The 71,030-nt window shown below is 46.7% G+C and overlaps 4 protein-coding genes and 1 pseudogene across 4 annotated transcripts in view; all 5 read right to left on the bottom strand.

Annotated features, from left to right (window-relative positions):
- Positions 1-15,281: 15,281 nt before the first annotated feature.
- LOC133901480 (uncharacterized) lies at positions 15,282-32,527 on the bottom strand (annotated as a pseudogene).
- A 114-nt stretch (positions 32,528-32,641) lies between these two features.
- Positions 32,642-34,318, bottom strand: LOC133901481 (uncharacterized). Its single transcript, XM_062342837.1, has 2 exons — positions 33,914-34,318; positions 32,642-32,854 (listed from the first exon to the last, which is right to left on the bottom strand). Exons 1-2 carry the CDS (start codon positions 34,316-34,318, stop codon positions 32,642-32,644), a joined length of 618 nt encoding a protein of 205 aa, XP_062198821.1.
- Positions 34,319-38,762: 4,444 nt separating this feature from the next.
- LOC133901306 (transcription factor WRKY19-like) lies at positions 38,763-40,811 on the bottom strand. Its single transcript, XM_062342615.1, has 3 exons — positions 40,185-40,811; positions 39,928-40,056; positions 38,763-39,583 (listed from the first exon to the last, which is right to left on the bottom strand). The coding sequence occupies exons 1-3, from the start codon at positions 40,472-40,474 to the stop codon at positions 38,989-38,991; spliced, it is 1,014 nt and encodes a 337-aa protein (XP_062198599.1). The 5' UTR covers positions 40,475-40,811; the 3' UTR covers positions 38,763-38,988.
- Positions 40,812-52,987: 12,176 nt separating this feature from the next.
- Positions 52,988-54,955, bottom strand: LOC133901378 (transcription factor WRKY19-like). Its single transcript, XM_062342744.1, has 3 exons — positions 54,465-54,955; positions 54,249-54,377; positions 52,988-53,877 (listed from the first exon to the last, which is right to left on the bottom strand). Exons 1-3 carry the CDS (start codon positions 54,734-54,736, stop codon positions 53,256-53,258), a joined length of 1,023 nt encoding a protein of 340 aa, XP_062198728.1. The 5' UTR covers positions 54,737-54,955; the 3' UTR covers positions 52,988-53,255.
- Positions 54,956-69,529: 14,574 nt separating this feature from the next.
- Positions 69,530-71,030, bottom strand: part of LOC133901379 (transcription factor WRKY19-like) — a 1,867-nt gene continuing 366 nt past the window's right edge. Inside the window, exons 1-3 of the mRNA XM_062342745.1 lie at positions 70,942-71,030; positions 70,707-70,835; positions 69,530-70,334 (exon numbers count right to left, since the gene is read on the bottom strand). The exon at positions 70,942-71,030 is cut by the window's right edge and continues 366 nt beyond it. Coding sequence (XP_062198729.1) covers positions 69,770-70,334; positions 70,707-70,835; positions 70,942-71,030 — 783 coding nt within the window. The 3' untranslated portion in view covers positions 69,530-69,769. The remainder of the gene's footprint in view (positions 70,335-70,706; positions 70,836-70,941) is intronic.

Genomic DNA, 71,030 nt, shown 5'->3' on the forward strand with positions numbered 1-71,030 from the left:
GATTTCTAAATAGAAAATCCTTCCTGGGCCGTCTTCCCCGCGCCGGCCCAACCCGCCTCTTTCCCCTCCCTCTTCCCTCCCGCCGTGGGTCGCGCCCCTCCCTTCCCCGCGCCGGCCCGCAGGCCGAGCCGGCCTGCCGCGCCCACCGAGCCGCCTCACCTCCGCCCGCCTCGCTGCCAAGTGGGCCCGGTTCCGAGCCGAGCCGCCCGCCCACCCGAGCTGCCGAGCCGTCGGCTCGCCTTCTTCTTCATCCCGCTACCGGACGCCAACGCCCCCAATCACCGCGGCCGTTTCAAATTGAAGCCTCCCCGTGCCTTAATTCTCCAATCAAACCACACCACCATGATCGCCGCCCCCTATTCCCTCCATTTGAGCCGTTTCCCCCCTTGAATTCCCACTCTTTTGCATGGAAACCGAAGCTTTTAGTTCATTCGGGCCGCCGGCCGAATCTCCTCAAATCTGGCCGTTCCACTCCTCCTCTCAGGTATATAAGGGCTCCATCGGCATCCTTGTTCGGTTCCGCACCCGAATACCCCGTTTCCCCTCTCTCTTGTGCACGGATTCGAGCCGCCGCCATCACCACCATTGCCGCCGGTAAGGAGCTCGGCCGCCGCTCTTTTTCTCCTCAACCGAACCTCGATTAAGCTCGTTCTTCGCTCTATTGGTGCCGCCGGACCTCTAGGAGCTCACTCCGGTGCTTCTTGGAGCTTCTTCCGCCGTCGGACGCCGTCCCCACCAAGACCGAACTCCTCCGCCCGCCGTTCTCCGTCGCCGGCCACCTCTGGACCTCTTCCGCCGCCGACAAGCCCGCTGTGAGTCTCCCCGCGAGCTCCTCGTTACTTTGTGCCAAGTCCCGATTTGATCCGTGGCCGGATGCGCCTTTTGCGCCTCGCCGGCGAACCCGCCGCCGTCCCCGTCATCGCCAGCCGCCGCTCCCGCTGTTGAAAACCGCCGGTGCCACCTCTTTTGATTTTTGGCCGTCGGATCCCGGTTCATCGGCCCAGATTAGACCGGCCAATATTATACCCCTTCGGTCCACCATGGACCGGTGGACCGATGCTCTTTCAGTGGTCCACAAGCCCCGTAGACCAATTCCATGTCTTTTCCAATTGAGAAATAATTCAGTATTTGTTTTATTGCGTCATAATCCAATTTTCAGTATAAAAATAATTCGGTTTATTCTCCGGAAAACATGTAAAATTTGCAGAAAAGTTCCTACATCTTCAAAAGCTTATAACTTTTTGCTCGTAGCTCCGATTTTGGCGATTTTCGCGTCAAATCGTTCGTAGCGTCGTGTAGAATCTATTTGTAGAGTTTTTGAATAGTTTCAGTATTGTTTGGTGTACTGTTCTTAGAGTTTTGTTTTGTTTGTGCTTTTCCGGTCCGTCGTTTAGGAGCTGAGCAGTTCGGCAACCTCCAAGACCAAGTTTTCGAGGACTTTGAGCAGCAACCTGGTGAAGGCAAGTGCCCTTGAGCATTTCTATACCAGTTTTAGGATTTGCAGGTGTAGTTTTTATCCTTCAATATGCATGCTGTCCAAAATGATATCCTATGCTAGGGTTTACTAGTTTTGTCTCGATATTTTCCTCGTCGCCGTTGATGTATCATGTTAAGAAGATGGGTAGATCATGCTAGCGCTGTCCGAGTGGGGAAAAATGGTTAATATTGATTAATGAACTATGTAACACTGTCCGGTGGAAAAATGGTAATTCTTTTTGTAGCAACATGGTATAGGTCTTCCCCAACAGAATGGATGGATTGTGGTGGTGCCTATGGCAAGTTTGTGTATGTATCTGTATGGGGTCCTAAGGACCGGTTCTTGGACATGTAACCAAGTTATATCCGTACAACCACGAGGCCTATATGGGTACGGCCTGGCCAAATAATTAGCGACCACCGATTCTGTGGGCATCATTGGACGAGTATGTGGCACAAGAGGGGGCTTTTGCAGCGACTCGGTCGACTGTTAGCGGTGAAACCTTAGTGGGTGCCTACAAATCGGCGGAAGCTTTGTAAAGGCCTTGTAGTGAGACCCCGACTCCTTACCCCGGAAGAATGGAGTAACAAGGGAATCACGACTCGTGGATCTGTGCAAACTCTGCAGAGTATCAAACTGGTCGATCAGCCGTGCTCACGGTCAAGAGCGAGCTTGGACTTCTTCATGATTAGTTGGATCTGGGTTTTGGTATGGTTGGTCGGGTAGCCAGGTAATGGGATTATCTGGTGAGCTTTGGGTAACCGGATATGGGATATCCGGTGAGTCAAACCCCTTCTGTTATAACAAGTGTCTTCACACCTAGTAAATAGGATGCCTGTTGTTGGAGGTATAGGTTAAGTCATAGTTTTAGTTGCTTAGTGCTAATAACCCCTGTCAAGCCTTTTTGTTGTCTAAAGCCTCATACCATAATTTCCCCTGCACTTGGGGAGTACAACCTTTTGTACTCACCCTTGTTATTCTCCCCTGTATTCTTCTGCCAATCAGAAGCTGTCTTTGAAGCTGGTGCCTTTGACCTCGATGACTTCGATCCCGAGCTACTGTTCTAGGCTGTGGAGCCCCCGGTTGACGTCTTCGCCTGTGGAAGCTGGAGCCGCTGGCGCTGAAGACCCCTCTTGTCTCCCGCTGTGTTTTCTTTCAGACCCTCGGGTCGTTTTGTAATAAGTTAAGTACGAGGTAACTTTTGCACTGTGATGATAACACTAATGATGTAAGTGCATGTATGGAAGTTGTTCCTGGCATACATGTGTTGTGCCCGGTTTTATTCCTTTAAAACTGGGTGTCACAACGTCGCACAAGTTTTCTATATAATCGACCCCGCGAATGAAAAGAAGCACGTAGTTGTTGCCGGAAAACAAAGAATTGTCGGAGTCGAGAATGTGGAGGATGCGGAAGAATACAATCAGTTCGATGACGTGCCGCCTTTTGGAGATCCAGAAAAGATCAAACTTTTAGAAGCAACCCTCGATAGATCTGTGATGCCGTACATGCGTCTGGATGGTGTAGGGAAAACAGTTCAAGGCAAATAGTGCCATGTTATGCGAATTATTTTCCAATGTGACAGAACCCTGAAATTTATATAAAATTAGGATAAACTTTAATTTGTATTGAGGACTTGTATGCATGATGTAAGAGAGATTTTGCTTTAATTTAGGGCATGTACATGCTTTAATTTAAGATGTTTTAATATGTAATAGAATAGTATTTCCCAAACAAGCAAAAATCATTTCACAGGTTTCCACATGCGGTTAACGTAAGAAACTGCCTGTGGAAATCATTTCTATTTATATAACCGTGCGCGGCTCCAAAAACTTTAGGGCTTTGACAAACCTTCGACCGCACCGTCAGGCTGTCCCTCCGTCCGCCGCCTGCACTCTCCCTTTTCGCCGCCCGCGCTCTCCCTTTCTGCTGCCGCCCCCAATGAGGAGGGCCACCGCACGACGCCGCCGCCCTCGACGAGGAGGACCGCGCCGACGCCGAGGAGGAGCCACCGCCGCGGAGTTGGACCACGTCGACGCAGAGGAGGAGCCGCCACCGCCGAGTTGGACCGCGCCGAGGAGGAGCCGCCGCCGCCGGTGAGTAGCTCCATATCCCCCTCCCGGCCGAGCCGTCGTAGTCGGTTCTCCGGCCGGCCGTGTGATGCCCCTCTTTTCTTTGTGATGCCGGCCATTGTGCCGTTGTGATGCACGAGAGTAGAAATACCATTGATACGAACGATTGGATCACTATTAGTGTTGTGATCACATGGATTTGAGTCTGAGAAAGAGCATATCGAGATTTGTAGTACTACCTATGATTGACTCTTCTTTAATTTCAATGACTAGTGAGTCATTGTAAAGCCTGACAAGGTCAACTAAGGAAAAGGCATTCATCAGGAACAAGAAATTCAAGAATTGAGAAAAACAACACATAGATTCCAACAAAAACCAACTTTGTTTCTCGTTGATCAAAGTGCAAGGATAAAAATCTCTGTTTAATCGTCTTTCACACTATGTCTTCACCCACAGATGTCTTTGACACCCTTCTCTCTTCTTTGGTAGAACAAGAGCTTGCTATTTGATCTTATTAATTCAATATTTCTCTTCCGGTTAACATGTCTACTGTTTACTTTTGAACTATCTCTATAGCTGAATTGTGATTTGATTCTTTGAGGTGAAAAGCCTCAGAAAATCCAACCAAAATAATCCATGTCAATTATGTATGTGATGATCTTATGGCATTGGTTTTGAGTCTAGCTTTGTCCTCTTGTTTGCTGGAGTGCAGGCCTGGTTGTTGTTGGCATTGTAGTTGTTTTCTTGCGATGACATTGCTGTTCGGTTGTCATCAGTCTTATAGCTGAAGCACGAGGAATCCAGCACACCAGATGGGCTCTTTGAAACTGAAGGACTCACACTGATGTTTGTGTTCTTCTTCAGTAATGCCACCTCTTGCATTGCTTCATGGCATCTCCTCACATTTTCCTACAAATGCAAATTCAAATACTTTAGAGACAATGTAAAGGCAATACATAACTGAACCTTGAGACAGAGGGGGTCGACACCTTATCTACAGGAATTTTAGAAGCTGCAAGAGCAGTGCTGAAGTCAAGAACTTTTCCTTAGCAGTGCTGAAATCATAAATGAAACCGAACACATTGAGCTATTTTTAATTGTTTCAAGCAAACCTGCTCACGTGCTAAAAAGAAAAATAAATTTGCTCCGGGTGCAACCCTCGTGTGTGCCTTCGTTCTTGGTATTATTATTTTTTTCTATTATTTTATTTTTGCGGGTACTTTTATCCTCCTTTCCCATTATTAAGTCACCTTCACAAAATTGCCTGCAGATCTTGTACATCCCTTTACTTCTTTGTGCTGGAAAGATAGTACTCTTACATTGATGGATATAGTGCAATTAATGAAAAATCAGTATTATTACATTAAAACATAAGCTTGAACCAACTGATATGTCAAATGAGTGCTTAATTGGCACATTTAAAATCAAAAGGCTAGATACATTATTTCACTGAAAGTGGATGCTTTTATCTATATGATGTTGCTACTAATATTAAATCCATAATAACTGCTTGTTTTGGTCATTATGAAATTAAAAAGAATCATTTCTATCACCTGATGAAGAGTCCTACTGCTACTAGAAAATCCATCTATGTAAGATTGCTTGATCTTTTTTTGCCAAGTTTATTTACATATGAATAGCTGGGATCGCTTTTGTTGCTAGAGTTCATTAGCTTGGCAATATTTTGGATCAACTTGAGATCCTGTGGGATAAGCTCACTTAGGAATAATTGTAGGTAACTTATTTGTGATCATCCAAATAGTTAGTGGGTGCTTGTTCTTCATTATAAGAAAGATGAATACAGTGTTTTGTGGGATACTCTTTGCATTCGATAATAGATATGATTTTGCTTATGAGAAGAAAAGATCGGTGTGTCCTCTTGTTTAAGGGTGAGATTCAGAGCCCTAGTTTGCAAAAATAATGAAATAAGCCCAGAAAGGCCAGAATATATTTTTTCCAATTTTCTTGCACAGTTTTTTCTCACTTTCCATTCTTTGCTCCCTATGGTATTAGTGTTAGCAACATGTTATACTAAAGTAAATGAGGAATATATTGCAGACGGTACAATCTCTGTAATAATAGAAGATAAAAGTTCTGCGAATTTAATATCTCTATAATAAAAGTTCTTCCGTGCAGTAATGTTAGTATATTTCTTTGTCCGAAGTGTAGCCTGATGACTCTGGTGAATTAATTTTCCAAAGTGTAGTCATGACATATTTATGCATTCAGCGGTGCAGATTAGTTGCTGCCTAGCTTAAATAATATTTGCATCAAAAGCCTCTCCTTGATTCCTTTTCTTTCCTCTTAAATAATATTACCCATTGCAATCTGATCTTTGTTGCATCTTGCTTCACAATGGCATATTGGAACGAGAAATTTCATTGATATACCATTGCATACTTGTTATTTTTTTCTAGGCAACAATAATCCAGCGGTCGATTAAGTACCATGGGGCAGAAGAGGACAGTAATCTCTAAGAAACCAGAAGCAAGCAGAATGTCGGATGTTGCAATAGAGGCCTCCCCGGCACAGAGGACGCTCGCAATAGAGGCCTCCCCGGCACAAAGGTTGCTTGCAGAAGAGGATGGAAGCAGGAGGTCAGATAGGGGCCCAAGCCCTCACCAGCCGTCCTCCTCCGACAGCAGCAAAAGCTCGGGCTCGTATCACAGCCCGAGCCCTGTTCCGTGCGATCGGGAGATCCGACGTCGGGAAAGTGACAACGAGTACGATCCCGCCAAAGAGGTATTTAGTTGAGTCAATGCATTTTATACTTCTTAAATGGAGGAATATCTTCTGTTCATGTCAACTCTCCTTTTCTTCTCTCTAGAGGGTGAGGGTGCAAAGATCTTCACGTCGATCATTTGCGCCACAACATTCTGCGCCACAACCCACCGCTACATCTGTGCCCGAAACTTTGGGTCCCTCTGGGCCGACGCTGAAATGAAGAAGGGGCGAGCGTAGCAGAAACAAGTTGCCGTCCGGCATTTATACAATAACACAGGTCGGTGTTGAAGGGGAGCCTGTTGCACCTCGTGAGGCCTGCGCCAAATTTTGCAACTGTTGAGAATTCCTTGTCAAGGAGTACGTCCCAATCACTGTAACTGATTGGCGGTTGCTGTCGGATGAGACGAAGGAGTTCATGTGGACAACATTGCAGAGAACCATCCGATTCCCCTCGGGAACAGAGGAAGCAGCCAAACAGAATGCATTGAAAACTATGGGAAAGAGCTTCCGAGACTGGAAGAGTGAGCTCAATAAGGAATTCGTGAAGAAGAACCTGGTACCCTTTAATAAATACGGAAAGATTACGCCAGAGCAATGGGCAGAGTTTGTTAGGCAGAAGACCACACTTGATGCCATCAAACTGGATGAATCGTTCAAGCACCTTGCGAAGAAGAACAACACCACCATCACCTGGGCTCGTTTGGGTACGCCCCCAAAATTCCTCAGTGGAGGAGGCAAGAAGAAGAGGCTGCCCGGGCTGGAAAACCCAACCCTTTAGAAAATTGTGACGAGCGAAGCACGAACTAGGTCTACGCACGGTCACAACGAACCGAGTCTGGGGACTTAGCCTTGTAACACCCTGATTTTTCAGAATTTATAACTTTCTAAAATTTTCCAAGATTATTGAATAGCTTCAACAGTAGTATAGGTTTAAAACCTATTTTCTTAATTAATCAATCAATATAGGTTATTATTTTGTGTGCATTGCATAGTGAGTTTTATTAGGATCCAGGTAAATGCATTATAGTTCTTTTTCCTTTTCGTTCTCTTTGGTGTTTTGAGTGAAAAAGATTTTGAAATGGTTTTTACAAAGCTCAGTAGTGAATAAGTTAAGGATCTTAATGGTTAGAATTCAAAGTCCTTGAATTCATCATCTATTCAATCTTTGATCATACATAATCCTTCTCTAGTTCAATTCAAATCTTATCCAAATCCTTTTTTAAATTCAATCTCTTCTCTTTCTCAAATTCTACCCAAAATCTAAATTCAAATTCCTTATGTAGTCCTATTCTTGTTCAACCTCATCTTTTTCGTTTCTCTTAAATTCACTCCGAACACAATTCAAATTCAAATTCTATTCAAATTTCTCTGCAAAAGTTTTTTTCTAAACCCTAGATATACCTAAAGTGTCTTTGGGCTCAATCTTGATCAAGTCCAAATCCTTAGCCAAGTCTTCTAGATGGCCCAACAAAGGATCCACGAAATCTGTAAATTTTCGCGGAGTCCTGGACAGTCTCATCTTCTCATGATGTTTTGGAGTTCAAAACGACCTCAAATGCAAATCTTGACAATACCAAAGTTGTAGGTCTCGTCGAGAGATTCGATTTGAACCTATGGAAGTCCTCTTTTGGATAATGGAGCTGGGAGTTATAGCCCCCGAAATCAGTGCTGCGCAGAGAAGTCCGAGTTCAAATAGTTTATCTTGTGGTGCATTTTTGGAAATAAAGATGGCGTTTTCAGAAGTTCCAATGACTACCAAAGTTGTAGATCTTTTCGAGTAATACAATTTAGAATCAAGAAACGTCCAATTTGGAGTCCAGACAATAGAGATATTATCCTCGGAACACAGAGCTGCGAAAAAGGAAATCGTAACCGAGTCGAACTCGAATCTGATTCGTGTTCGGTTTGGACTCCACCTCATCCAGCCGTCCCTAGCCCTATATATATGAGTTGCACACCCTCTCCTACCTCTATTCCACGGATCCAAGCCCTAGAAGTCGATGCTGCTCTGTCTGTGCGTCGCCGGAGCGCCACCATTCGCCGGAGCCGCCGCCGCAGCCGCCCGTGATGCGTTACGTCGTCTTCTCCGCGAATCCTCCTTCCACCATCAAAGAAAGGTGAGGATCCCTTCTTCTTCTCCCTTACTACTGTTTTAGCATCATACTAAGTCCCTAGCCAAGCCCTAGCCCCGATTGGCATCGATGTTCCCGACCGACCAGAGGTCAAATCACCAAGCCTTTTCACCGGTGCATGTCCCATGATGTTCCCCACGCCCTCACCAACCAGGTCGGCCAATAGATTAGCCAAACTATCAAAATCAAGGTCGACATACCCGCTGTCCGGTTTCTGGACGTGTTCTGCACGCGCACCGGATTTGCATTCGCGTCCCCCGTCAATCCGAAAGCCGCATGGATGCACCAACTGCGCCACGGCGTGCCCCATGGAGTCTTATAAGTTACCCTAAGGAGCCCATCCCCGTTTGTGCAGCGACACGACCAGGATGTCATTGCCAACCACAGCATGTCACAGCCATCACCCGTTTCATCTATGCTGATCGTTCTTCCTCTCTATGGATGATCTACCAAAATCTATGCCGTGGCATTGTGTTCCCATGATATATGAACATCTCTATTCAAACGGTTTCTCAAATTTGATAGCCAATCTCCTAGAACGCGAGTGTCTTCGTTCCTGCATTTGTTCGCGGTCACAACCAAACCTAGCAGCAGTCATCGTTGTTTTGCCGCTACGTCGGATGACCCCTTCCAAAATCAACCATACCGCTGAGTTAGTCTTTTCGCGTTCTACGCCATGCTTCCCTTGTTTCACTGAAACACCACTGAAGCCGATATCGATGTTTGTGACCACATGCCCGATCGCCATCTCCGACGAAACCCGAACCACCACCGCTACATAGAGTCACCAATAGTATCCTTAACCTAGAAGTGCAACCTTCGGCCTTTTTGATCTATCATAGGTGGTCGATACTAGATCTCAGTATATCCCTTCTTTAATCCAAGATGGTACTTGCATAGTATGCCAAGTCAGCACCACATCATTCTCCTTAGCCTAGCCAGTGAAGTCTAGTCGGCCCTACACTTCTTGAATCTTGCGCAATGATGTTGTCAAGCATGACACAGTGATTGTGCAATAAAGTCTTTTCCCATAGGAAGATAGTTCCAGAAAAATCAGTATTTCCTTTTTCAGTCTAATTCATCTCTCAAAAGCTATTCTCTTTTCATCTTAACTCCGATTTAGGCAATTCTTGCATCTAAATGTTTTTAAAATCATACCTATCCAACCATAGTATTTTTTTTAAAGTGTTTTGATGATGTTTGGTATGTTGTTCTTAGTGTTTCCTTTGTGTTGTTTGTCGGTAGTTCTCGCGATTAGTCGATAACGTTCCGGAGCAGTTCGAGAGACTTCAAGACCAAGATTTCGACAACACTAAGCAGCATTGGGAATAAGGCAAGTGTCATTGATCATATTGAACCTATGTTTTTAAATATTTTATTTTACAAAATTGCATGCAGTGTCAATATGATGGGTAGTCACCTATGTTAGGGTTTTCCCTAGATTTTCCCATATCATCCCTTGGAACCTAGATGGTTTATGGTTAGGTGTCTTTGTGGGTAAATTGCTTAGCCATGCTTTTGGGATGTTGAGAAGTGTCATAATCTTGACTAATGAACATATGCAACAATGGTCGTTAATGTGTTAATGGTCTAGAAACATGGAACCTTAGGCCTTGAGCAAAGTAGTTTTGATGGTTGTCATGGTTATGATGTTGGTTTAGTGTTTGCTCAAGTAACCTAAGTAAGGACCGGTTCGTGGAGCGACAACCCAAGAAGTAACGTACCAACCACGAGGCTGATATGGGTAAGGCGTGACATACTGATTAGAGTCTGTCCAGTGTGTGTTGGGTCAGCACAAAAGGGGGCTTCTGGGTAGGAGCTTTGCTTGCGTAAAGCCTGGCGGTGAAACCTAGTGGGTAGACACATACTGGATTAGTCTCTGGTTAGTGAAAAGTGTCATAAAGTGATTCTTGGCGGCACACCAATGGCGTGTGTTAAGTGTTTCGCGAACACGGCAACATGGAATTCACTGACTTGTGGGGAAAGCTGGACAACCTCTGTAGAGTGTAAAACTGTTATAATAGCCGTGCTCACGGATATGAGAGACTTGAATCCTCACATGATTAGTGGGTTGTGGTTATGTGTTTGGTTGTGGTACAGGGAGTACTAGATGGTTGTGGTCATGGTTCTGGTACAGGGTGTACTAGATAGTTCTGGTATTGGTTATAGTACAGGAAGTACTAGACGGTTATGGTTTGCAAGGTGGGGAGCCTTGTATGCTGCGTGTTGGACTATATGGGTTACATTTACTTAATAATTGCTTAATGCTTTTGAGTCTAAATATGTTTTCATTACTCGCATTTACGTAAAAATACCATTTGTTAGCCTATTCTTGGTATAAGCCTGCATATCATTACTTTCCCCCACTTGCTGAATACTCTATGTGCTCACACTTGCTATTTTCCCTACACCATGTGACATGTATGCTGCTGCTGAGTGAGTGAAGATGTTTAAGACTATCAAGACGAGGTTGTGACATTCTAGGCGCGTGTCTCCCGGTCGGTTGCATGCGGTGTTGTTGGGCACCAGTGCTTCTGTTCCGCTGCAGATATCTTCATAGAAGACAATATATGTCAATTGTTGTAAGAGTTTAACGTTTATTTAATAAAAGTATTGCTTTTGTTACGTCACCTGTGACGTCCTTATGTGTGTTAAACATCCTGGGCACACATAAGCTACATCTAGTTTTGGCCGTTAAAACTGGGTGTGACAAGCCTTCAATACCCCGAGACCATGGAGGTGACCCGGACCATCCAAGGGCTTGCTAAGGAAGGGTCTCTAGAGCCTGACAGGGAGAATGACCAGCTTACCAAGGCCCTGGGGAACAAGGAACACCCAGGTCGCACTCGAGGCATTGGATCAAAAGTGGGCTAGAAGCATGGGTTCCCAGACACTGCGGGCCAGTACAAGACCCGTAATAGATATAAGAAGACCCTAGAGGAACATATACAAGAACAGGTTAAGGTCAAATTCATGAAGATGTGGAATGAAAAGGAGAAGGAAAGGGTGGCATTAATGCTGATAGAGCAACAAACCAGCCCAAGCTTTCGGAGCAGCGTCGGGTCCACACATTTCGATAGCCAGAGATATCCTGTGGATGAAATCACAGAGGCTACCCCTTGCATTCTTCATGTTCCGGTCGGCAAGGGAGACTTCACTGTCGAGGCTTCCACTGGCCAGGCCATTCCAGGCCGTGTGTTTCATAGTCAAGATATTCCGGCCGGTTACGCCAAGGTACAAGTGGACTCGGTGCAGTCAGTTTTTATGAAGTACAAGCTTGAAATCAGCACACCTGAGGGTATTGAGATTCTCGATGAGGCTGTTGGCAACTTCATTCTGTGGCCCAGACGAGATATCATATTCAGCTGTCAGAAGTCACAATCGCCAGCGTCACGCCTGTCCCAGCTCCCAGCATCTCTGCCTCAGCCAGCTCCGCCCCAGAGTCAACCCACTCCGCCTCAGGCACCTCCGCCCCAGAGCCAACCCACTCCGCCTCAGGCACCTCCGCCCTAGAGCCAACCCACTCCGCCTCAGGCACCTCTGCCCCAGAGCCAACCCACTCCGCCTCAGGCACCGTCGCCCCCGCGCCCGGTATCTCCGCCTCGGGCAACTTCGCATCGTGCTTCACCGTCTACAACTCCGGCACCTCCACCTCCAGCGTCTCCGACTCCAGCATCTCCACCTCCAGCACATCCATCACTTGACCATCGGAGAGTTCCTAAAATGATTACCCCATATGAGAAGATTGATCTACTTGATCCGATGAAGAGGTGGCTTCTGTCCTCATCAAAAACAAAGGCATCATCCGCTCAGGAGTCTCCAGCGAAGGGCGATCTCACGAAAGAGATTGTCAAAGCATTAAGTACCTCACAGATAGATTTCGTGCCTACACTGGATGTTCCCGAGAAATATGAGCATGGCAAGCCATTTCTGCCATCGTTTCAACTCTAAGAAGGTCCGTGGGAGATGAGGAAATTCCACGAATGGTACATGAGGGCATGTCGTGCGGGGCTCTCCATAATCACTGCTTCTGTCCCCGCTATCGTTTATCTAAGCGGAGACAACTACCTCATGTTGGATTTTAAGGACATGCACGCTTTGTTCCGCCTCGAAAAACTCGACGTCAATCTCATAAGCGTGTGGTGCCTATAAGTGCCTACAATCGACCCCTACGTTTATATATGTACCAATGTATGCTATAGAAGCTAATGACTATTGACTTATTCTGTAGGATGCAATTTAACGATGCGGAAAAGTTGAAGAGGCATGTCGAATTCATTGATCTGCAACGAATTTCCCAGCCCAACATGGTCGTGAACATAAGGACCGATGACCCTAGGATTAAGGGGAAGAGTAAAAAGGATAAAGCACGGGTCATAAAAGAAGCAACCAAAACAAAAAGGCTCGAAATGTCAACCTACATAGGAAGGGCTATGCTAGAAATGCAGGACAAGGACTGCATCTTCGCTCCCTACAACTTTAAGTAAGTGTGATATGTTATGAATCTAACATAAGTGTTCAACTTAGTTGATCGATCAAGAATCTAACATAAGTATTCATGTAGCGATTACTATATTTGTATAATGTTGATGCCAAAGTCGAGCAGACTCGTGGTCCTTGACTCTGCCGATTTCCAACAAAAATCCTACCAAGATTTCATTGACGTTATATAGAGGTAAAGGAAATCCCCCATACTTAAAATTCTTATAAATTATTTATGAATTGATAATTACTTATTGGCATTCGAATATGGCCTACAAGTGGTACGTAACGAAAGGTGGGATACACGATACGGACAAGCCGGATGCGATGACGGTCCGCACACACTTTCCGGTAATAACACACTTCTAATTCTTGTATCCCCCTATTAATGACGAAGAGTTTTATTGAACTAACGAATACGTTGCGTTTTTATTTGTAGTGCTACAAGCAAGGTTTCAATAGCGTTCTTTGTGGATACTATGTTTGCCAATTTTTTAGGATAAACGAGAGGTACACAATGAACCCTGAGGACATAAGTCATCATTGCGCCCACACATTCTTATTTGGTTATGTTTCCGTTGTCAGTAGTGTTTTAACTCTTTTCGTTGTGTTTTCAATCCAGGCAAGGATGATCCAATGTGCCAACCAAGCTCTCACCGACAAAGAAATCCAAAATGTCCAATGTGACATGTGCCAGTTTATTATGCACAAAGTCATCCACAAGAACGGCAGATTCTTTGATCGCGGAGATGAATTAGCTAGCCATCCGAGACTTTGTGTGTGGGAGAGCGACTCTTAGCTATATAGGCTTGTGATGTTGTGAATATTATTGTACATGTGTTAAATATTGAAATCTGTGATGCTATTCATATTGTTATTGAAACTGTGTGAAATCTGGATGGAATAAAATATATTCTAATTAATTTTTTTTGAAAGAAATACATACCACATGCGGTTTTCTTACGGAACCGCCTGTGGAAATCTTTATATCTAAGGCGACAGCTAATATAGACCGCTTCTAGAAATCGATTTCCACAGGCGGTCACTTTTGCGCCGTTGATTTTCACAGGCCTTCGGTCCCAGGCGAGTGCGCTAAACGTCTATGAAAAGGCATTTCCACCTGCCTGTACAGTATCGTTCTGTAGTAGTGACTTTACTATTTTCCTTTAAAAATATTTCAAAGGGCCAAGGGCGTTTCTAGTGGAATTTAGAGATTTTTCGATGGTAAAAACAAATCACCAACAACATTACTGACTAAGAATTACTGACAAGAAATTCCCAATAAATAAATTGTACTACACCATCAGCCACTTAAGAAGTGTTACTCTGGGGAAAAATCGGATATCTTGTAATGTGATATAATATCTAGAAAGTTGAATAGCCTATTTTATTGTCCTTTGAGCCTGACAGTAAGCTAGCTTTTTTTTAATAATGGAAAAAGAGTTTCCAGCCTCTGTACTGCTAGATGCACACAACTTGGTTCCTTATTACAATCATATTGCAAGCTTTTGGAATAGGAGAAAAAATAGTTCATAAACTCCATGGCATACAAATCAGCTACTGACGAGTATCTTACTAAAGCGCCACCCATTCTTAACGAAGATGTCCATCGTCACAAGCTCCAAAATATTGCACGCCTTGCGAACGACATCCATGTCCTCCTCCTTCTGCAACAAACTCCAATATCTCAGCCAGTATGTGCCTGAAAAGTGTCTGCATGAAAGTTATAATTGATTTTTTTTCTCAAAAGTAATATCATTTTGACATAGCCATATAGCCCAACAAATAGCTGATACATCGACAAAGATCTTAATCTTATTAAGTTGTCCCACACCTATAATCCATCCGCCTATCATATGGTTGATGTTTCTAGGTGTATCAATCCCAAGGGAAATTTTAATGACACACCAAATTGATTAAGCAAAATGACAGTCAAAGAACAAGTGATGTATGTTTTCATTTTGATTGCAAAAGCTACATTTAAGATCCCCATTCCAATTGCGTTTTGCTAAATTATCTTTAGTCAATAGGACCCCTGTCGTACATACCACAAGAAGATCTTTATCTTCGAGGGTAATTTTAAGTGTCATACAAAATTATTGGAGAAGGAAATATCACTCTTTGTCATTTGCCTATACATGGACTGGATCGTAAATTGTCCACTATTATTAGGGTTCCATCTAAAAGTGTCTCTTATCTGTGTCAATCGTATGTTTACTAACTTGAGCACTAGTTTATGCTAGGAAGCTAATCTATCTCCAATAATCAGCCTACAAAAAGATATATTGAGCGGTATATTAGTCATAACATCTGTCACCGTAACACCTCTATGCCTCACTATATTAAATAGGGACAGATATTGTTAGTTAAGAGGTGTATTACCTAGCCACCTATCTTCTAAGATCTTATCTGGGTGCCATCTTATATATTGAATGTGCCCTATTTTAGAAATTCCTGTTTGACTTTTATTAGTCCACTCCAAAAATGTGAATCTCCATGTTTTCCATCAACATGTGTGAGGGATTTACTCCCAAGGTATTTGTTTTTGAGCAATTGCTGTCATACTCCATCCTCATTTAGTAACTTAAATAACCATTTACCGAGGAGGCATTTTGTTAGGTAATGAGCAGGCTACGTTAGCCTAAAAACAAAAATTTTCTACCACATTCACCCAGAAAACCATGCTAGTAGGAGATCATAGAAAGTTACCACTCGACGCATAGTGCAGCGGAAGAAGAGTTGCAGTATATCAATCCAACGTCGTGCACGCCAAACTCCTCGAGTAGCTTCTCAATCAAATCCACGACCAGCCCCACACAGGTGGTCATGCTCCCCGACCAACTCCGAGAAGGTCGTCATGCTCCTCGACAAGCTCCTGATCAGGTTTGTCGCGTCCTCGACCAGTTTTGACTGGTCGTGTCGTGCTGTCCGACCAGATCTGAGTAGTCGCATTGTGCTCCGCTAGCAGACGAGCAGGTACGTCGACAGGTTCGTCACGATCGGTGACCAGTCCCAAACACATCACGATCAACTCACCGAGAAGATTAGCGCCGCAATAGCAGCAGCGCCTCTACAGTATCCACACGTACTGGGCAGAAACGCCGAGCGCCAATATGCTAGCACCGCATGTGCGGCTAGGGTTTTGGGAGATCGTGTAGAAGTCTGCGGCTAGGGTTTCGGAGTGGCTTAACCTTGGTACGTCCTGCCACGCCTCTCGTTATATAGAGCTCGCCAATGGGCTCCCACATTGGAAGCTCTTTAGGACTCTAACTTCTCATGGATCACAATCCAATCAAAATCAATATACGAATCCAATTCGCATGTTTTGTTCCAACCCATTAAGTGTGTGATCCGTTAGGTTCATGTACAAATGGCTATGACTCGAAAACCCTTTCCAAACCGAAATGAATAGTGTTCACTAGCAGGACATGTTGACTCTCGTGTATATACAAAATATCATATCAGCTGAACCTTGATATACATATACACCGATCCGTTCGCCTCAGGATACCAGTCAAGCTCAAGGCGAGATACGTGTCACCCTTGTGATAGCTCGACCATTCACTCAATCAGGTAGTGGATTCATCATGACTAACTCTTTAATCATATTGGCATGACCATGCACTTTCTCAATCCAACTACCTCGAGGGGCCCAGAGGTATCTATCTCGTTATCAAGGAGGTGCAAATTTCATCTTGATCGCACACACCCCACGACATGTTTCATGACAAGCCCAAAAACTACCTTTATGACTACCCAGTTATGGAATAGCATTTGGTAGCCTCAAAGTATGCCACTACACATTCTGGCAATCAATGACGATCTCAGGTCTAAGGATCCTGTAGGTACACTATTTGAGATAACAACTGATGACACATTATAAATAACAATCCTAGCAATATCTTAAGGTGGGTCTATCCAATATCATGTTCTCTAACATAAGTATCCATATTATTGACTTGGAATCTCTATACCTATGATCCATGAAACGTGATCATCAATCAATACATGTGCTGATCTTATGTATCATCATAATGATATGCGACCAGGAATCGACTAAGAATAACATCATGATATAAACAAAGAGTTTCATGAACAAATCATATATTTGCCAATCAATGTAAAATGTAGTCATTCTTGGAATAACATATTATTCAAAAGTACATTAACATAGACGTGTGATATAATCATCTTTATGATTGCATGTGGGGCATATCACCTTCACATTTATTTTGGATTAAAAGGTCAAGTATTCCCAACCCTCATTGATCTCTAGGTTGACACAAAATCTTCCACTTGGCAAGTCTATATTTTCTTTTATGATTATCGTACTGCCAAATGAACCTTGATCGTAAATAATCCAGTCTTCTGAGTACACCTCGTGGGATTTCAAAGAAAGACATCATTAATATTGGCAGACTAGAGAGAACTGAATTAATCAATACTAATTGGCCTCCCGCTGACAAGTGTTTGCCCTTCCAACTACTCAAACGTTTCTCAAATCTTTCTTCAACCTTTCTCTGATCACTATTGCGAAGCTTTCGATGGTGCATGGGAATACCAAGATATCTAAAATGATATGATCCAGTATCACATCTGAATAACTGTGTATACTGATCTTCCCTTTCCTCCGCTTCCCCATAATAGAATATTTCACTTTTGTGAAAGTTGATCTTAAGTCCAGATAGCTGTTCAAAAACACATAACAAAAGCTTCATATTTTGGGCTTGCTCCAAGTTATGTTCCATAAAGATGATAGTGTCATCCGTAATTGCAAGATTGACAACCCACCATCCACCAAATGAGGAACAACTCCTGTGATCTGGCCATCCTCTTTAGCTCTGGCAATCATAATTGCCAACATATTCGCCACACTATTAAAGAGGATTGGAGAAAGGGGGTCACCTTGTTGTAAACCTTTGTGGGTTTGAAACTAAGGTCCAATGTCATCATTGAGTTTAATACCTACACTCCCGCCAGATACAAAATTATGGATCCATTGGCACCGCATATCAGAAAAACCTTTCATTCTTAGAGTCTGTTGCAGAAATGACCATTTTACTTTATCATAGGCCTTCTAAAAGTCAATCTTCAATATTACTCCATTTAGATGTTTCTTATGCAATTCATGGATGGTCTTGTGTAGAATTATAACTCCTTCCATAATATTTCAATCATGCATGAATACAGTCTGTGTTGGATGTCTCACATGTTCTGCCACCTCACTTAACCTGTTAGTGCCAACTTTAGTAAATATTTTAAAGCTGACATTAAGCAAACATATTAGATGATATCTTGTATTCGTGTGATGGTGTCCGATTTTGGAAGTAAAGAAATTACTCCAAAGTTAAGACTGAGCAATGGTAGTGAGCCTTGATGGAACTCAGCAAACAAAGCCATTAAATCGACCTTGATTACATCTCAAAAAACTTGATAGAATTAAGCCAGAAAACCATCAGGACTAGGGGCTTTGTTATGTTCCATTTGGAAAATAGCCCGTCGAACTTCATCCTCTGTAAAAAGAGCAATCAAGAATTCATTTTCTTGTATACTCACTTGAGGAATGTCTTCACAACATGTCTCATCTATTGAGAAGTGATTTATCTCAGGAGGACCAAAGAGCCCTTTATAGTAATTGGTGATATACCCCTTGAGTTGAGTCTCACCAATTATCGTTCCTTCATCTTGAACTAGCTTATATATTCTTTGTTTCCTATGTCTCCTGTTGTCTACTAGTTGAAAATATTTTGTATTGTTATCTCCTTCTAGCAAGTTCTTTACCTTATCTCTTTGGTACCATTTTAGTTCTTCCACTCTTAAGAGATGGGCCAATCTCTCGTTAAGATAGTACTTGAACCCAATCTCAAATGTTGATAAAGGTGTATGTTCAACCTTTTTGTCAAGCGTATCAATTTTAGATATTAGTATCTTTTTTCCTTATGGTTCATTCCACTAAGATGGTTAGCCCATCCCCTTAAATATTGTCTCAAAGCACGTATTTTATTTTGCCACTTTTGCATGGCATTAGTGTCTTGCTGCTCCTTTTGCCATATGTCAACAACCATATCATAAAATCCATCTCGGATAAGCCAACCTAATTTGAATTTGAATAAAGATTGTTTACCACAAGGAGAAGATGAACTAGTGTCAAGTAAGAGAGGGGTATGGTCGGATCTTGACCTATCTAAAGCCTATATGGTTGCTTTGGGGTATTTTAATTCCCACTTTGTACTTGTCAGAACTCTATCTAGTTTTTTAAATGTTGGTGGATCTCTTTCGTTTGCCCAGGTATATTGACGTCTAGATAACTCTATTTCTCGAAAGTCTAATGCTTTAATAACAGCATTGAACAATCAAGGCCATCTGTAATCAAAGGATCCACTACTTTTATCCTCTGGGTTTCTCATTATATTGAAGTCACCACCCCCCCCCCCCCCCATTAGAATTGGATTCTCTTCTTTGCCACACACATTGGCCATTTTTGTATAATAACCTCCTTCTACAATTGACCCAATATGCAAAACAACCATATTCACACCGAGGATAATTCCTCCAGACCTATCATGGGGCAGCATAATGTGCCACAGGAAATTTAAGCCACCACATAGGTGTCTTAGAAGCGAATCAGGACATGTGCTTCTTCCTGTCTCCATGGGAGCGACAAAATCTAAATGTTTCTCTTTAACTAAATTTGAGATGTAGTTATGTTTAGCCAAGTCACCTAGACCTCTACTATTCCAAAAAATCTCTTTCATTAGAGCTTGATTTTGGATGGTGTATTTGGCTACTTGGGCGGACGACCACCTCTTTCCTTTGAATTGGATTTTTTTTTCTTTCTTGGGACAGCGTTGAGATCATAACATATGTGATCCAAACCCTCATCATCGAGGTCCTCAGTAAAATCAAGGCATATGTGACTGAGGTGCTTATCTATCCCATCCAACTCATCCACCTCTTCCGTCATATCCGACGTCGAGGCTTTGTCCTAAGTTTTTTACTGCACTTCGACTTATCATATTTAGGTGTTACAGTTATCCTATAAATCTCAATATTCTTAATAGAAACAATAGAGCTTTTTATATTGCTATCATCTCTACCTAAGACAACACCTAAACTTTTTATATTGGAAGAAACTAAATCATTGGGCATGGAAATAAAAGAAATATGTGGTATACCTTCCAGGTTATGTTTAGTTGTCATTCTTGTTGCCTTTGATAAGGTGTCATCATCACACCTTGCTGACGATCTGTTGGATGTGCGTCTCAAACCTAGTAACCCCCCAGGAACAAAGAAGATATCTCCTATTGAATCCTTGATGCTGTTGAGTTGTGCCTCCAAAAAATCAAGACCATGGACCGCGCCAAGCTCCAAGAGAGCCCCCTGCATTGAGACATTAGTACTTTTTGCCTTGATGGCATTTAGCTTACATAGAGTCTGCAGATCCCGCCTGCTAAGAGCAAGCAACTCTGAGTTGGTGTCGCCCACAGTTGTGACCTGCAACATAGCACAGTTGGACCCCATCCTTACATCCACTGCATCGGACGCGTGGAGTCCATCGATGGCAGCAGCCCTGGGGTCGCCACACACCCCTGTGCCGAACAAGGGCATCTTATCCGAAGAGATTGGCTTGGCCACCACCTTGTTAGAAGCTTCAACAACCTCGACAGTAGCCTTGGCTCCCACCCCTGACTGCACCAAGGCAGCAATGTCACCAGTGAGATCGGCCTCCACTATTGTAGCCACAGGTTCGACCACCACAATGGAGGACCTAGAGATATTTGCTTGCGCTCCAGCTTCAGCCGGATTGCAAAGAGGCTGTGTGCCAAACTTAGATGCCAGTTCATCTGCCGGTACATCCACAAGTGCATTCACAAGGTCTGAATACACTCATCCGTGGATAGCACACATAACGCGCTATAAGCATCCCTGTCGCCACCACTTGCCAGAGCATATTAGCAAGTGTATCTTCTGCCCCTACCCTCTTCGGAACCGCACATCTCTGTATTATATTGGAAGAGCGCCTAAAGACTGATGGGAGTCCCAAATGATCATCATCAGCCGCACCATCATCCTCCCTGGCTACCTTGTCCACAATTTCAAGCAACAGCTTGTCCATCGCCATGTCAATTACCTGCTCCACCAAAGATTCTTGCTGATTAAAATAAGCAGGACCTTGATCCAAATTTCCATCTCCCAAAATAGAAGCCATCTCAATCATTTGAGGTAGCTCAGCCCCTTCCTGCATTTCATCAGAATCACCATTTTTTTCCTTCAAACCAGACTACTCCTTTACCTGTTCACCCTTGGCACGCTTAGGCTCTTGATCCTCCATCTCGTCATCTCCCTCCTTTTGTTGTTCGTCATTGCCCTGATCATCCTTCACATTGGAATCCTTGGTTGAACTATCGGTGTCATCAAGAACCTTGAAAAAGATTTCATACACCCTATCGTCTACTACAATATCTATAGCATCTGGGATTCCCTTGAGATCCAACACCGCCACCTGAAGCCGAACAACGCCAGTGTTTCTTGTAGTCACCATATCAACTTTTTTGTTTAGCCCCAAGTATAGTTCCAATAGCCCATAAAAGGAAGGAATGATCTAATTTCAAAAAGCACACCATAAACATCCATAATGTGTACTTAAGCCACCGGTTTGATCTGTTGATCCCATTCTTCAAACACCATGACACCCTCTCCCTTGTCAGTCCTAATATCTTTGATCGCAATCAGACGTTGGAGCTCCACCTTATTTAGAAAAGGAACAATATATTTGTTGGATCCATGCTCTTGAATGTTCCAATTCCACTTGAGCGGAATAAGCCTCCCAAGCTCTGACTTGACAAGGTCAGCTGGTACCACTCCTTCTTTGATGCATATCATTGCAGTAGCAGTCTCCCGCTTTGGAGTCTTCGCGGAACGGGTGTATGGAATCCGGAAGAAGCCTAAAGCCTCGCCAGCAAAACCACAGAAAGTGGCGAACGGTTTGGCCTCCCTCAACAACAGGCAAGCTAGGGTGAGATGCTCTTCTTCCTATATGTCACAACACAATCCCGTCTTCTTCTTCTTCTTCTTCCCATCGACAACCCTGTGCTTCTCCTCAATAGAGACCTCAGACGGCTCCCCAATCTCCTTCAGGACATTCGCATGTCACTGCACCACGGGATGATTGTACGGCGTGGAATAAATATCCTGGAGCACACCACACTAGTCGCTGGTGCCCAGAGAGTTATTGTTGACGCGCCCTCTCCCATGGCCGCACCCGCCATTGTCGCCAACGTAGGGAGGGCGATAGTCCCTTCGCGGAGGAACGTAACGATCTCCGCCCCTACCATGACCTTCAGTCTGCCAGCGATATCCCGGGTGTCCATTGAAACATGGCCATCGATGGGCATCCCGATCCATGCCACCGCCAGCTGCATTACCTCCATCAGTGGCTCGAGCACCATGGCCCCTGCAATCCTGCTGAGACCACTACCTGAGTTCCAGCCACCTGCCATCAAATCTTGCCAGAGCACCATTGCAAAAGAACACCAGTCACTAGACACGGTTCCTTGCCAGCTAGGGTTTTCCCAACTAGAAAGAAGCCACACAATTCCAGGGTTACGCTTCCTCCATCTGGCAGCATAATCTGTCCATGACGGGCCATAGCCTACATGCAAGCTCGATCGATCATTGTTTGGTTTTGAATTTATGAAGCGCTGACATCCTGGAACGCTATCTTCTCCCTAAGATCTTGCCCTGCCAAAATGAGGCGGCCGATCTGATTCAAACTTGCCGGCAACATACCGTCGGCTAACACCATGATCTGCACCGACAAGCAAGTTGTCAAAGATGTGGTCCAAGGACAGCCAAGGTGACACTCGTGGCTTGGGAAGGGGACCCTTCCACGGCCTGTCAGCCGATCGTCATGATCCCTTCCCATTCCAACGAGCCACCACCTCTTTTGTCAGCGACGAGCTGCCACCTGAAACCAAAGAAGAACCACATACCTCAGCCCAAGCAGGATCCGTAACAGGGACTGTCGGTGTATCAGGAACCGGGGGTCCCCGAATTCCGAGGCCAGGCCAGCCATCCGCCACATGACGCCATCCCGCGGAGTCTCTCCTGCAAGATGAGAAAAGAGCGAGTCCCGAGAGAAGGCGCTCGGGGCCACAGTCGGTGGCCCCCGAGTACCCCAGTTCCCCAATGATCCATAGAATCCAAGTGCCGGGAAGAAAGTGCTCGGGGAGGTGTACGGTCACCCCCGAGCACCCTAGTCCCCCGACGACCAGGAGAGCTAAGTTCCGGGAGAGAGTGCTCAGGGCTGCGTGCGGCAGCCCCCGAGCACTCGGTTCCTCGAGGATCCGTACCAGAGTGCTCGGGAGAGAGTGCTCGGGGAGGTGCACAGTACCCCCGAGCACTCGGTTCCCCGAGGACAAGAAGGAGCATTCTCGGGAGAGAGTGCTCGGGGAGGTGAACAGTACCCCCGAGCACTCGGTACCCCGACGACCCAGAAGGTCCCCTGGTGGAGGCCCCCGAGGGGCCCACCGATGAGGTGTCAATCAGTCAAAGGCTCGAGGCCGCATTTAATGAGCGTGCGTGGCCTGTCGCCTCCAACTGCTCCCGCCGCGCTCATCGTCAGTTCCTGCCACGTTCTGGCAGAGAGGCGTGGGGTTATTAATTGCACGGGTCCCGTCCCGTGCCATCCGGCCTGTCTCAGGATAACGTCGTAAGGACCAAGGCGTTCCGCCTGCCACGCTGCTGTGGCAGGGGAACAAGACAGGGCGGGCACGCCAGGTCGCTCTGCGGCTGCCCGGTGGGCCCTCTCCACGGCGCCCGTTGCCCTGGCATTTATGGTGACGGATGACCGGGGGTGTGCCGTATTTTCCACCCCCGGTCACTTCGCCCAGAGGAAATGATGACGCCCTTTCCATTTATGGTGTCTTGGAACTCGTGCCCCCCTCCCGTTCGGGGCACGTTGCTGTCGGGGGGTATTAGAGCAGCCGGCGGCACAGAAGAGAAAAAGACAAACGAAAGAGGCTGAGAAAAAACCAAGGGCAACCAAAGAAAGAGAGGACTTACAAGCATAGCCAAGAACACAACGCAAGAAGAACACGGCTGAGAAGTGAGCAGCGCTAGACCGGTCAAAGAGCAAAGAGCCCCAGGCTCTTAGATAGATCAAGATTCTTGTAATCAGCAACATCCTTGAGGGACTTCCTCAGGACAGTTATAGTATCCATACAGGAGTAGGGTGTTACGCCCCCGTGCGGCCCGAACCTGTCTAAATTCCGGTGCATTTACTCTTTTCTGCACTAGGTCATCTCCACCACCACCGGCCGTTGCATTCATTCCCATTTATTTCTCCGACGAACATACTCAGGATCATCCCCCGGCCGAATCTCTAAACAGGGGTCTCTCGGGATCCCTGCGACTGGAGTTAATCCTCCGACAGCTGGCGCGCCAGGTAGGGGGGAAGCATCCCTTAATTTGTTCATTTGTTTCCTTCTGCAGAAAAAATGGCCGGTGGTCATCACCTCCAGCGTTCCGGCTCCAGTTCCAGCGGGGAAATGCAGCCCCTCGCACAGAAGGCCCCAGCCGCTGCTGCGTCCCAGTATCAGCCGCGATATGCACGCGTGGCGTTCCCCTCCCAAGGGGACCAGGGCGCCGGGCCCAGCAGCGCCGCCGCCGCCATCGCCGGTGCACCATCCGATCCCCTGCCGATGGCCGAAACTCCAGCCGCCAGGTCCACATCCGGGCGACGCCGGGCGCCGCTCCGGCGTGTGCTCGCCTTCGGCGAGGCTAGCCCAGGGAGTGCGCTGCTTGCGGTGCAGGCTCTCCTCACGCATCTGCCAGTCCAGGCGGCCGGGGAAACCCCGGAGGGCCGCTGGCTCCAGGAAGTCGCTGCCTTGGTCAACACTGCCTGCCGCCAGGTGCTGGCCGAGAGTTCCCGTGCCATCACCCAGCGTGACGCCGCGGGGACCGGACCATCGTCAGGTGGCCTTCGTGCTGGCCGAGGAGCCTCCAGGAGGAGCGCCGCCCCCCTGGCTACCTCCGGAGCCCACGACCTCCTCTTGCACCTCAATGAGCGGAGGGGCATCGAAGACGCCCGCGTCAATCTCGAGCGCCAACGGGAGACCCAGCAGGAGGCTGAAGCTGAGGACCAGGCTTCCTCTTTGCCAGCCTGCGATCGCCGGGGCTCCCCGGCTCACCGGCATTCACCGCCCAAGGGCGTCGCCCGCGCCACAGGGTATGGCACCGGCTGCCGTGCCTTCACCAGTGAGCTCCGCCGGGTCAAATGGCCCACCAAGTTCCACCCTGAGCTGCCAGAGAAGTACGACGGGTCTATTGACCCCGCCGAGTTCCTCCAGATATACACCACCGCTGTCTAGGTGGCTGGTGGCAGCGAAAAGGTGATGGCCAACTACTTTCATATTGCCTTGAGGGGCTCCGCCCGCTCTTGGCATATGAACTTACCCCCAGGGTCTATCAGCTCCTGTAATGATCTTTGCCACCAGTTCGTGGCTAATTTTCAGGGTACATTCACGTGCCCCCGTCTGGAGTGCGATCTCCATGCCATCAAGCAGCAGGAGAGGGAGACGCTGCGGCGCTTTATTCATCGTTTCAGCCAGGTCCGTAACACTATCCCGTGGATAACCCTCCACGCTGTCATCGTCGCTTTTCGGCAGGGCGTCCGCGATGAGCGGATGCTCAAAAAGCTAGGCACGCACAAGGTTGAGACCACCGCAGAACTTTTCGCGCTGGCCAACAAGTGCGCTAGGGCGGCGGAAGCTCGGGATTGGCATGTTCCACACCCTAAGCACCCCGCCGCCGATCAACCAGGTTCTTCCCGCTCTGATAAGCGAGAAAAGATAAGGAGAAGGAGGCGCGAGGTTGTCCCCATCGAGCCAGCCCAGGGCCCCGATAGACAGCCCGCGCCCGTGAGAGCCCCGGCCCGAGCCCCTCCTAAAGCTCCGGCTCCCGCAAGGGCTCCGTCTCCCGCAAGGGTTCCGGCTCCCGCCCGGGCTCCTGCTCCAGCAAGGGCCCCCGCTCCTGCGGGGCCCGAGCCAGGCAAATGGTGCCCGATCCACCAGACCAGATGGCATGACCTCACGGAGTGCCGCACGGTCAAGGGCCTCGTCGAGCAGCGCCAAAGGGAGCGCGACAAGCTCCGCGGGGATTGCGACAATGTAGCCGCCCCCAACAACATAGAGCTTGGCTTTCAGGAGCCCGAGCACACCGTCGCCTTCATCGACGGAGGCGCCTATACGCCTTAGTCACGGCGCGGCGTCAAGATCATGCGGCGCGAAGTATGCTCGGCAACCCCGAGCGAAGAGGCCACAAGGCCCCTGAGATGGTCGGACGCCTTGATCATGTTCAGTATGGCCGATCACCCCGCCAGTACTGCAGGCGTGGGGCGACTACCCTTGGTAGTGTCCCCCACCATCTGCAATGTAAGGGTCGGCAGGGTGCTGATCGACGGGGGTGCAGGCCTCAACCTCCTTTCCAAGGAGGCCTTCAAGAAGCTGCAGGTGCCCTCCAAGCACCTAAAGCCGTCGCTTCCGTTCTGCGGGGTGACACCCGGGCACTCCCTGCCCCTCGGGCAGGTTGAGCTGCCCGTGACTTTCGGGAGTCGGGATAACTTTCGCACGGAGGGCGTCATCTTCGACGTCGTGGAGCTCCCCCTCCCCTACAACGCCATCCTTGGGCGGCCAGCGCTCGCTAGGTTCATGGTGGCTGCACACTATGCGTAACTCACGGTCAAGATGCCGGGCCCAGCAGGCCCCATCTCCGTGTCCGTCGACACCGGCGGTGCCGTCTCCTATGCCAAGCAGTCATACCTGGCCTTGGTCTCAGCTCAGGCCGAGGTCGAAGGCTGTCCAGGGGGCCCAGGACCCTCTTCATCCAAACCCCAACTCGCTGTCGACGCCTCCATTCCTACGCAGGAGGTCGTGGTGGGCGAAGACGCCTCCCAGGTTGTCCGAACCGGCGGTGACCTGGGCGGCAAATAGGAAAGCGCGCTCGTCACCTTCCTCCGGGCTAACGCCGACGTGTTTGCATTGCAACCGTCCGACATGCCCGGGATCCCTAGGGAGGTGATCGAGCACCACCTGGCTGTGCGTCCGGACGCACGCCCGGTGAAGCAGAAAGTCCGACGGCAGGCGCCCGAGCGCCAAGAATTCATCTGGGAGCAGGTCAGCAAGCTCCTTGATGCCGGATTTATCCGAGAGGTCCTCCACCCAGAGTGATTGGCAAACCCAGTTATCGTCCCAAAGGCCAACAGCAAGCTCCGCATGTGCGTGGACTACACCGATCTAAACAAGGATTGCCCCAAGGATCCTTTTCCTTTGCCCCGCATAGACCAAATTGTAGATGCAACCGCGGGGTGTGATCTTTTGTATTTTTTGGATGCGAACTCTGGTTATCACCAGATTTGCATGGGCGTAGAGGATGAAGAAAAAACTGCTTTTACCACTCCGGTGGGGACTTACTGCTATATGTCGATGCGTTTTGGTTTGCGCAATACTGGATCTTCTTTCCAGCGCGCTATCCGTATCACCCTTGATTCGCAGGTTGGCCGCAACGTCGAGGCCTACATCGATGATCTCGTGGTCAAGTCCCGAGACCGCGCCACCCTGCTCAAAGACCTTGCCGAGACTTTCAATAGTCTCCGCACTACCCGCCTGAAGCTCAACCCCGAGAAGTGTGTCTTTGGGGTACCTGCGGGCAAGCTCCTCTGTTTCTTGGTTTCCAGCTGAGGGATCGAGGCCAATCCAGAGAAGATCCAGGCCATCGAGCAGATGCGACCCCCGGCTCGACTCAAGGAGGTTCAGCATCTCGCCGGCTGCATGGCGGCCCTCGGGCGCTTCATCTCCAAACTCGGGGAGCGAGGACTCCCCCTCTTCAAGCTTCTGAAGAAGACCGGTCGTTTCGACTGGACGCCGAAGGCCGAGCAGGCCTTTCGCGATCTGAAGAAGTATCTCACCTCACCACCCGTGCTGGTGGCCCCATCCAAAGGTGAACCACTGCTCCTCTACGTATCGGCCACTCCTCAGGTCATAAGCATGGTGCTGGTGGTGGAGCGCGATGAGTGCACGGGGTCGGGTGCTGGATCCCAGCTCCCGGTCGCCCCCGGGCACTCCCCCGTCCTCGCGGCTCCTCCCGAGCAGGGGGTTGAGCCCGAGTACTTGGCTCCTCCCGAGCAGGGGGTCGAGCCCGAGTACTCGGTTCCCCCCGAGCAGGGAGTCGAGCCCGAGCACTTGGCTCCTCCCGAGCAGGGAGTCGAGCCCGAGCACCCGGTCAGCCCCGACCACGTCGCCGAACCTGGGGGCTGTAGCAGGCCCTCGGGTGAGGCCCCAGTCCGGGCCCACCGGGTGCAGCGACCGGTGTACTTCATTAGTGAAGTCCTCCGGGAGGCCAAAACAAGGTACCCCAGGCTCAGAAGCAACTCTACGCCGTGCTCATCGCTTCCCGGAAGCTGCGCCACTACTTCCAAGCGCACAAGGTCTCAGTGGTTACAACGTACCCGCTGGGGCCCATCCTCCGGAACCGAGAAGGCACTGGGCGTGTAGTCAAGTGGGCGGTGGAGCTGGCGGAGTTCGATCTTGACTTTGTCAGCCGCCAGGCGATCAAAAGCCAGGCGCTCTCTGACTTCGTGGCAGAGTGGACGCCCGTCCCCGAGGTCGTCCCAGAAGAGATCTCCACATATCCCGGGCATGATGCGCCCGAGTACTGGATCATGCATTTCGACGGTTCCCTCTCGCTGAAGGGCGCGGGGGCCGGAGTGGTTCTCACCTCCCCAACGGGTGAAGAACTCCGGTACATCGTGCAGCTGCAGTTCCGCGCATCCAACAACATGGCGGAATATGAAGGCCTCATCGCTGGCCTCCGAGCCGCGGTGGGCCTCGGGATTCTTCGCCTCCTGGTCAAGGGAGACTCCCAGCTGGTGGTCAACCAGGTATCTAAAGAGTACCAGTGCACGGATCCTCAAATGGCGGCGTACGTGGCAGCAGTCAGGAAGCTGGAGAAGCACTTCGACGGCCTGGAGCTGCGGTACATCGCTCGCTGCGACAACGCTCTGGCCAATGACCTCTCCCGCCTGGCCTCCTCCCGTGAGCGCGCCCAGCTGGAGTCTTTGAAGAAAGACTCACACGGCCTTCCGTCCTGCCTGCCGAACAGGACGAAGGGGAAACCTCGAGCTCAATTCAGGGGACCCCGGCGGCGCCCTTAGTGGGAAGCCCCGACAGGGTGCCGCCGTCCGGCGAGTGCACTGCACTTGCTGATAGTTCTCAAGATGCCTCGTGGATGGACGAAATCCGAGGGTACTTGAAGGAAAAGTTCCTTCCCGGGGATGAGGCTTCTGCCGAAAGAGTTGCTCGGCAGTCCAAACGCTATGCCATAGTAGATGGGGATCTCTACCGGCGTAGCGCAGGCGGCATTCTCCTGAAATGCATCGCCCGGGCAGAAGGCGGCGAGCTTCTCGCTGAGATCCACGAGGGCGAGTGCGGTGGCCATGCATTGTTCTGCACGTTGGTCGGGAAGGCCTTCCGGCAAGGTTTCTACTAGCCTACAGCTCTCCAGGATGCTTCCGAGCTGGTCCAGCGCTGCAGAGCGTGCCAATTCCACGCAAAGCAGATTCACCAGCCAGCTCAGGCTCTTCACACCATCCCCCTGTCATGGCCTTTCGTGGTCTGGGGGCTGGACATTCTGGGTCCATTCCCCCGAGCAATCGAGGGCTATGAGTACCTCTACGTCGCCATCGACAAGTTCACCAAGTGGCCAGAGGCGGTCCCAGTCGTCAAGGTGACCAAAAACACGGTGCTCCAGTTTATCCGCGGCATCACCAGCCGATTCGGGGTCCCGAACCGGATCATCACCGACAACGGCACTCAGTTTACAAGTGCCCTGTTCGGGGACTACTGCGAAGACCTCGGCATCAAGCTCTGCTTCGCCTCTGTTGCTCATCCTCAGAGCAATGGGTAGGTCGAGCGCGCCAACGCGAAAATACTGAAGGGGCTCAACACCCGAACCTACGACGTGCTCGCAAAGCACGGGAAGGGGTGGGTCGACGAGCTGCCTACCGTGCTATGGGCCAACCGGACCACGCCTAGTCACGCTACCGGGGAGACTCCTTTCTTCCTCGTGAACGGCGCTGAGGCGGTCCTCCCCTCCGAGCTCACTCTAGGCTCCCCTCGTGTGCATACCTACTCTGAAGGCGAATAGGAGCAGCAGAGGCGCGACGACGTCAACTATTTGGAAGAGCGTCGGTGGCGTGCCACCGTCCGAGCAGCCCGCTACCAGCAAAGCCTGCGACGCTACCACCAGCGCCACGTCAGGGCCTGGTCTTTCGAGGTGGGGGATCTAGTTCTTCGACGCGTCCAATCGCGCGAAAGAAGAAATAAGCTGTCCCTTATGTGGGAAGGCCCCTTTACCGTGATCGGTGTCCCGCGAGAAGGCTCTTTCCGGTTGGCAGCAGAAGATGGGCAGCCGCTCCCCAACCCGTGGAACATCGAGCACCTGCGCAAGTTCTTCCCGTAGGTGGCCATGTTTGCAGGCTCAGGTCAACCAGGCCGGGGGATCCCCCCCGCCCAAGTTGACCAGGGGCTACCACTAACTGGGTAAGTCACCCAACATTGTAAAAAAAATTGTCAATACCGTATGAATATCAATGTGCAATCTTTATGTCAAATTTCATTTTTCTGGATTCCGTATGTTTAATCTGTCTGGTGAGATGCTCGATTGTGCGAGAAAAGTTCACTCTCTCATTTTCCCCGCTGATAAAAGAATCCCGATCGGTATGCGCGCGGGCAGTTGCTGTTGACTTACGTCTGATGTGGTAGGCTGTGGCGTTCGGTGTCATGACAGTCTCCCGGGCACTACCGAGCCCCTGGGGTTCTCGGGTAATCTTATCGCTCGAGCCGCTCGAGTAGTCCGGAGCCTAGGCCCCAAGGGCGAGCTGTCCGTGCTCGGTCTGGTCTGTCATACCCGAACGCCACCGAACCATAGGACCTCTGGGTTATGCCTCTGCCTGCTCTTGTTCGCCAGTCTGGGTATTCGAGAGGTCTCAGGTCGAAAACGAGAGCAGTCTATAATGAGTACCGCACTAACAGAGCGCACCAAGCAAAGAATTCTCTATTTTTCTCAAGTCGCAGATCGACAATCAAAAGCAAGAGCAGTTCGACCACAAAGGCCTCAGTGCCCAGGTCGCTGCTCAGCCCTAAGGGCCCTCGGGTGGTCCTACCGCTCAGCCTTGAGTGGTCGAGACCGCCTGATCCCGGGCTCCTCATGCGCCCCCTGGTGCTCGGGTGCCCTGGCCGTGGGAACCAAGTTCCCGGGCACCCCGAGCTCGGAGCGCATGCCCCTCCTGGATCGGTTGGCCAAGAAGCTGACAGTTGTCCGGTGAGTGGTTAAATTCAGACGAATTTACATTCAACAATATTTTGTTCTCGAGTCAACCTCAGGGGCCCTCGTACTCTAATCTGCTCGGTGAGATGGTCTCCTCGCGCACAAAACCCTGCCGCGTGTCCACTTTTTCCTAGAATGACAGAACGGCTCGTAGAAAGTTGTACCGTACATACGGTAATGTCCGATCGAAGTCTCTCATGGTGGTCGTGGTGTTCGGTCCGCTTTTAGGGCCCCGAGCACTACCGAGTCCCTGGGGTTCTCGGGTAATCCTATCGCTCGAGCCGCTCGAGAAGTCCGGAGCCTAGGCCCCAGGGACGGGCTGTCGGTGCTCGGTCTGGTCCGTTCTAAGCCCGGGCACCACCGAACCATGGGGACTCTTGGTCGCATTCCCGCCCGCACGTGTCTCCAGTCTGCTTGCTGAGTGGTCACAAAGTGGAAAAGTGTTCACCGATCATGGCGTGCTCCGTGCTGGATCGATCTATCTCCCGAGCAAGGAAGTCTGTGCCTTTGTCTTTCGACTCAGCCGTTGCGGACTCGCGAGGGCTCGGGGGCTGAACGCACCAAGAAGGACGGTCGGGGCAACTCCGTTCTCGGGGAAGGAAAGGTCGGGGTCGGTCCGACTGAGTACTCCTCGGGGCATCAAGTGAAAACATCAGAAACTTCATCAAGCACTCAGAAGAATTCTGGAGTTGCGACCCCAAAGAAAGGCTTCCATTATATTCACACACAAAAACAGCTGTTCTGAGGGATCACTCCCATATTTACATCAAGTCAAAAAGAAAAGAAGAAGAAAAAACTAATACAAAAGCCTAGACTGAGTCGGAGCCTTCGCTGCCGCTCCTCGAGACCGGGGTCGGTGGCACCTCCCGCGTGAAGCCGGTCGCCACCGCGGCGGTGGTGCTCCGAACTGCCTCCCGGGTGGCCTCCTCCTCGGCTTCGACCACCCCTTCCTGAGCTGGTTCCAGCGGGAAGTTCAGGTCCCGGCTCCGGTAGCAAGCCAGGACGTGTTCGGCCACTACCTGGGCCAAACCACGCCCCTCCCGGGCGGCGAGTTCCTGGACGGCCTGGGGCAGCGCCTCGAGGCGCTTGCAGACCTTCTGGAAGCCTAGGGCGAACTGGCCGGGGCCCGCCCCCTTATCCTCCACGAGAAGTTGCCCGAGCCCGGCCACCCTCACGGACCGCTGCATCCGCCGGAGGGTGTCCTCTAGCATTAGCTGCAAGCTGGCCCATTCGACCGAGGTGGCCTCGAGCTCCTCCATCGCGGTCCGCAGTCGCTCCTCGAGCCCCTGGCCCCCGGCCGCACCGGCAGAGCCAGCGCCGGGCGCCTGGGCCTCAGCCAGCTTCACCTGCCCCGCTAGGACGGACAGGGCCTGCTAGCGGGCAGCCAGCTCTGCCTCGGACTTGGCGGCCCGCTCCTCCCTAGCAGCAATGGCCGTCGCCGCCTCGGCAGCCTCTGCCTCCCGGTGGGCCAGTAGATCCTCCCGGGTGTCCAAGTCCGCCACCGTTATCTCGGCGTCGGTCTCCCGGATCGCGGCGTCCTCCTCCCGGTGTTGGAGCTCCCCCTCGACGTGCTGGAGTTCCTCCACCTAGTATTGGAGCTCGGCGCGAGTTCGGTCGACCTCACCCTTCTGGCGAGCTAGGTCGGCCTGGAAGGCCTCTGCTGCCCTCTCGCGGTTCACCATTGCCTCCTCCAGTTTCTGCGCCTGCCTCTACCTGGCAAGGGCATCGGCAGCCTGCTGCCGCGATGCCTTAGCCAGGCGGGGGCGTCTTCCCGCTCCCGCGACCTCCACGTGGGCGTCTTCCAGAGCCTTCCGCTCACGCGCAACCTCCGCGCGGGCCTCCTCCAAGGCCTTCCGCCCCTCCTCCATTGCGCGCTGTTCGTCCTCGTTGGCGGCGCGCGCCGTGGCAAGGCGGGAGTCGAAAACATGCCAAGCCGCGGTAAGCTGCGCTCTCTCCGTGGCCAGAGCGGCGCTCTCCGCCTCTCACTGCGTCATCTCCCCCGCTACGGCCGCCTCCAGCCGCCCGATCACCTCCCGGGCGCTCCCAAGCACAACTGGGAGAGGGTCGGCGGGCTGGCTGGGCGGCGGCTGGGCGCTTGGTCCCCTGCGAGCCTCCTCCGGGGGGCTCGGGGTCCCCGAAAACTGCCACGCGATCACCCGCCCCGCGCTCGGCGCGCTCGGGGTGGGCTCGGATGGTGCCAAACGTTCGGGCGGCGGCTGCGTTTCTGTCTCCACCGCCGCGTCCGCTGGCCCTAGCTCCACCGTCGCGCTCGCCTGCCCTGGCCCTGCCAGTGCACTCGGCTTGGGCGCGCTTGGCTCGAGGGCTGGCGCCGGCCTCGGTGCCTCCGGCCGCCCCTGGCCCTCGGCGGCGCCCGTAGGCGGCCTGCAAGAGAGGAATGGGATCAAAACTCAGAATTTAGTCCGGGCAAAGCACGCCCAGGAAAGAATGGAGGACGAAACTTACGTGGCTATGGGTCTTCGGTACTGCCACCTTGCTGCCGGAATCCTGAACTCCGGGCTCGACGGCATTGGCCCGGAGTCCTCCCTCCTCCTCTTCCGCCGGGGGCTCTGCGGGGCCGCCGCGTGGTTCGAGGGCGCCAAATTGAGCCCAAGCAGACCAAAGTGCGGTTCCAGAACCGCAGATACCGCCCCCGACGACGGCCCCGCGCTGGACGACTGGCCGTCCTGGTTTCCCCCCTCGCCTGGCAATGGTGACAGCGGGGACTCCGGCACGGGAATAAAGAGCCAGGGGCGCTTTCCCCGATCCTCCGGCGCCGTCGCCGCCCCGCTGCCGGCGGTGCCTCCTACTCCGGTGCGACGGTTGCTGCCCGCAGCAGCCCTACTGCTGGCCTGCGGCTCGCCGCTTGCGGCGCCCGGGCCACCAATCTGCGTCAGACCACTTGCGGCCCCCTCGCCGGCCGCCTCGTCCACCCCGGGGGCCTCGATGGTCCCGGCAGTCCGGTGCCCCGGCCGGTCGACCAACCGCTGGGCGTCGAACTCTTGCAGCTTCGCCTGAATCGCCACCCGATCAGGATTGGCGCAGAGCACCATATCTTTCCACGGGAGCTCCGCCCGGCTCAGGTCATCCACCCCGGTCACCACCCGGAGCATGCCCCTCAACTCCGGCATGCCCAAGTCCCAATCCTCGCCGATCTGGGTCCGGGTGATGTCCTCGGGGCCGGTGTAAAGCCATCATGGCTGGGCCCACTCCCGCAGGGGCGCCAGGCGACGACGCTAGAAGTCCGCCACCACCATCACCGAAGTGAGCCCGGCATCGCGCAGGAACGCGATGCGCTCCAGGACCGGCTCCAGCCGCGCGTCCATCGGCGGTGGCACCTCCCAGGTTGCCTTCTGGGGTTCCGCCGCCACCTCCGGCAGGGTCAGACTGTCGTGGGGGTCGACGTCAACGTAGATCCAGTCGCACCGCCATTCCTCCCACTTGCTTCGCAGCACCTGGGGAATGTATTGCTCCCCCAGGCCGTCCCACAACCGGAAGCTGCAGCAGCCAGCGACGTCCGCGGTGGAGTAGCCCCTCTTCTTCCCGGCCGGCCGCAGCGCGAAGAAGTGCGGGAAGAGCGTCACCGACAGTGGCACCCCCACGAACATCTCGCAGAGGTGGGCGAAGACCGCCAGGATGACGACCGAGTTGGGGCTGAGATGCACCAACTGGATCCCGTAAGTGTCGAGGATCTGGAGGAAGAACGTTGAGAATGGCAGCACCAGCCCGGCCGCCACGAAGGAGGTGAAGAGAACGATGCGCCCTGGGCGGTTTGTCGCCGACAGGAAGCTCGCCGGCGTCACCACCAAGGGCCCCTGCTGGCCCTCGGGGACCAACAACTTCCGAATCTTCCCCGCCGCCTCCTCGTTCGACAGGCGGGACTCCGGCAGCACGCCGTCGGGAGTCCTATCGCGGCGGTTTCCTCCTGCTCTTGGCATTTCGTCAGGGCGGGAGATGATCTGGACGGTGGAGAAGGGAAGGTGCTCTGATCGCCTAAAGAGAGTCTAAGGGCTCAAGAGCGCAAAGAGAGCAGGGGCTGGATCACGAGATGGCGTAAAGAGGGGGGCGGTTCACTCCCCTCCTCCTTTTATACCCCAGGGACTTCAAACATCCCCTGCCACAGCACACTTGGCGGGACGATTTCCTCTATCGATGCAACCGCCAGGCGAATCTCGCACAGGTCGTGCGATGTCAGCGGTTGCCAGGAGTATTTTCCTCGATTGGCGCGGCTGCCGTGCGTGCCGCCTGATCCGTCATCACGCGCCGCCTGTTCCATTGTCACACCCATCGGGAGTTGTGTGGACGCGTGTCCGTTCGGCTCCCTGTTGGGCCGTGCCAAAGGCCCGGACCGGAGGGACCACCATCTGAAAGCTCGCCACATGGCGTCAATGCCGGCTTCGGCCTCGTCCGCAATCTCTGGGCCATTGCCTGCCAATGGGCCCGGGGGCTACTGTCGGTGTATCAGGAACTGGGGGTCCCTGAATCCCGAGGCCAGGCCAGCCATCCGTCACATGGCGTCATCCCGCGGAGTCTCTCCTGCAAGATGAGAAAAGAGCGAGTCCCGGGAGAAGGCGCTCGGGGCCACAGTCGGTGGCCCCCGAGTACCCCAGTTCCCCGATGATCCACAGAATCCAAGTGCCGGGAAGAAAGTGCTCGGGGAGGTGTACGGTCACCCCCGAGCACCCTAGTCCCCCGACGACCAGGAGAGCTAAGTTCCGGGAGAGAGTGCTCGGGGCTGCATGCGGCAGCCCCCGAGCACTCGGTTCCCCGAGGATCCGTACCAGAGTGCTCGGGAGAGAGTGCTCGGGGAGGTGAACAGTACCCCCGAGCACTCGGTTCCCCAAGGACAAGAAGGAGCATTCTCGGGAGAGAGTGCTCGGGGAGGTGAACAGTACCCCCGAGCACTCGGTACCCCGACGACCCAGAAGGTCCCCTAGTGGAGGCCCCCGAGGGGTCCACCGATGAGGTGTCAACCAGTCAAAGGCTCGAGGCCGCATTTAATGAGTGTGCGTGGCCTGTCGCCTCCAACTGCTCCCGCCGCGCTCATCGTCAGTTCCTGCCACGTTCTGGCAGAGAGGCGTGGGGTTATTAATTGCACGGGTCCCGTCCCGTGCCATCCGGCCTGTCTCAGGATAACGTCGTAAGGACCAAGGCGTTCCGCCTGCCACGCTGCTGTGGCAGGGGAACAAGACAGGGCGGGCACGCCAGGTCGCTCTGCGGCTGCCCGGTGGGCCCTCTCCACGGCGCCCGTTGCCCTGGCATTTATGGTGATGGATGACCGGGCGTGTGCCGTATTTTCCACCCCCGGTCACTTCGCCCAGAGGAAATGATGACGCCCTTTCCATTTATAGTGTTTCGGAACTCGTGCCCCCCTCCCGTTCGGGGCACGTTGCTGCCAGCGGGTATTAGAGCAGCCGGCGGCACAGAAGAGAAAAAGACAGACGAAAGAGGCTGAGAAAAAACCAAGCGCAACCAAAGAAAGAGAGGACTTACAAGCATAGCCAAGAACACGGCTGAGAAGTGAGCAGCGCTAGACAGGTCGAAGAGCAAAGAGCCCCAGGCTCTTAGATAGATCAAGATTCTTGTAATCAGCAACATCCTTGAGAGACTTCCTCAGGACAGTTATAGTATCCATACAGGAGTAGGGTGTTACGCCCCTGTGCGGCCCGAACCTGTCTAAATTCCGGTGCATTTACTCTTTTCTGCACTAGGTCATCTCCACCACCACCGGACGTTGCATTCATTCCCATTTATTTCTCCGACGAACATACTCAGGATCATCCCCCGGTCGAATCTCTAAAAAGGGGTCTCTCGGGATCCCTGCGACTGGAGTTAATCCTCCGACAGGGACAAAGCGCATCTACCACCCCTGGTAGATATGTGGTCGAATAGCCCGTCACTACAGCATCACCAATCCGTGTGGATGTTGCAGGACTGGCATCATCATCGACACCAACGTCGTCGTCGTCGCTTTGCTAGAATCGAGCACACAAGGCCAATGCTAACGCCAAACCCGTATCTATCAGCGTTGCCACCGATGTCGTCGCTGCCGCCGCCACCATAGCATCTCACCGTCACGCCACCTCCTCCTTCCAGGGATCCAAAAGCTAGCTATAGCTCCGAGCTATGAGCCAAGCAATTTGATATATGCTGCCATCGTGCTTCGCAATGACATGTTCTACTCAAGTACTTGTTACTTGTACCTGATAATTTGGTCAAACATATTGGACCAAATCCGATAATTTAGTAGACTTCTTTGACGGGCATGAGACCGATGGATGCCTGTCTTTGTCGGCAGTGGCCATGTAATTTTCCAATGATTTTGAATTGTATGCGTGCCTTGCAAAAGACAAAGTGAGTAGTTATCAAATTAGTGTGTTGATGACGAAATTGATGTCTAATCTATTACTCTTTGTTAGTGGAGTATGTCTGCATCCAATTACTGTTTATTTTCCAAGCCAGAATAGAGATAAATCCCTTGAGTTTTCAATAATGATTAGTTATCGAAAATGGATGAGAATATGTCACGTGTGGCGCGCGCGCTGTCTCTATCGGTGGCATATTTGGCTTGCTTTCTAACTTTGAGGTTGTGCAGTGCTAGCAGCTTGCTTGCGTAAGCATGACGTTTGGAAGGTCCCAGATGTGTGACGCAATTGCCCATCTTTGGGAATCTGGAAGCAGTGGGGAGGAAGAAACTGGAGAGGAACGTGGCTGCAGCGTTAAAATAATTTATTCTCTCATTGTTGATCAGTTCGAAGCGCCACAGATAGCTTAATTTAACATAAAAATTGTTGTAAGTGGCAGGACCGTAAAATACCATTACTACTATTTTAGGGAAATAAATGAATGCAGGAACTAGTTTCCTCGGCTCAAATTATTGAGGTAGTGAAAAGGTAAAGCTTTATTTCTCTTTTGAGATTAAAGGTCAAGCTTTCGATTAAAAGGAGTATAAACCGATTTTATCAAGTGCACAAAATGCGTTAGTGGGCCCCTTTCCTCACTAAAAGGTAAAGGTTGGAAATAACTCTATTTTTCCACTAGCGAACCTCCGGACTACAGATTTGTCATTAAAAAAACAAATCTAAACTGGAAAAATGCCTTAGGAACTCCCCATAATCCGATCCCTCATTGTTAGTTGCTGATTATTGGCCTTCTCATCCACATGTGGTAACTATATACTGGTAGCTGGTATATAGTTTGGACTAATTTTGATCAAATTTGTTATTCTTTAAATTAGTCAAATTTCATCCAAACAAACTCAAATTTATGGATGATAGAAATCCAGTAACTACCGATAATTGGTTGTACTGGTTGGAGGTGGGATATTTTGTACTGGCAGTGTTAACACTTAAAACCAATCCTTTTGCCACTAGTTTGCTATTTCGATGGGCACATTTATGTTTTGTTCAAGAAAAAATAGGCATCATAAAGTTTTAAATTTGGAGGGAATTGAAAAAACAATGATACTCCTTCCTTCCCCATGTGACTATATTTAAATACCACCGAAGTTTGCTCTGTCAATATATTGAAAAATGTCTAAATTACACCTATTAACATTCATGTTTGTCTAGTTTACATCTCGAACACAACGCCGTCTAATTTACAACCTTCAACATAAAAAAATAGAGATAAGGGCGTCCACTGTGCTCATCTCCTAGAAGGATAACTTGTGCTGTTCCCTCCTCTGCACCTGGACAAACGCCAGAGGAGAGGGGTGGTCACATCATATCAGCTGCTTGGATTCCCTATCTTCATCAGGTACGTAAGGACTGGCAAAGTAGCTTAAAATGCTTGGATCAAGGTTGAAGAACTCGTCCGTGAAGTCCATGCCCTCGGCGGAGACCACTTCTTGGAGCTCGGACTGTGCCCGCCAGTCCGCGTCCCCGGCCGCCGCCCCGAACGGCGCGAGCGAGACACCGTGGTTCGAGTCCGAGGTCGCCGGGGACACGCCCCAGTTCTCCGGCGTCTCCGGCCCAGGGAACAGGCTGCGCTCAGGCGCCAGGCAACCGCTCACCGGCGTCGAGGAGAAGCAGAAGGGCGTGGTGGCGCTCCAGACCTGGTGCTCCGCCGCCACGTCCAGACCCTCGGTCTTCACCGTCTGGGTCGAGCTCAGGCTATGCAGGATGCTGTGCGTCTCCGGTGGTTGCTCCGGCGGCTGCGTTGCCGCTGTGGCCTGGTCTGCTCCCGCCGTTCTCTGAACGCAGGTGTGGGCGCCGTGGTAGATCACGTCGAAAAGCGTCGGATCCTCGTCGGTGCGCTGCACCTGCTTCGTCGCCGCGCATCCCTGAGAGTGGCGGTGCGTGCACCGGTAGTAGCTCCTGCGAATTTTGCACAGATCAGTTTCTATGTTCTAATTGCGAATCTTGTCAGGCGAAAGATGCATTTTTTTAATGAATTCAGAGCAATGTTAGCACAAGCTAGCATCACCAATCCAAATGAAAAATTTTGTTTCCATCCCATGAAATATTGTCTCTGTCTCAAACTGTTCATCTCTGACAAGTGGAGGCCAAGAATTTGGGAACAGAACAGAGCAACGGACAGCCACAACATCCAAACCAAAAAGCAGATGCAAATTATTTCGATTCCTCCCGCGAAGAAAACACATGCAGATTGGGTTCTGAAAGAAAAAATAAAGAAAAATCTTTTGGTTAGATGTACCAACCTCGGGTGCTTGGCTCCAAGAATCTCCTTCTGGCCGTACTTCCTCCAGGTGTGGCCGTCGTCGACCGCGCTGTCGCCGCCCCCGGCCGAGCTCAACCTCACCTGATGCCTCTTCTTTTCCATCGTCTTCCTGCAAAAGCACAAATCACTCAGCAACTTGATTGAACAAAGAAAAAAAGCTGAATTATTAAAGATGCAACTGCTCCATGACCATGAATGAGTCCATGACATGGTTCAGTTTGTTCAGCAAGCTCTCACCTCTTCTTGGTGTTCTTGAAAGCGGAGATGAGGGGGCTCAGAGTTGGCGTCGTCGAGAGCGGCGAGGGGAGGCCAGCGTCGGCCGCGGACCGCTTCCGACCGCCGTCGAGGTTGGAGGATGTGATCATGACGATGGACCGCTCGGTGAGGGAGGAGATTTGCGAGGCCAGGTGCTTGCAGAGGCCCGGGCAGCCGCCCAGGTGCACCTCCAGCTGCCTCACCAGCTCCTTGATGTGGCTGAGCTCCGTCACCACCAGCTGGCTGCCTCCATTGCCATCCACGCTCTCCATCTCTCTCTCTCTCAACAAGAAATTCCTCTCCAACTAATTTGCAACGAGTGGTAACACAGGAGAACCAAGAAACCGATCAAAATAGTGTCGCGAAATTGGAGGCAAGAATGTGTTGTTGCTCGAGGAATAATTTTCTTGGTGTGTGAATTGGAAGAGGCAAATGGGGAGTTGGGGTGAGGTGGCGATAGACTGAAGCGAAGGGGCGCTCCTTATATAGCGAAGAAATCATGCTTAAGAAGCGCGTTTCGGCTAGGTGGAGAGGGGAGGAGGAGATGGAACAAGATTTTCACCGGGGAGCGTAGGGGAGCTTGATTGGTCGTGGATCAGTGCCACGCCGGAACACTGGATGGGCTCTGAGACAACTTTCTTGGACCCTTCATTTGGAAGGAACCAAATTCTATATAACTCATTCTTATAAAATATTCACTCTTCTCTAATTACACGTATTCACTCTTACTCTTATCTCTAGTTCAGCTATTAGATCACATAACCGATAGTATGGATAGAATCTTAAAAATTCTTTTTAAATATAATCCTATATAATTTACTTCTGTTTAAAAAACACCTGCTGAGGCATGGTAGCCGAATTAGCTTCAGTGGCAGTAGATGCATTTTTGGAAAGATCAGCATCACAACGAGAACCCAAATATTGTTGGTGCATCACGGGACCCGGAAAAGTCGGAACCAAAATGTTGTAGATACTTGCAAGCTAGTTTGGTCGATATTTGGCACATCTCATCAATTTATTTTAGTATTCTTGTTGTTCCTCTGGTGGTGCTTTTTATGTTACGCGGCCGGGATAGTTTGCGGTTATATATAACGCGACGATGAATCTAATTAGACATGATGTTTAGAAGGGACCTTACTGAAGATTTGCTTTAGGCATGCACACCGATTGCAGCCAAGGATTGTGAACAAGAGTATACACAATTGTTTGGTTGTAAGGTAGATAGCTTTTCTTTTAGGTATCTAGGTATACCTATGAGTCATAAGAAATTATCAAACAAAGACTGGGCCGACATTGAAGATAAGTTCTAGAAAAAACTAAGTAGTTGGAAAGGAAAGTTACTTTCGGTTGGAGGGAGATTGGTCCTGATTAATTCAGTGCTAACTAGTTTAGCCATGTTCATGCTATCTTTTTTCAAGGTCCCTAGAGGAATCCTTCAGAAACTAGATTACTATCGATCACGTTTTTTCTGGCAATGTGATGATCATCACAAAAAGAAATATCGTCTCGCTAGATGGAGTGTTCTTTGTAAACCCAAGGATTTTGGTGGTCTAGGAATACAAAACCTAGACCTTCAAAATAAATGCCTACTGAGTAAATGGTTGTTTAGGCTCATAAATGAAGATGGAGTTTGGCAAAGGTTTCTAAGAAAGAAATATTTGCCTAACAAAACTCTAACACAAGTGCAGCATCGACCAGGTGACTCCCATTTTTGGTCCGGCCTTTTGAAAGTTAAAGATGATTTTTTGGCCGGTGGGTGTTTTAAAGTGCAAAGTGGGGAACAAGTCAGGTTTTGGAAGGATATTTGGTTAGGAGACAAACCTCTTAGGGAGGCATATCCTAATCTTTTTAGAATTGTAAGAAAAAAAGATGATACGGTGGCAAATGTCCTACGGACTGTACCACTTAATGTATCTTTTAGGAGAGGTTTGGTAAATGCTAATCTGAACTCTTGGTATGACTTGGTGTCCAAAGTTGTCCCGGTCAATCTCACACCGGGTACAGACTTGTTTCGATAGAATCTAACAAAGAATGGCTTTTTCACAGTCCGGTCTATGTACAGGTCTATGATTAAGCAAGGAGTTCTACGGGATAAAAACCCACTTTAGCAATTAAAGGTACCGCTGAAAATCAAGGTTTTCCTGTGGTACTTAATAAAGGGAGTTACTCTTACTAAAGATAATTTAGCAAAAAGAAATTGGCAAGGTGATATCAAATGTTGTTTCTGTAGTGTCGTTGAGACTATCCAACATTTGTTTTTTGATTGCCATTTTGCGAGATTTGTTTGGAATACGGTGCACACTACTTTTGGAATTCAACCACCCACTAGTTTCTCTAATATGTTTGGTTCTTGGCTGAATGGTGTTGGTCCTAAGCTTCGAAACTAGATTTTGTTGGGGGCTGCTGCACTCTGTTGGGCTTTATGGTTGAATAGGAATGAAGTGGTTTTTAACAAGGTTAAGTCTAATACATATCTACAGGTAATCTTCAGGGCGACTTACTGGATCCGACAGTGGTCCCTGCTGCATAAGATGGAGGAGTGCCCTTTATTCAAGCGTGGTTGCAGAGACTTGGAGACAATGTTGATGGCGGTCTTTGCAAAGTTTGGTTGGTGCTTCTGGAATCGAATTGAAGCGTAGCTATTAGTTCCTTTTCAGTCGTTTGGTCGCTCACCTTTGTTGGGCTTAAACTTTGTTGCTTTTTTATTCGCCGCTTTGTTGTAAGCACTTGAGCTTTATGGCTTGTCTTGTGGTTGACGCTCAGCTGTGTACCATCCCCGGATGGTAGAGGCTGGAACTTTATTCCATTATCTAAAAAAAAGGCATGCACACCGAATAATATGTATACTCAACTTAGTGCCTTTTGGAATCGAGTGTACGCTCTGTCAGTTTCTACTTATCAGCGGCTTTTATTTCTCAGAAAAACTGATAAACTAAAACAAATATTAAATTTATTATTGACTTATGACTCTTTTATAAACTAGTTTTTAACGAAATAAACTAAAAATTGATAAGCTGGTTGAAATCAACTTTTCTGAAAAGCTGGTATGTAACGAGTCTAAAAATTAAACCCATAAACTAACCATTTTTCTCAGAAATTATAAATAGCTTTTCAGATAAATATTTTTTAAAAAATACCATAAATTTTAATTGTGCTAAACATTATCTATATCAGATCTTATAGCTGTAGTTTTCGCGGATCTCCAAACCCTAAAGTTATATAGAATTATACAAGGACACGTACAAGGTACATATGCACATGTTACATCCCGTGACGTCGTGATGGGTTTTTTTTTTTCACTTGAGGGCACTTCTAAACAAAAGTTTGAGATATGTTTGGTTAAACCCTATGAGGCTATGACGTTGTCTTGTTCATATTAGAAATAAAGAAAAACTTGTTATATAGATTTGGCCACGTGCTTTATCCGTGTGGGTTCGACCCGTGTGCGCACAAGGAGCAGGACTAAGTATACTAGTCTGATTGGTGTGCTTACGCCGCACCTTTTTTCTTTTGCACAACGCATGATAAAAGAAAATTAAAAAAAATAGATTCATCAATTTAGGATATCTCAATATTTATTTATGAATTTATCAATATTTAACATATTTACTTAATTATAGGGAAAACAGTAGTACTTTCATGAATGCACATAATTTCAACACATAGACCACAATAATACAAAACTAACAAAATTTGTTTCATATTTTTTTGAGTTTTATATATTTTTCTTTGTATTTTAGATTATTTCAGTCGATTTATTAATATAACTAATATTTCTTTAGATATTTTTTGGAATTTCCCAAAAGTAAGCGCGCCTTTTTTCTTTTGCACAGCGCATGGCAAAAGAAGACTAAAAAATTGAGTTCACCAATTTAGGATATCTTAATATTTATTTATGAATTTATCAATATTTAACACATTCACTTAATTATAGGAAAAACAGTAGTACTTTCATACATACACATAATTTCAGCACGTAGACAACAGTAATACAAAACTAACAAAATTTGTTTCATATTTTTTGAGTTTTATATATTTTTCTTTGCATTTTAGATTATTTCAGTCGATTTATCAATATAACTAATATTCCTTTCGATATTTTTTGAAATTTTCAAAAATAAAATTATATTATATGTTTAAATATATCTGTATGTATATATATACATATACATGTATATACATGTATATATACACATATATATATATATATCTGTATATCTATATATACATATATATGGAGCCCACTGCTATATAGCTACAGTACTCAGACCATGTCTCGAAATCTTGACTGGATAATATATATTATAGATGTGCCTGTGTGTGGGTATGTGTGCTCATCATGCCCGCTCCTAGGCGAATGGCCTCGGTATTACTGGTGGACCCCTCTGTTAGCCAATCTTGTGAAGAAGAAAAGATTTAGTCACGTGCTTTGGCCCGTACGCACAACTTTTTTATGGGTTTGGTTCGTCCTTGTGTTTTTAGTGTAAGACTTTAACCTACTCTTTTCACTTTGTTTCACATGTAAGTAGGAAAATCTCAGTAGAATGATGAACTCGCTGCAGTTTTTTCAATATTGTTTTCTTTCATTTACACTTCAATTTTTTTGTTCGTTAGTTCACTGCAACAAATTCAGATGTTCAAAGTTGAGCCCACAAAGGACAGTATCTTGTTTAGTTTTTTTGGTAAGGTATACGACGGTCCCATTAAATGTTGTTTCGTACAACCTGGGCTGATCAATGTTGATCTTTACTCTTGTACCACCGGTCAGAATCAGCCGTGTATACCAGCTACTACGTATGCTAAAAACTTTTTTCATCCGACTTAAAATTAAAAGTTTTAATTGGCAGTGTAATATATACTGTTTCTTGCCCATATATAGTAAAAGGGAGTAAGTTATATCTGTATTTGTAAGAAAAGAAATGAAAGTTGATCTGCCAAATGTGGCCATAAATACTATGGGAAAAAAATTCTGGGAAATCATAATAATACAAACTAGTTTTACACGATTTGCTTGCAACATTCTGAATTAAATCTGCCTAACTATTAGTGGGTTTTGAACTTATTAATTGGATGAAATGAAATTGGATTTTGAATACAAGGACCCCATTAACCCACTCATCAACTCAATAGGCGCATCTTACCGAACGTTGTTAGAATGCCGACCAATTCGATTGACTTGACGCTGTTAGAACGCTGTTAGAATAAAATTAGATTGGCTTGACACAAATATTTTTACAGGCCAGTTGCCCACGATGCTGACCAATTCAATCGTGCCCCTTTGCACGCCCGAACAGGAACCACATTATTAACAGTTGTCCGTACAATGACCATCGATCCAGTGGACGATAATCAAGTACAAACTACATGATCAAGAAGTAATAATTTACTGAAAACAGTTGTCACCTAGTTTACGGAGCCGATAGAGGTATCTGTGTGCACTAAGGGTGTGTCTGTTCGTCCATATGGGGTTTTTAAGTTGCAGGCTATATTCTAAATGAGTAGAAGTAATTTAGATGGATATAGTGAATTTAAAAATAAGAGTATTTGATTGTTTATATGGATGAATATAATAATTCCATATCTGTAAATGTAATGATTATGTGAATGTATTTGGTTGATTGTATAAGCAGATGCAATGACTCTGCATCTAAGACTAACGAGTGGACCTGTTGCAGTATTGTAGTAGATGTAATAAATCCACCGAGCTAAACTTAAGAGAGAAGCTCGATTAGAACATATCCATCGAACTAGACTCTAACTATACAATTACATCTGCGGATGCAGGGAGAAACAATACATGCAACTAACCAAACAATATACTCTACAAAAATATACATATGGACAAAACCAAGATACCTGTGATGTGGATAATCAAACATACCCTAATTGTTTTTTAGGATCATATGATCCGCAGCCATGCATGTTGCATTGATACCATAAGCTTCATTAACTAGTGATTTAGTGGTAGCTTCCTCTATCATGTGCTCTCAAACATTTCTTAGATGAGCCGTTATTCAGGGTCGTTTGAAGTCCGATGTGAAGTTTGTAGTTTATCTTGCACCAAGTCCAAGTATAATGTTGCTTTCGCTAGAATTAGCAAATGCAAATATTCTATACCGTTGCTATAAAAAATACCACTTGCAAGGGCACCCATCCTAACCTCCTGCAAACAACGGCACCTATCTTAAAATACTTCATGTAGTTGACGTTTTAGTCTCTTTTTTAATGTTTAAAATATATAATGTTCTACAATTTTGAGGTAATTTTAGTATAAGTTTTTCAATCTTATCCCCTTCATTAAGTAACTTTCTTCCAAGTGCAAGTCTCATGTCACACATAATAAATGATATTAAAAAGATAGTCATTTTATTGTTCACCTAATATTTATACTCAACTCTAAAATATCATCTATTTTAAGACGAAAATAGTAACATATATCACATGCATGTTTTACTATTTTTTCTCCTGAATATGGACATGTATGATTACCATGTAAATTTGTTGGTTCATAAGTAATATCAGAATTAATTTAGCCATCGCAGCAGGCTTGATACTATCATACTAGTGTAACATTTGAGGTTCTTCTATTTGCCAAAATTCATAACAGCAGTAAAAGCTCACACTTTTGCGTTATCACATTCTGTAATTATTTTTTTGGTGAAGCAAAGTGGAAGTTGACTGCTACGATTTTGAGTAACTTTAGTCTAGATTTTCTAATTTTACCTCTCTATTAAGTAATTTCTTTCCCAGTACAAATCTCATTTCCCACATAATAAATGATATTAAAAGAGGATAAGATTACTATTTTATTGTTCACTTAATACTTATATTCAACTCTAAAACGTCATCTATTTTGAGATGAAAAAAGTAACATGTATAACATGCATGTTTTATTAATTTTTTTCTGAATATGGACATGTATGATTACCATGTAACTTTGTTGGTTCATAAGTATTATCAGAATAAATTTAGGTAGTGCAGCTGGCTTGATACTATCATACTAGTGTAAGGTCCTGTTTGTTTCAGCTGTAGATTGTGAAAAGCAAATTATAGATTGTGGATTGTAAAAAGTTGGATTATAAAATCTGGATTGTAAAAGCTGGATTGTGAATTGTTATAATCTGGTGGAAGGCAGATTGCTGGATTGTTACAATCTGGGTGTTGGATTGTAACAATCCAGCTTTTCTAACCAGCTGTTTGTTTCAGCTTATGGATTGTGATCATAATCCAGCTTTTACAATCCAGCTGTTTGTTTCAACTTATTTTGATCAGAATCCAGCTTCTATAATCCGAAACAAACATGACCTAATATTTGAGGTTCTCCTATTCACCAAAATTCATAACAGCAGTAAAAGCTCACACTTTTGCGTTATCACATTCTGTAATTACTATTTTTGGTGAAGTAAAGTGGAAGTTGACTGGAGTGGTCCGAATCTTCAGGTCCCTTTACGCGTTGAGAGATGGTGACTTCAGGGATGGTGGACGAATTACGTGTATGTGTGTGTGAGAGAGAGCCACCTGTTCCAATAGATACATGCTGAACCTGTACTGCTGTGAGCATCAGTATCTTTGGTGGCCATGCTGTGTTTGGTGTGCATGTGCATGATCGATAGAAATATATCCGAATAGGTTCATACTTCATACATAGATTATGTTTAGGCCGGGGTAATATTGGGAGAGTTTTGGTAGAAGTTACACAGATATATACTTGCCTAGCTCTTGAATGTCCTTCAAAAGTTTTTTTTTTTTTTGAAGTTCCAATGCTCAAATAGGACCGATAATGGGTTAGGTCGGGTCCGGTCCGGTGGAACAAAATTATGTCCAAGACTCAAAACCCCGATAGCTCCAATCCGATCCATACTCGAATTACTAAATGAGTGAAAACTTAAACCCAAACTCCCGTCAGGTTCAGTTCCACAGTCAACATCTAGGGTTTAGAGTGTGGCTGCCAGGCCCTGCCACTCCCGTCGATCGGCCGGCACACCGTACCGCTCCCAGCGGCAGCTGGGATTGAGCGTGCGGTAGCCAACACACGGGACTAGAGCTAAGTAGGGCTTTTCAATTGGGCTGGGCTACAATGCAATGCATATGCATCTACTAGGTGACCTATGGACGCCCACAGGCGAAATACAAAACCCATGCCTGACCCGATCTGCCAAACGCATGTGCGAAAATTGTAACCCGAACCCAGACTCGTTAGGTCCAGAGCCCACGGGTACCTAAACCCATGGGTCCAATTGCTAGCCCTATGCTCAAAGTAGTGCCTATATATTGATGAGAGATGGCCATCAGGTGCGGTGGGTACGGGCAATGCTGGCCCATATCCGTACCTATACTTGTCAAAGTTATCGCTCCCGCGGGCATACCCGTGAGCACCCACAGTGGGCATACCCGTTTACCCGCCAACCGTCCACCAGCCCCATGATCTACATAGCATGCGGTTGCCTAGGCGACGTGTCCTAGATACGACTACACTGCTGCCACCGCTAGTCGTCCATCACCTCCTCCTCACTTGCAATATCCTGTCCACCCATCAACCCATCACTCACTCACCCCCCCCCCCCCACATGCGCACCCACACCTCCATCTCCATCCATCACGAGCTCGACCCAGATTCAAATCACACGCGCGTGGACAGCAACGGTGGCGCTAGGTTGAAGGGACCGGTGATGTCCTAAGAGGGGAGGAGTGAATTATGACATTTAAAACTAATCTCATCCAAAAAATTCACAAGATAAACGTATATCAATTTCCATTTAAATATGCTCTAGGTTCATCTAGTATGTCTACTCTACCGTTGAAAGGTTTGTAACCTATGACCAATCCTAGCAAACTACTCTATGAATGTAATTATGCAAGGATAGATTGCAAGAAGTAAATGCATAAATGTAAAGATGGTAGAGAGAGCAAAATCGGCATAAGAGATATTTATCCCGTGGTATCGATGGCATAAATATCACCTCTAGTCCACATTGGAGTAGCCACCTAAGCTATAGCTCCCAGATGGCACCTGGTCATGACCCTTGAGTCACCAAGGCCTCAAGTGGGTAGAGCCACTGAGCCACCAAGACAAGGCCTCACCACAAGCCTCTCTTCTGGTCACTTCCCGTTGTCCTCACTTCGAAGCTTGAGCCAACAAGGTAAAGGTCTCCGTGCCCCCGTACAAGAGTCCTGCCGCTACTCCACACTAGGTCGGAGGGTTATCAAGCTTAAGCCACCAAAGCCTAAGGTGCCGACGAGTCACCAAGACTCCAAGGTGCCGGCGTACCACTTGGTTCAAGCTAGGATCACTCCTTGATCCCCTCTCTAGACAGCAACACCTAGACACAACTCTCTCTAGGCCTATTAAAAGCACTAATTACTCTCTAATCATGTACTTAACTGCCTTGGATGATCACTTTAAGAACTATAGTGGCTTGGATGTCTTTCAAGTGTATGCGAGTTTCTCTGGGCTCTAGCACACTCAAATGGCCGAGTGGAGCGGTATTTATAATCTCAACCCCACAGATTAACCATTGCCCCAACGGTCATATTTTGTTGTACTCATTGGATGGTCCAACATGTGCAACATTACAGGCGCCGGAACATGCAACATGTACTCTCTACGAACTAGCCGTTGAAATGGAGATGTGTGATGATGATGAGAGAGACGATGGATCTCTGCTAGTCCCCCGCCCTGCTTTAGGTCTTTGAGAACTCATGTTCACAGTCAGCCTTCAACTTAACACTAGAGGATTTGACTTAGCCTGTTGAGTTGGCGGGGCAATATTAATCTTCTGCCTACCACCTTTGCTCCCCTGACATGGATCGGCTACTATAAGGCTTGTCTCTGGGCACCATCTTCGAGTCATTATCCATTGTTAGCATCCAAGGACGTTATTTCGCTTTGCTTGTTTCGCTTTGGTTGATGTTTTCTTGTTGTGATGGTGTTTTCAAATATTTCATAATGTTGATATTCAGGTCTCTTTCCTTTCATGGGCAGCGAAGCTAGCTTTTGCTAAGATGGATGATCGCCTTCATCGGCAGTTAGCTAAAGTGGAAGCTGCGGGTAAAGCCCATGCTAAACTGGCACGCACGAAGGAGCTTGCGGAGGTCCATAATCAAATGAAGACATTAGATGAAACTTCATTCAATGGCTGTAGCTCATGACATTGTGGCCAAGGAGTTTGAGGATGAAAGAGCTGCTCGTCTTCACGTCGAGACAGCATTGGTTGTTCAGGCATTGGAGTGCTGTGATATTTCTAGTTCCGCCTGGGCAGCGATGTCTGCTCTCGGGCACTCACTTGGGCATCTAGGCATGAAGGTCGAAGCTAGACCATGCGAAGATGTGCATGCAAGTTTGGATGGGATCCACAATGTCGCTCTGACACTTGATCGTTTTGCCAAGCTGTATGGGGATCATTGTGCCCAAACAGCTTGGCACACTGCCCTCGGTGCCCTAAAACGCAAAGGATGGACTTCGTGCTACCTTCTGACAACAAAGAAGACTTTGTCCAGGTGTCAAAAGTGGCTCAAAGGGCGTCACATGCCTTCGTGTCAAAGTTATAGGAGCTGACTGGGCGTGGCTTGGCCTTAGAATTTGCCAAGGATGTTGCGGAGGTTGTGGCCTTAGCTACAAAGCGGGTAGTAGCTCAAGCGCCTAGCGCTAACACGCTTGGCGCCCATGTGAGATATTCAAAGTTTTCTTAGGTTTTATTCACGTACGCATGAAGACTTTCGTTTGGACCCTGGATGCATACGTGAAAATCACCCGATGTGATTGGTTCTATGTAATTGCCTGGAAATTGTTGAAAAGTGCCTCTTGAAGCTAATCCCATTAATAAATTTACCCAGGTGGTAGTGTCGTATACCATGAGCATGCAATGTCTTTGATGGCAAGAAAGAAGGTTTTTTTTGCTTTTGTTGTTTTATCGCCTCTAGTAGACTCGATAGTCACCTTGAAGTTCATGGCAAACTCCGACGATCTGTTTCACCATTGTAAACTGGTAACATTGGCATCTTGAACCCTGAAGGCCAAGGGGTAGTTTGTAGCCCTGGAGACAATGGTGAAGTTGGGTCGATCATGAGGGACTTAGCAGGTCCATAGTTTTTGCATGGAGCTCCCGAAGCTATTGGACATATGCCCTCTTTGGGTGCTTCAATGGGTATTATTGGTTTGTTGTGTGATGTCCTTGAATCATTTGCTTGTTTCAACACTGCGATCTTGTGGCTTATGTCCCACTCTACCTTCATTGCTTCCAGGGTACGACGCTGGCATTCCTCCTCCTTTGCTTGTGATTCTCTGGCTGCTTGAACATTGCGTACCTCCACTGCTTATCGCTCTCGTTCAAGCTCATTGCAAAGCTCGGTAGCCTTTGCTTCAACCTATAGCGCAATCTCCTCATTTTGTGTGAGATGAGCTTCGGTGAGCGAAACTATGTTTAGCATTGTGGTGTGTCCTTTTGGGTTGAGGCGGTCTTCATTTCTGCTTCCAATGTACGTTGCTTCAAAACCTGTTTGGTTCTCTTCACGGGTTTCGACAAGGTCTTGTGCTTGCAGCTCATGAAATTCGAGGGCTTTAGGATGCGGTGTTGGCACGAAGTGTTTACCGAGGCCTTCATTATTGGTGCTTCATGTACTTGGAGGCCTAGTGTCTTGTTCTTCAGAGGCATCTTCATGACTTCTTGATCAGGTCTCCATAAGTGATGCCATTTGTTGTGGATGTGAAGCCAAACAAGTGATAGGGGGAGCCTGGAGGGCCGGACAGAAGGTACGATCCCCGAAGACTTATAGAGAACCATGCAAGATGTAAACTGGAATTGTCATGCACCTCCTTGTTTATGTCATATTACATCTAAGGTTCAGGCTATTTATAGCACATATCCCAACAACTCCCGCCTACTTTAACAAAATACCCTCATACTTACTGAATATTCTATGAGTACAACAATAAATACACAATCCAACTAGGCTAGATTGCTACTGGGTACTATCGGTGGGGCCGGTTTGCGGAGCTACTAACGAAGGTGGTTTTCGAGCTGGCACCCCTATCCTCCATTGTTGGCTCTAGGTTCCTTCGGCATGCATTGATGCCTTCGACTCTTTTCGTCGCTAGATACCTTGGCATCACTCAGCCTCCTTTGCCTTTGACCGAAGGTAACCATACCAAAGACTTCCAAACATATCGAAGGTTTAGTCAGTGACTTAGGCTTGTTCTTCTGTTGACTCTGTAAGCCATGAGGGGATATAGGGTTGTTTCCCTCTACACTTTTTTTCTCTGATTAATATGGTAATTTCTAAGCCTTGAGAATAAAGGATGAGGCTTCTTTTATTCGCTGATTATTAACGTAATATATTACTAATATAATAGAAGACTACAAAGTTGGTGAAAACTATGTATTTGGGCTATTAATAGTGGCAAATGCATAAAACCAACACAAAAACAATGGCAAATATGAAAATCGCCTTAAATGTTGCATTTTAAGAATTAAGATACAGGATGTGTGTTTCAAATAAAGTTTGTCCGTCTGAAATAGTTGCCTCCTCACCTAGGCCTGTGAATCACGATTCAAGAGGCCTTACGCACAAAGAATGCCACCATTCCATTTTGTGCTTCGAAAGACGATTTATACTTAGCATTTCACATTCTCTACTAGTGCACAAGGTTAAAAAGAAGCTTTTGCTAAGTAATGAACGTAGTGAAAAGATTTTCTTTAAGAAAAATAGTAATATATTATCAAAACGATATCTTTTTCAATATACCACCAAAAGTTTCACTAATACCACCGAAATTTGCTCTGTCAATATATCCAAAAACGTCCAAATTACTGCCATAAACAATTAAACATTCATGGTTGTCTAGTTTAAAGCCCCAACACAAAGCCGTGTAATTTACAACCTCAACCAAAAAATTAGAGAGAAAGGAGTCTACTATGCCTATCTCCTAAGGTTTACACCAGCACTGACCCAGGAAGAAGTACTAGTGCTCTTTCCTCCTCTGTCCCTGGACAAACGCCAGAGCCCAGAGGGGTGTCACATAACCTGATGATCAATTCCCTACTGTTCATCAGGTACTTATGGATTGGCAAAGTAGCTTAAAATGCTTGGATCGAGGTTTTCGATGCTTGGATCGAGGTTGAAGAACTCGTCGACGAAGTCCATGTCCACGGTGGGCTCCGGCGCGCTTGTGGCGGCCTCGACGAGTGCGGACACCATTTCTTGGTGTTCGGACTGTGCTCGCCACTCGGCGTGTTCGGCGGCATCCAACGGCGGTAAGGAGACGACGTTGTTAGAGTCCGAGGTTGCCGGCGACACGCCCCAGTTTTCCGGCGTCGATGCTGCAAAGAACGTGCTCCACTCCCGCGCGAGGTCGCCGCTGGCCGGCGTCGAGGAGAAGCAGAATGGCGTGGCACTGGCGGTGCTCCAGCCCTGTGGCTCCACCGCCATGCTCAGCCCGTCAGTCTTCACTGTCAGGTTCGCGCTCAGGCTCTGCAGGAGGCTGTGCGCATCCGGGTTGTGCTCCGGCGACTGCGTGGCCGCGGCCGGCTGCCCTGCCCCCGCCGCCGCCGCCCTCTGAACACATGTGTGCTTGCCATGGTAGATCACGTCGAAGAGCGCCGGGTCGTCGTCAGTGCGCTGCACCTGCTTCGTCGCCGCGCATCCCTGGGAGTGGCGGTGCGTGCACCGGTAGTAACCCCTGCAAATTTTGCAAGATTCAGATCAGGCTCATGGCATATTGGCATGCCTAGTTTTCTAAGCTCAAACTGTGAATCTTGTAAGGAGAAAAGAAAGCTTTGACTGTGGATTCAGTGCAACATTAGCATAAACTAGCATCACCAGTCCGATTGACAAATTTTGAATCCATTCAATGAAAATTTTCACTATCCATACTGTTCCCATCTGACAAGTTGAGACCAAGCATTTGGGAACAGAACAGAGCAGAGGATAGCCACAACATCCAAACCAAAAAGCAGAAGCAAATTATTTCGATTCCACTTGCCAAAAAAACACGTGCGGATTGGGTTCTGAAAGAAAAGAAACGAAAAATCTTTTAGTGAGATGTGCAACCTTGGGTGCTTGGCTCCAAGAATCTCCTTCTGGCCATACTTCCTCCAGCTGTGGCCGTCGTCGACCCGGCTCTCGCCGCCTCCTGCGGAGTTCACCCTCACCTGATGCTTCCGCTTCTCCATCATCTTCCTGCAAATCACTTGATACCTTAGCAAATCGACGCTGCAACTGATCAAAGGCATACGGTTGAGTTCGTTCTGCAAATGCTCTGCTCACCTCTTCTTGATGGTCTTGAAAGGCACGTCCGCGACGTTACTGAGGGGACTAGGCGTCGCCGATGCGAGGCCGGCGTCGGCTGCGGACCGCTTCCGGCCGCCGTCGAGGTTGGAAGAGGTGATCATGACGATGGACCTCTCGGTGAGGAAGAAGATCTGCGAGACCAGATGCTTGCAGAGCTCGGGCGACCGGCCCAGGTGCACCTCCAGCTGCCTCACCAGCTCCTTGATGTGGCTCAGTTCCGTCACCACCAGGCCTCCATTGCTCTCCATCTCTCTCTCACTCTCTTGCTCTTTGTCGTCACAAGAAAACAATTGCAAGCAGAGAATTGATGAGTATAGTGTTGCAACACTGGAGGCAAGAATGCTTTGTTGCTCGAGGAAGCTAGATTTTTGTGTGGTGTGTTGATTGGAAGAGGCAGGTAGGGGGAGTTGGGGGTGAGGGAGTGAAGCGGAGGGGGACGCTCCTTATATAACGAAGAAACGATGGCAAAGAAGCGCGTTTCGGCAGTGAGGGGAACAAGAAGATGGAACAAGATATTGACCGGTGAGATTACCAGGGACGGGAGCTTCATTGGCCATGGATCAGTTCCATGTTGGATCGGGTCGGAACACGTATTCATGACCAAAGAGGGAAGAAGAGGATGTGACAACAGCTTCTTGGACGCTTCGGTTGGGAGCAGGCTACGGCATGATGCCTGCTAGCCGAATTGGCTTCTGTGGCAGTAGATGTTCTGAATATTCTCTCTTTAAAATCAACCAATATTTTGGGCGCCTGTATGCGCTTATATTCTTTTAGAGTCTTTTTCGCCTTATTATCTATCACTTTATAGTACAGTGGTAACAACTCTATCCCAGAACTCATATAGAGCTATAAGCTCCTTACCAGGTAGAACTTTACAAATAGTGATAGAGATCAACATCACAATGGGAACCCAGATGTTGCTGGTGCTTCATGGGACCCAGAACCCAAAATTTTGCAGATGCTAGTACATCGTCAATACACAACACATTTCATGGATTTTGTTGTTGCTTTTGTTCTGATAGATGGTGCTTTTTCATGTTACGCGGAGATAGTTTTTCGTTACATACAACATGTGCTGCTCAATCTATATAGTTATTTATGAAGTATCAAAGAACAAGGCTAAAACATTTGCTCTAGGCATGCAACGCGTGAACATATGGCCCTGTTATGAACACTCAAATTTCACAGAATTTCTGCGATTGAATCGTTTCTTCTGAAGTGAAATTCCTATATTTCTAAACGGCAGTTATATGCCTGGACTTGGTATCTTTTTTATAGTGAAGTTGAGCTCGAGTCAAGAGGTCTCGAAGTGGTAGTTTTCTCTAGGTCCTAGCTGGTTACATGGTGCTGCACATGCCCGTTACATTTACAGTGCTATCTTGTGTGTGACTGAGCACCTAGCTGGTTACATGGATGCTAGAGGCATGGAGAATGGTGTTGTTTGCGTTTTATGTCTCCAGGAAGCGGAAACGGCGGCACACCTTCTCCTTCACTACCCCTACGCCAAGCTGGTCACTTCTCAGGTATAGAATTGGTGTGGCTTTGCAGAGATTTTGGTGGTGGTAGAGCTGGAGGACTCCCTTTGGGGATGGTTGCATAAGGTAGCGATAGCAGGATAAAAAAAAAACCGGAATGTGAAAATTGGAGCTTTACTTTATGCTGGTGGAACATCTGAAAAGAGAGAAAAAGGCGTGTGTTTGAAGGCCACGAAGAAAATCATATCAAGGTGGCACTTAGAAGAAAGGAGGACATCAACATTTGGCGATTGGCTCTAACGAACGATATATAGGACGCCTTGTTTACGTAGCTCTTCTGTTGGATCACGTAGCCCCTCCGTTGGATTACGTTGCTCTGCCCTTGGATTACTTGAACCCACTGTACGAATAGCATCTAGTACTGCTGTTCTTTGACCAGCATAGGGTGATATTTTTTTTGAGCTTTTGAATCCACAAGTATCTACGGAGGACCAGAAAACCACCCGACCTTGCAGGTTCGAGAACCTTTTAGAAGTTCTATCCATATGTGTTCTGATCGCCAATTCATATTAGATATATTAAATCCAGCAGCGGTTAATTGAAATTAAGAGAATAAGCTAAATGATTTTGACTTTACCTTTTTTTATTCTGAAATCGCCTTCAGCAGCTAGTATTCCTGTGAAATAATTGGTTGGATACATTGACTTTCTATTAAAAAAAAAATTAGTGGATCCACTTAAAAAAACTCGTTATACTCGTCTATGCATATGCATGCATTTATGCTCGTAGCCTATATCTGCATCCATAACGTTGTGCTATTCACCTAATCTTCTTCCTCTGTTTTTGCCGTTCTGTATCGTTTTATCTGGCAGCTTCGTGCTGCCATTGTGAACCTTTCTTTGCTCGTTGTACTCTTTTTATTCTCCCCCTTAAATGGAAAAGCACAACACCTGCCGTTTTCTTCCAAAAAAAAAAGACTATGAGGAAATGACGTTGTCTTGTTCATGTTGGGGATAAAGAAAACTTTGCTACATTGTTCAAAACACATCGCGTGGCCTTATGCTTGGTGATATGCTGTCTTGGTTGGTACTCGCTCGCTGCACCACTCTTTTATAGGATTGTTTTGTTCTTGTGTTTTCAGTGTAAGACCTTAAGCTATTTTTTGGATACAAAAATATATCATAGACAGAATATGGCGAGAGCCTCTTCCAACGAAAAGTCTTAAACTTAGGGATAAACTAAGAATTACAAAGGAAGGAAGAAAAGAGTTTTTGGTTTTGGTCCAAAGAGGGATCCCACTTTCGTACCTCTTGAGGGATTATTTTATAGACAGAAATGGTAGGAGAAATTACTAACTTGTTTCTAAGATATTATGTTATAATCAGAAATTACTAACTTGTTTCTAAGATATTATGTTATAATCATATACATAGAAGGATATTTTAGGTTTTCTATCACTTTATATAAGACGTGATAACTGAGACACTAAGATCACAAAAGTGGTAGGAGAAATTACTAGCTTGTTTCTAAAATATTATGTTACAATCATATGCGTAGAAGGATATTTTGGGTTTTCTATCATTTTATATAAGACGTGGTAACTGAGACACTAAGACCACTATAGTAATACCACAATACATCATATAAATAGTTTTGACCACTATAGTAATACCACAATACATCATATAAATATCTCAAAGCTGGAGCGTTTCTCCAACACTACTCTTTTCACTCTGTTTTACACTATAAAGTACTATCTGAATGTAGGCATGAAAAATCAGTAGAATTCATCAGGTATCCGCAATTTCTCAGTTTTCATCTCTTTGATTTACACTTCTAATTTTTCTCTTCATTTATTAGATTACTGCAAAAAAATTCAGATGTTTCAGAAGTTGAGCCCACAATGGACATCATCATATTTAGTTTGTCCGGAAAAAAAGACAGAAGACAGTCCCATTAAAAGTTGTTTCCTGATATCACTTTGTACAGCACCCTGGGCTGATCAGTTTTGATCTTAAATCCTGCAGCAGCTGTTAGAATTGGCAGTTGTCCAGCGGCTGTTAGTCTGATGCTGACGAGTGCAGTATATATGTAACAGCTACTACTACCCATGTATAAATTTTTCATCCAACATGGAATTATGTACTGCTAGCATATCCATGGTAAAAGGCGGTTCTTTAATTGTCAATTTACTAGTAAGTTGGCCCGCGCATTTACGCCGCTAGATTAGTTACATTAGCCAAATTTATATAATAAAGGGCTAATTAGAAATTGGTTATTTTTACGGAACAACTTTGGAGTTTGGACCTGATCTTCACGTAGAGCAGGTATGTATAAGAGCACGAAATTTGGAAAAAGTTCAGTGACATTGACTAATGTTTTATGCTTTTCCTATTTAGTGCTAGTGTAGTTGTAGAAAGATTGCACACAACCATTATTTTCTTTCATGAAAATTGTATTAATCATACTAATATATTCTAAATCTATTTCCTAGCGATGGATATTCTAATTTTTTTAAGTTTTGTAATTCATAACAGTACAGTTGTATTTGTTCTATTATTAATCACACAAATACAATAATATGGCATCTCTGTCATATAGTATACAACAGATATGCACAATTTGGCATCTTAGTATTCGTACATATAGCGAGTTTAAATTGAATTAGAGACATGCATATCATGCTCGCAATTCTTCTGGTAACTCTGTCAGAAACTGAACATATGATTCGCAGGCTGCAACAATTCTTCAAGCACCGTAAATCAAACCTCAAGGAAATAGGGGCACTAATCTGTGCACATGTACCACAAATCTAATCTCAAGGAAATACGTACGGGCACTAATCTCGGCATATGTAGCGGCCAAGGTGGGCAACCAAAATTTCACCACGCACCCTTCTTGTAGCCGCTCTGTGAATGCAATGCATGACTGGCTGCCTGAGCTCCTGGCCTCCTCCCTTGAGTTCTTTGCCCCCAGCTCACACAATTTCGAGGATAATGACGTGTCGAAGGTGTTACATTGTTTATTTTTTCTCTTTGAGAGGAGCTTGTTTTCTTTCACAATCTACATACATTGGCCATATCCTCTTGTATCAGATCTTATGTCCTTTTCTCTTTTTTACAGCTCTCGTATTGATCTATGTTTATATCTTTTTTCTATTATATTTTACATCAAATGATTATTTGAATCGCACCCTTAAGTAAATTCAGGGTGCTCTAAGTTTTATCAAATTATGTTGTCATTTTTTGCTGGTATTTGGCTTCATTTTTTTAATAATGACAGAGGTGAGTAATAGAGAACTAGACATAGGGGTATTTTGGGTTTATTTTTATATAATGACAGCGGTGGATAATTTTTAAATATATATAGGGATACTTTACTTTCTTTTTTCTTCGATTAATGTGGTAAATTCTATGCCTTTTGAGCGAATGAGGAGGCTTGTTTAGTTGGTCACTTACTAATATAATAGCTGCATGAAAGTCACTTTCCTAACATGGCCATAAACTGTTCACTACATTCACTGCTACAAAAAGCACATCAGTGCCGGTTGAAAAATGGTATTAGTATATGTTTTTCAAGCGGTACTCTTTACTCGGTGCTGATAGTCGACTACTATCAGTGCCGGTTCATCACCCGGCAGTATTGCCATTTTCATAGAATAAAGCAATAGAAAATTACTGGTGGTGGGAGCGGCATCTGAGCCGATTCGGATGCAGCTCCCGTTGCCACTCTCGACGCCGTTGCCGCACTCTCAGACCCATCCCCACTGCCACGCTCTCGAACCCGTCCCCACTGCCACGCTCTCGGACTTGCCGCCACTACATAAGGCAGACAACATGCAAGTGGAGTACAACAGATCGAAGAACACCAACAACACAGGCCAGATGCGAGCAAGCACATGCCTACACTCCATATCGGCCAGATCTAGGGATTAGAGCATGGGGCTTGCAGTGGTGAGGTGATGACGGAGGGGAGAGGTGGTGGGGGAGTGAGATGGCTAAAAAAGCAGAGGGAGGACAGAGCGGGACAACAGCGAGGAGCTCCTGGTAGAGTGAGAGAGAGCGGAGGGAGAGTGAGTGGACGAGCGTATGAGATAAGGTAGAGAGAGAGCGGATGAGCATGCGCGCGAAGAGATAATCCCAGCGTCGATTGGACGCGAGAGAGCTCAGACTGAGCCAAAATCTTGTTCAATAAAAATTTAGGATCCGCTATATTTCAGTGCCGATTGAGGCTACAACCAGCATTGATGGTTGCAACCAAAATCCCATTCAATAAAAATTTTGGGTCCGGCTATGCTTCAGTGATAATTGGTATATAAAACTGGCACTGATAGTAACTATCAGTGCCGGTTTGTGGCTAGAATCGGCATTGAAGTATCAGTGTCGGTTCCAGCCACGAACCGGCATTGATAATGACTATTAGTGCTGGTTCTAAATGCTTCAATCGTTGTTTGTGCGCGGGAGTTTAAGAACCGGTACTTATAGACGTTATATATATGGTGTTCTATAGTAGTGATTGGAAATATTGTTTGGAGAATCAAGGGAATTTACAAACTCATTGTACACAAATGTCTTACAAGTTGCAACACATAACGGAGCGTTCCGCCACAGCACTGCTGAACAAAGCCTAGCACACTAAGCTTTAACACAAGCATCAACCCACCAAGCTATTAACGAGATACCACATTATTAACAGCTGCATTCGTACGACAATGGAAGTAGTGGGCGATTATAAAGTATAAGTTAGATGCTGAAGAGGTAATAACATACTCAAATGAGTTGTCGCTTAGTCAAAGGTACGGCGCCGATATACTATTATTGTGGATTGTATTTATAGTATCATATGATCCGCAGCCACCGATACAGTAACCTCTATTAATTCTTGCTACCTTAGATTGGTCATGTGCTCCTGAGCATTTCTTCCGTCGTTATTCTGGATTTCAAGTCTGGTCTGTTGAGCTTTCTAGCGTCTTAGATTAAGCCTCAGCTTGTTCATGTCAAAATAAGACAGTTTGTAAATGCTAATATTAGCCCATAGCAAGTATTACTACTCTGCATCCTTCTTTAGTGACATAATAGCACTGCTCCTTCTATTTCAAAAAAAAAAAACATAGTACTGAAATGGCATTTTGTATTAACTTTGAGAGCAGCATTAATTATTGCATGGATGCTCTATTACTAGTCTATTAGCTTTCCTGGTCCCAGAATCAATTAAGCCATAGCAGCTAGTATGGCTTGATTCATGTCATATGAATTTAATTAAATTCGTGCTAGCTTCATTGATCCTGAAAATCACAAACAGAAAAGTGCACACTTTTGTGTCATCACATCCCTAAAGCACTTTTCGTGCACAATTAGCATCGTGCTTAGAGAAAAGCTTATATCTCATGCGAATAGGTATGGAGCTCAGTGGCAAAACGCTCAATGGTGAGCTGAGTTCGCCGGATTAGAACTCGAATAAAAACTACGGGAAGGGAGCCCGGTGTAAAAAAAAAAAAAAACTTATATCTTGTGAACCAAGAGAGGCCGTTTAAATTCATCAGTACGTGTGCGATCGATTGAAACCAGAGCTGGTGCCGGTGTGCGTGCGCCTCTCGTTGGCGAAGCAACGTGGAAAGCTAACCGGGTGGCGGGAATCTTCAGGCCCCTTCACGCGTTGCGAGAAGGTGACTTCAGCGGGCCGAGGCCACCCTACGTAGGAGAGAGAAAAAGAGCACGAGGCCATAGATATATACATCACCTGTACCGCTGCAGTGAGCATCAGTATCGATCTTTTGTGGCCATGCTTGGTTCTCCATATGTGTGTGTAGTGGGCATAATAGATAGGTATTAGCTAGGTACATCATATATATGATTACGTCCATCCATAGATCCTGTTTAGACCATAGTACGTAGCCATAGGAGTTCTGGTAGAAATGAAAACATACTTTCCTAACTGTTGGATGTCCTTTTCTTCGGGTTTCCAACGAAGTTCTGGTGCTCAAAGTAGAGCGTATTGATGCATTTCAAAGCGTGTGCACATCTTACTGAAAAAATCGCATCGAATCAAATCGCGTTAAAGTCTGAACTATGATTTTATATCAAACTTAAAAACTCGATAGAATCGGAAATATCTAACTTAAAATGGGAAGTGAAGTTCTCTCTAAGAGCTTAAAGATATTTATGGCTATATTTGTATATATAGCTAGATCTTTACTTAGTTGCTACCAATTACTGTAGTATCTAGTTAACATGAACACTTCCATTCCACATCCCCATGTACGAGAAGCAGAAGATCAGGAGTGAAGTACTAGAGGTGACAAGGCAGGGAAACATGATAAGTTCAACATAACCACATGTGCTGCAGCAAGTTAATTATACAACAACCCCACAGAGACATTAGCATATCTTATAAACAAAATACAAAACTAAAGTTGAATCTATGTATGTGGCCCCGGTCGGAAAGACAAGGACAGCGCGTTAGGTGGGTAGAGTGATTATACCGAAACAAAAAAGACAATAGCTTGAACTACATATTTATCTCATCACTAAAAGCTGTGTGTGTTGCAGCAACGCGTCTCTCTGGCCGGTAAAGGAGTACTTTTCTTGGCTACATGTTTACTTTTAGGTCAATTGACTGTATGTCATTGAAATTATCCCAGTTTCATTATTGACTATTGACAAAGTGCGATTTTACTCTATACTACTGAAATGTTATATTCTTCACTCTATATCATCACCGTTACAGGACATCCGTTTTCTATCTGTTTGGCTATATGAAAAGTCCATTGTACCCTTATTTTTTAAGGTTATGGAGCATTCAGAAATTCTCATCATATACCACTGCACCAAATAAGTATATTTTCACCATATAACTGCAACTTAAACAACAGGCAATCACATACCCAATCCATTAGGTAATTTGGTAACCGAAAATCGGTGTTGTTCTTATGGTTTGAACTCTAAACTGATTCAACAAACCAACTTAAATAGCGTCAGTGCGAGACAGGTTTTCATTTTTTCTATCTGCATTGACGACAGTGTTAGGCGCAACATGTGTCCAACTTAAAACTCACAAATAAAAACATGCATGGAATATGAAGTGTTCATTTCACCAGTTCACCATGGCTTTCCAACTAAAAACATAATAATACACTGAAACTATGACTAACTGAACTTGAAACATGTAGTACGACATAAACATCCTTTTTATATATTTTATTAGCATGCTAATTCTCATATACAGGCAGAACACTTTTTTTATTGAAAGGAAATTTCATTAACCAATAGATTCTGTTAAATCACAAATAAAAACATGCATGGAATATGAAGTGTTCATTTCACCAGTTCACCATGGCTTTCCAACTGAAAACATACTAAATTTAACTTGTACACTGATACTTTGACTAACTGAACTTGAAACATGTAGTACGACATAAACATCCTTTATACATATTTTATTAGCATGTTAATTCTCAGATACAGGCAGAACACGTTTTTTATGGAAAGGAAATTCCATTAACCAACAGATCCGGTTAAATAAATTAAAGTGAGGCACTGTACCTACCAAAAGTTGGATCATGCGATGACAACCTCGCTGTCAGGCAGAACAGTTTGCTTACGTAGGATATGGTGGTATCTTCTCGTCAAGTGGCACGTGATCGTGTGAGAAAACACATCAGTTTCCTGCGGCAATCATGCACGTACAGACAACCATAGTTGCCACTGGCCCACCACCAAACCTTCACCTCATCGATCGAGGCCATCCATCGACTAATCAACAACCCCATAGCATATGCAGATGAACCTAAAATGTAGACGCGCACACATCCTGTTCATGCATGGAAAAGTACAGCCTTGTCCTTGACACATCAATTACACAACAGCAGCAGCGACGTGTACTAGTATGAGCCATGCTTCTTGTACCAGCCCGCCAGCTCATTTAGCACATGGTTGAACCCAACTCCAATGAACACCCCATTTCATGCACTGATCCAATAAGGGTCCGTTTTGTTGGTGGGATCGTTCCATCCGGGTGATGACCATCCGGAAGATGGCGATGTTTGGTTTGTTTCATCGAATATTCAACGTAAAGTTGAATGGCTCGATCCGACCGATTCGGCCGGATCGCTCTAGGTTCGTACTCATCATGCTCGTCCTGTGCTCATCTGTGTGTACCGTGTATTGTGATTTTTTTTATTTAACTTATGATATAATTTGGAAGTATATAAGTGGTTCAAAAATTCTATATATTTTTATAAGTAAACTAAAGTCCACTAGTAACCTATTTTAATTGGTTTGATTAAAAAAAATATGAGGTAATATTTAATTAAGATTCTTTAAAAAAGCCACTTTTGTAACTTTTAGCAATTTTTAATGTCTTAAATAAATTCCTAAATATCTGAAAAAATTCATTAATATTCTTTTCATGTGATGTACTATAAATATAAATAGATCATTCTATCCACTCTAATCTCACCAACCAAACAAAAATCTGGCTCATTCTATCCGATCTCATCTCCCAACTAAACATAAAACTAGCTCATTTCATCCATCATAACTAAATAAAAAATTAACTCATCCCATCCAAAAACATAAATAGTCCATCCCATCTAATCTCACCTTTAAATCAAACACACCGGAGCTGCAGCCCTGACGGCTCGAGCAACCTGCCTGCAACCCGGCCGGGCAGCGATCGAGCGGCTCCCCTTTCTTTGTCAACGATGGGAACACGTACTACTCAGCTTTCCAGGCTCTTAGAAAACCGGCATGGGCTGGGCAACCGGCCCCAGGTTTTGGGTTCTTTTGCACTGCCGCGGAATTTTCCGGCCGGGTGGGAGCGACGCCGCGGCGGACGCGGTACGCGCCGCGTTGGCCGTTGCCACAGCACCAGCACGCGCAGGCACCAGGCGGCTACTTGGCCACATGCGACAATCGAATCGAGTGCATCAAAAGTAAGGCGGCTACTTGGCGCCTCCTTCGTGCTGCCAACCAGACTTTCATTTCGGTAATTTTTTTCTCTTTAGACTATCTCCAAGGGTTTTCTTTCGGGGTCTAGATTCTTTTTATGATAAGTTTTCGTTCCTTTCAGCACTTAAAGAGTTTTCCTTCATAGTTCGTGTCATGAAGAGATTCCCAGAGTCATTCTTTTTGGACAGGATTCTCTCTCTTTTCACTTCGTGATTTTTCTCGAAAGAAAGCTGTTAGAGATGAGAGAAAATAAAGAGAATAAAAATAGAGAAAGGAATCAGAAAGAGAATAAAATGAAAGAAATATGATTAGAGATAATCTTAAAATGCTGCTATTCTCTTTAAAAAAAAGTAAGGCGCCTCCTCCGCTTTTCACAACTCGCCCGGTGACGCAGTCAATCGCTCGACGAGGAAAGGAGGCAGCGGAGCCACCACTAAACTGATCCATCCTGGGCGTGTTGCGTGCGTTATCCTGGCGTGCGAAAGGGGAGACATGTGAGGGCCCGTACGTACGTACGCGTATCCGCGTGCTGAGCCAGACGGCCGTGTGTCCTTGTGTGCTGCTCATGCTGAATAACTTCTTGGAAATTTTCATCTAGGGTACGTTGAGAGACTGATCCATATATGTCAATATATATCGTGCATGTACGTACGCTGGAAAGCTGGATTATTGGATGGATCCACGAATTAGTCCAGTAGGAGTCTGTCAAAAGGGGTCATGTCCTGGAGTCGTACGCGCGCGTGGAATCTGTCAAATGTTGCATAGCCATCAGCCCACTGATACTGATAATCCCTAATCTGGTCATCAATCAATCATTGCGCCAATGGTTCTTCCTAGGGCCGGCGAGGCACTTCTAGCAATGGGGTATATGTAAACTTGCAAAGAGCTGCTTCTCACAATATAGTATGGCATGAATTTATGTTCTCCTTTAAAGAGGAGCTTTATTATTTCTGATAACTTAATCACATGCTTGCACGATATGTAAACTAACAGCAGTACTGTCGTCGCTAAGCTCAATATCTCACCGCATCGTTTAGCTGTCAATGATGAACACACACAGGAGATCAGAAACGGACAAATAATGAACTTATTTTGTTTCGAACTTTGGATGGGAACTGTTACACTGTCGCTGTCATTGATGTACTACTGAAAATTTGTCATCTTGTTATCCAATTATATGCTTCAGTGTGGTAACATCTTGCAGTCTCTACCTAGATATAACCTGAACACAATGTGTTATCTATTTATCGGGATTAATTCAGAACCCCAAAATTACACACAGCTCACCTTAAAACACTTGTTACAAATTTCAGATTTTTCATTTTTGAAAGATAAATTGACAAAGAAACCTCATTACCTGTTAAATCCTTCATATTAAAAACTCCAGATTTTCTTTTTTCTAGTTTCTCATATAGGTGTGTTCTCTCTCTCTTTTTGACAAATGAACTTTTTTGCGGGGTTTTGCAAATAAACTTAATCTGTGCTGTGTCTGTATATGCAATAATGTTGCTAAGGACATAAGTAGTTATAGTTTTGTGAAATATGTTTTAGAAATTGTAGTTCTCTATTACAAAAGTACAAATAGTTATAGGTTTATGAAATTTACTCCAATTTTCATTATGATCTTGGGGTTTTGGTTGTTTGTCAACAGATTAGAACGCTACATTGAACCGGTTAGTGGTTCCACCAGAACATACAAGAAAATAAGCTTGGCGTTGTGCATTACCTACATTATATATGTAAACAAGTCAAAATCTGACGGAAAGTAAAAAAATGAAGTTAAAACCATCTCTGCAATCATGCATGCATTGATTTTCGTATCGTACTAGCTCAGCTGTGTCTGTGAGCATCCTTTTGATTGCCTTGAATTTCGTAACGAAAGGGGCGTCATTCCATCGAAATGTCTAGCATTTTAATGTTCAGTATTATGTTGTGAAATCTCTATCTGAAATACGACGCAAGGCAGGCATCAGGTTAACAATGGAATAAGAGACGTATCCCCGCCTCTGCTTTTCGAAAAAAATGCACGCAACCTTAATTTACTTATTACAATTTCTCAGTCATAGTCTGATGGACGAAAAACTAACAAATTAATGTCAAAAATTCACCACACTAACAAAGGTCGAGTAACATCAAGCCCAAAGCCTATTGCTAAATCTTAGCAGACATAATTATAAATGTCTGATTAGTTAAATAGCTTTTTCTGTCCTTTAATTTGAAAATGAGAGTAAGCTAGCTGATTAATGCTCCAAGCTATCACATCCAGAGGAGCCAAACAATTTGATCTCTATTAGTTGGCATCTTGCTTCACAATGACATTAGATGAAGGCTGGTGTATGTCCTACACAAATACTTGTTACTTGTCTGTTTAATTTGGTCAAACATATTGAACATAATAACCCAATAATTTTTCCGACTCATTTAAAGGCCATGAGACCAATACATGACCTTATCGGCAATGGTCGTGTAATTGTGCAATAATCTAGAAAATATTAGTTAATTATGATACACATGTTTGGTATGGATCGATCCACATGGGTTGTTTTCGTCACAAAATGATTCATTGTTATCGAGTTAGGTCTAGCTGTTGAATTGGTCCAGGTTTCAGCTTCCCAGTTGGACAAATCTATTAGGATTGTGTACTCAAGTTAATTTTGGATGTGACTCTTGCTCCGAAACCCCTCTGAAGAATTCCATGCGCGAACTTGATTTTGGAATGAGACGCGCAGGTGAACCCATGAATGCTAAAATAGTCACTAGTGACATCTAAATTTCCAATGGATGTTGTAAAATACCATAATCTGCAATAATGGTCATGGAATTGTCCAATGATCTCAAGAACATGAATTCAACAGGGATACGCATGTGTGGTAGGGAATGACCCATACGGGTTTTTTTAATCATAAAATGAAACATTGTTATCCAAGTTAGGTGCTGCTGTTCGATCGGTCTAGTTTTCAGCCTCCCAATTGGATAAACCTATTATGATTGTGTACTCAAGTTAATTTTGGAGAACATGACTCTTGCTCCGAAAAAAAAAATTAGAGGTTGCATTTTGCTTCACAACACCCCCTAAACATTCTGCTAAGAAAAAGAAAGTCGCCTTAAACATAAAATGCATCTATTCCAGTTTGCGCTTCGAAAGGACTTGTAATGTATTTCACTTTCTTTACTATTGCACAAGGTTAAAACAAGCTATTGCTAAGCTGTGAATGTAGTAAACGGTTTCATTTCAGAAAAGTTGGTTATATATAACCGAAAGTTTACGTCTTTCATTACCAAAATACCACTAATTTTTTTGGGTCATTCAATACCACAGAAAGCTCGCTTTGTTAATATATTGGAAAATGGCCAACACTACTACATAACAAGCTATAAGTAACGCCCTATCAGTACCAGTTGTGTAAAAATAGTGATTGAATATGTATCAGTGCCGATGCTTAATCTCTCGCGCGCGAAAAATGAATGAGCCGCTAAGAACTAGCACTAAAAAGGACCATCAATACCAGTTCATGTCTGAAACTGTCACTAATACTTTAGTGCCGGTTCGTGCCACAAACCGGCACTGATAGTACTTTTTCAATGCCGGTTTGTGCCACCAACCGACACTAATGCGGATATACCCGAAATTTCTATTAAATGGTGTTTTGGCTTGCGTCCGTCACTTAATCACGAGCTCAAACAGCAGCGCTCACAACCTCACATAGCTCAACCTTATCTGGCGTCAAAAAAAAGAGAAGCTCAACCTTATCTCTTGCACCGTCTCTCTCACTCTCTCTTCCTCTCATTTCTCCTCTCTCTCTCTCTCTCTCTCTCTCTCTCTCTCTCTCTGATCTCTCCTTTGTGCTCTGTAGGACGGTGTTCTTGTGATACGCTGGGCCAACGATAGGAGCGATCATGTGTTCAGCCGGTAGGGTGCAGATGCCACCACGCAAAGCCTTAGAATTTTCTGCCTGGGTGTCTAGGTCCGCAGCAGGGCGACGGCGAGGCTGTTGCGAGGTGGCTCTGCAAGCGGGCTTCTTCGGGTACCTTGTCAATAGCTTCTGCGAGGTGAGTTCTTCTACCACAGCAGCTCTGCTAGAGGAGGACACCAAGCTCAAGGCCTACTTCGAGGAGCATGGCACCGGCAATAACTAGATTGCGGAAGTGGAGAAGCGAAAGGGCAGAGCTACTGTGGTGCAGAAGCGGAGAAGCGGCGGCCGGATTGGGTGCAAATCGTAGTGATTTGTTTGAGGTGTAGTGACCTATTTGTAGATTGAGGTGTTATGATTTGCGGTGGCTGTTGTTGGAAGTGTAGTGATTTGTTTGTATGATTGAGGTGTTGTGATTTGCAGTAGCTGTTGTTTGGATTGGATTGATATTTACTTGTTGTTGCAACTCCGGTGGGCACAAGCACGGCGGTGGCGGTGGCGGTGGAGCGGCAGCGGGGGAGTGGCGGTGGGAGTGGCATTCGAGCCAGCTCGGAATCGAGCCGGCTTGGATGCCGCTCCCGTTGGCCAATTTTCTTTTTTTTTATTTTTTGGAAATGGCAACTATGCCAGGTGCACAAGCGGTACTAATACTAGCTAAGTATCAGTGCTGAGTAAAGAATACCGGTTAAAAATCGGCAGTGAAATCGTTTTTCAACCGGCACTGATAAGATTTTTTGTAGTAGTGCAAATTACACCATTGAAGTTTCATTGAACCCTCAAAGAAAGAGAGAAGGAAGTTCACTGTACTATATCCTAAGGTCAAAAAAGAAACAAATGGTTTACACCTGCACTGACCCAGGAAGGACAACTTGAGCTCTTCCTTCCTCTATCCCTGGACAAACGCCAGAGCAGATGGGTGGTCACATCACATCAGCGGCTTCGATTCCCTATTCTTCATCAGGATTGGCGAAGTAGCTTAAAATGCTTGGATCGAGGTTGAAGAACTCGTCGGCGAAGTCCATGCCCGCGGCGGAGACCACTTCTTGGAGCTCGGACTGCGCCCGCCACTCCGCCTCCCTGGCCACCGCACCGAACGGCGCGAACGAGACAACGTAGTTCGAGTCCGAGGCTGCCGGGGAGACGCCCCAGTTCTCCGGCGTCTCCGGCTCGGAGAACGGGCTGTGCTCAGGCGCCAGGCAACCGCTCACCGGCGTTGAGGAGAAGCAGAAGGGCGTGGTGGCGCTCCAGCTCTGGTGCACCGCGGCCACGGCCAGACCTTCAGTCTTCACAGTCAGGGTCGAGCTCAGGCTCTGCAGGAGGCTGTGCGCCTCCGGGTTGTGCTCCGGCAGCGGTGTTGCCGCGGGGGCCTGGTCTGTTCCCGCCCTTCTCTGAACGCAGGTGTGGGCGCCGTGGTAGATCACGTCGAAAAGCGTCGGGTCCTCGTCGGTGCGCTGCACCTGCTTCGTCGCCGCGCATCCCTGAGAGTGGCGGTGCGTGCACCGGTAGTAGCCCCTGCAATTTGGCACGGTTCGCAATCGCATCATGCTCATGGCATGCCTAGTTTCTATGCTCTAATTGTCAATCTTGCCAGAAAAAAGAAAGGATTTTGATTGTGAATTAAGAAGAAGATCTGCTAGCGCAACCGAGCATCACAAATCCTATTGGAAAATTTGTTCCATCCAATGAAAAATTACTACATCCGGTTCCTATTTGACAAGTGGAGGACAAGCATTTGGGAACAAAGCAGAGGCGGCAACTTTCACTACAGAGAAAGGACATGATAGCCGCTGGTTGTTCGAAAAAAAGAAACGACAGCCACAAATGATTTCGATTCCACTTGCGAAAAGCTATATACGTGCAAATCTTTTGGTGAGATGTACCAACCTTGGGTGCTTGGCTCCAAGAATCTCCTTCTGGCCGTACTTCCTCCAGCTGTGGCCGTCGTCGACCGGGCTCTCGCCGCCGCCCGCCGAACTCACCCTCACCTGATGCTTCCGCTTCTCCATCATCTTCCTGCAAATCACTTGATAACTTAGCAAACAAACCACAAAAATTGCTTAAAACAACTGAAAAGTCAACTCTCCGACTGATCAGTTCTGTTCGTGCTGCATGTGCCCACCTCTTCTTGGTGGTTTTGAAAGGCACGTCGGCGACGTCACTGAGTGGGCTGGGCGTTGCCGAGACGGGGCCGGCGTCAGCTGCGTACTG

Source organism: Phragmites australis, chromosome 20 (genome assembly GCF_958298935.1).
Source record: "Phragmites australis chromosome 20, lpPhrAust1.1, whole genome shotgun sequence".
Lineage (NCBI taxonomy): Eukaryota > Viridiplantae > Streptophyta > Magnoliopsida > Poales > Poaceae > Phragmites > Phragmites australis.

Coding starts and splice junctions, on each gene's coding strand:
- LOC133901306 (XM_062342615.1), bottom strand. CDS start 40,474: ATGGAGAGCGTGGATGGCAATGGAGGCAGCCAGCTGGTGGTGACGGAG. Junction 40,057..40,184: donor TTCAAGAACACCAAGAAGAG/GTGAGAGCTTGC, acceptor GTGCTTTTGCAG/GAAGACGATGGAAAAGAAGA. Junction 39,584..39,927: donor CTTGGAGCCAAGCACCCGAG/GTTGGTACATCT, acceptor CAAAATTCGCAG/GAGCTACTACCGGTGCACGC.
- LOC133901481 (XM_062342837.1), bottom strand. CDS start 34,318: ATGGTGCTCTGCGCCAATCCTGATCGGGTGGCGATTCAGGCGAAGCTG. Junction 32,855..33,913: donor CGGGGCCGTCGTCGGGGGCG/GTATCTGCGGTT, acceptor CTCCAATACTAG/GTGGAGGAACTCCAGCACGT.
- LOC133901378 (XM_062342744.1), bottom strand. CDS start 54,736: ATGGAGAGCAATGGAGGCCTGGTGGTGACGGAACTGAGCCACATCAAG. Junction 54,378..54,464: donor TTCAAGACCATCAAGAAGAG/GTGAGCAGAGCA, acceptor AGTGATTTGCAG/GAAGATGATGGAGAAGCGGA. Junction 53,878..54,248: donor CTTGGAGCCAAGCACCCAAG/GTTGCACATCTC, acceptor CAAAATTTGCAG/GGGTTACTACCGGTGCACGC.